Below are 72,089 nucleotides of genomic sequence, written 5' to 3' on the forward strand. Positions count from 1 at the left end.
CTACAGCTAAGTCAAGCTGTCACACCACTTTGATGTTGCAGCAAATAAATGTCAGTTAAAAATAAATGTTTAAAGTTAAAGATCAGCAACACATATCTGAAAACATCTGTGTACAGCCATACGTCCTATTCTGCTTATCGAAGTCATAGGGGGGCATGAGCCTATCCTAGTTGCTATAGGGCGGGAGGCGGCACACACACTGGACAGGTTGCCAGTCTGTCAAAGGGCTAAGACAGAAAGAGAGACAACCATAAACACTCACATTCACACCTGCGGGTCATTTAGAATAACCACTAAACCCGACCTGATCCACCCTTTGAACTGTAGAAGGAAGCTGGCGTACGCGAGAGTACCCACTGTGATCCATCAGTGCTAGCCACATGCCACTATGCCCCCATGTGTGTGCAGGTAAACAGCTGCTCCCTGGCCATGAAACTTCAGCTAAAACTGACAGGAAAAAAAGCAACTTCAATGGTCTGAAATGCTGAAATCTGAGGAGGCTCGTACTGTGTGTGTTTCTGTGGTGTATTTCCAGTACTGTTTGTATATGCACAATATTTTAACATATCTGAATAATATCAGCACTAAATAATAAACTGGATCTTTGTCAATTAAATATTTGTCAGTATTATACACTCTTATCCCAGAGTTACCCCCAAAACTGGCCAGTGTTCATCTGTAGTTAGTGAATTCAGACAGCAAAATTGCTCCCGACCTGATCCACCCTTAAGCTCTTTGTTGGACCGGGTAGGCTGTCATTCCACCGTTTACTGGATGGGCTGATGAGTCAGTGAGACTCACTTCTGACAGATGATATTAATACTGAGGTTAGTTGTTGAGAATATCCTGAACTTTTCTGTCAGAAAGAACTGCTGTTTTTATCTGTTAGCTGCTGTTAGCCAACAACAGAGAAATAATCTATGGATCTTTGTTACACTCTTGTGAATAAACTCTCATGCAATGTAAGTATGTAATCAAACCAAAAAAAAAGTTACTTCACTGTTAAGGCAGTGATTTTGAAGGACAAAAGTGATGGCCTACAAGAGCTGCTCAGGCATAGAAACCCACACCGTGAAGTTTCCGCTCAGTTTTATTGAAACGTAGCATGAACATTCTGTGTAGTTTTCTTAAAGATAAACAGGTTAGCTTGCATTAATGTGGTGAGCTCACAGTAAAGCTCTGTGTTGGACTGGTGCACAGTGGCTGTGGTACTCATGGTCAGATTTAGGTTACGTCAAGTGTAGAAGAGAATTTGCTTAATTCTAACTTAATTATTAACTTCTCAATATGTTCCCTTTGCTGAGCCACTACAGAGATCATAGCACCTGCACCTGCTGAATCCTACTGTAATCCCTGACTGTTCTCATTTGACTGTTTTGGTATGCAGGCAAAGTCACCCTCTACCATGTAGGCAACAGAAAGGAGGTATTTTTTAAATGATTTGTTTCCTTGTGTCCTACATACCAGATTTGAATTAGAATTTAGATTAGAAGATTTTTTTATTCTAGATATGTTAAAATATCATTTTACTGTTACATTACTATATAAGGTTCAGTTGTACACAAATGGTTAGTAGAATTGTCCTTTAAGGAGCTACTTTTTACTTTCTTTGAGTACATTTCAGAGTAGGCACTTTTTCACTTTTACTTAAGTAAAGAAGTTTCTTCAATAATTCAGTTTTTACTGGAGTGTTTTTAACACAGTTTATTTCTACTTAAGTAAGGAAAGTCTGTACTTTTGCCACCTCTGCATATTACCTACCATAAAATTTTGACAAATGGGATTAAAATTGTTTTTAAGATGAGTTTGGAGGTCAGGGATTTAGTGTCGCTAATTTCTGTGCAATTTAATGTAAAAGAGACAAAGTGCATGTACATACATGTTAATGAGATTTATTTTTCCCTAGAACTGTAGTGTTAATGCTGGTCTTCATGGCCTCAGCTTCCTTTGCTGACGGTCTTCCGTTTTTATGCAGATAAATAATTCTTTGTTTCACTTATTGGAGTAAACTAATGGAAATCTCATACTTGTACATGTTGAGCTTCAACAGGAATAACAGGAATTTTCTTGGATAGGCACCTACTTATTTATGGATACATGAAATGTTTTGGCTGCAGGGTTAGCAAGGGTGTAGACATTTAATTATCTAATCATAAAAATGTGCATACATAATTTTGACTGTATGCAAACAATAGAGCTACCATTTTGGACTCCACATTTTAAAGCATCAGCAGCAACTTTTTGTCTGCCATGTTGTTGTTGTTGTTGTTGTTGTTGTTGTTGTTATTATTATTATTATTAAGTGGTTTTTGGTGCTTATTTACTTTGTGCAAGAACTCAGAGAAGTATTTGGATTTGATGCTGGAGTGCCGAGTTATTAACTTCATAAAAAGCAGTGTGCCCTAAAAGTGATGTCACAACTGCAGCACCAGTATAAAGGGTCAAGTGAGCTTAACCATTAGTTCTTCAGACTTTTTCATGGTCTTCTAGCATTTTCCTTTGGACATTGTCTGCTTTTGCTCTCACTTTCAGTCCAGTCATCGTACCTGGCTGTTTTCAGAGAAATGTTTTACCACTTAACACTGAACTATGAATCATTCATGCATAAAAAAAACCACTTAACTAGAAGGATGAACCAGTGTAGTGTCTACACAGAGAACTTAGCAAAGAATCAATTTTAAATTAAAGCTTTACAATAACTGGTCTGAAAATCAGAGCCGGCAGGTCCTGTCATTATGCCAAGTTTGGAATCATCATGTTTTTCAGAATCTAAGGCTCGATTCTCCCTGACCGATGTTTTTCTGGAGCATCAGAGCATGTCTGAGCTCGCTGCTGTGAGTCACATTTACGAGAACATAATGCTCCATTTCCTGTGGTGGGGTCCACATGGATTTCACAATCAAATGGATTTCCATATTGTATATGTGAAGGGAGGGAGGCTACAGGGAGTAACCTGACACCAACACTGTGACTCTTCCCTGTTCGAGTCTTTGTTCTCAGATTCTTCAAATAAAACCCAAACTTCCCCGTGAACATGCTTTTGTTTCTATGAAAGAAGCCTCAGGAATCTGCTTTTCAACCACTCTGACGAGCTGATGTTTATCACCGCAACTACCCGGCTGAATTCTTGAAGGTTTTTTCTATCTAAATAAACAAACAGCTCTAAACGAGGATTATCAGGATTATTATTATCATGATCACGTGGTTGTTATTGCTCTCACTCTTCAGAGAAAGCACACAAGATGGACAAGAAGACGGTGAGTATGTCATCCTCTAACCTCTGTGACAATCTGTAGGTACAGAAAGTATCTGATATTTTTAGTAAAGAAGTCTCCATTTTCAGCAAAGGCTGTAATTGTGTATACAGGATATTTTTTTATGTGCAGATTCTTACTGGTCATAAAACAAACAAATACAGTGCGTGTCAGCAAGATAAAGTTACAGCATGCGAGGGTGGAGGTGTGGTCATAGGTGGCCCAAGAACTCATTTTTGTGGATGTGAAAGAATATGTGCATAATTTCTTTTTAAACATTTTGTGTGTGTAGAAATAGTTTTTTTCTTAATTCCTATTCTGAATCAAATTGATAATTCAAATTTGTTTCACATAAATGTTCAAAGTTTGCAATTTTTCAGAACCAAGGTCATTGTAACTGGCAGACTGGTGCAGACAAGTCTGCAAGCTATCTTCTTTACCTTCACTAATTTGTGTGGATTTCTTGTTCCTGTCTGTCAGTTTTTGAGCATTTTAAATGCAAATATCTGACAAATAATATCACTTCCTGTGTGGTTAATTCTCTTGACAGAACCCCAAAAACTCTGTTTCAGCTTTGTAGAGAAAAATATTATTGTATTATTAAGAAATATATAGCAGACATCCATGTGTGGACACATATGTTCAATGACTTGATGAAGTGGTTTGAAAAAAGACTTTACAAACCAGCAGCGCATCATCTTTGCCCTTAAATCACACATCAGTTAGCTGTACAACATCACATGACTGCACAGTGGCTTTTCTTTTTCATCTTGCTTTTTTAAAAAAACATAATCGGTACAGAAAATCACCTGTTATTCCCCGAAACTAAAGTGTTCCCTTGCTATTCCTCATCAGTCAAGTCTAAAAATAGAGCAGAGCTTTCAAATGTCTGCTTAGTAAGTTGTTTTTATATTTACTCTCAGCTCCTCCCAAAAAATGATACAGGCAGCACGATTTAACCACTGATTTTGGACTCTGCATTTTTAAGCCTCAGTGTTTTAGTGTCCTAGTCACCCGATCTGGCAGACATAATGGACGTGCCTATAATACTATACTTGTTCATGACACTGTTTGTGTCTGCTAGATACCAGAGGCCATTAACAAAATATCAGTATGAGTCTGTGTGCTCACTGACAGCCTAACTATGTCTTTTTTATCTCAAGAATTGCTCAGTGTTCCACTTTAACCATAAAATGTCCTGTGGTCACTTCCTTTAGGTGTTTTGCGTTGTGGACCTCAGAATGTGACTCTTGACTACGACAGTTTCCTGTTAAAGTGGGAAGATGACCCTTCTTGCTCTGTGATACGAGATGGGCTCGTGTACGAGCTGCAGCTTCTCATTGCAGACAAACCTGAACACAATGTAAGAGATTATTATGGGTAACTATAATCCTCACTTCTGTAGCCTCCAAACAAAAAGCTGTTCCTCTAATGTGTTTATGATAATGTTGTAGGGTGAAGTTGTTGTGGCACCTGCACAGATAGGATCTACTCATTCCTGGAAATGGACTTCCCATTTACCATCGCAGTGTGCTCGCCATTCAGTCCGGCTCAGGTCCCAATACAACAACCAATCAAGCCCATGGATGCAGAAGACGCTACCTGGTTAATATTAAGTTCAAATCATTTGATCTTTTTTGATTCTTAAACACTTTACAGTCTTGTTTATTCTTATCACTGTGCTTCTTCAGACCAGGGTGAAATACTGGTTCTCCCAAGAGACCAAATATTGGAGGTGGGCAGCACAGCCACATTCTGCTGCATGGTGCCAGACGGGGAAAGTATTAAAACAATGTTTCTACTCAACTATAAAGGCACTAATGTAACAACTACAAAGATCAGTGAACATGTGCACTCCCTGACTGTTCACCTGGACCAACAATCAGAAAATTGGAGGGATGTAATATGTGAAACAAACAAAGGAGACATCAGCGGAGCCAGTTTTCATGCTGGATGTAAGTATGACACAAAGTACTGAGAAAAAGGAATTACTGTACACACAACACAGGCCAGGGAGCTTTTGATAGCATTTTGTCTTAATGAAAAAAACCATCACTTAAAAACTGTATTTTGTACTTACTCTTTTTTTTTGTCTATTGTTAACATTTGTTTGATGATTTGAAACATTTAAATTTGGCACAATGAGGCCAAATACTTTTTCACTGCACTGTAGCATTTGAGGGCGGTTTGTGGTTTTGTCAAATGTACCTTGTAATTAAATGCTGGTTCTTCTTTTTTGTTTTCTTGACATTTCCCTTAAATTTAGACCCCCCTAGTGACAGTAGTCTTCAGTGTGAAACCCAGGATCTGGAATCCATCGATTGTTTTTGGAATATAACAAGGAAAATAGAGGATGTTGAAGAAGTGAGAAGAAAATACCTGCTCCAGGAAAGGTAAAAGGAAATACACAACACCTCTGTTGTAACAATGAGCTCCAGTATGGGACTAAAGAAAGGCTAGTCAGAATAAGTAAATAAAATGTAATCTGACTACTGATTTCAGAAAAATATTATACAGTCACTCCCTGCTTTACATATAAATGTCTTTGTTGTACTAGATTTCATTTCATTTTCTCTTTCTGAATAATTGATGAAGCAACCTCTGTTGGATTAGTGAGGTAGACGGGAATATGTGAATGGCCGCAGTTGGGACCACTGAAAATCTCTTATGTTTATATGTTTGTTATATACAGTCCAAAATGCACAAACATCGGTTAGTTTGTCTTTTTCTTTTTCTCTCACTATGAAAGCTAATGGGCTAAATGGATACCACACTCAGGCACAGTAGTATCGAGTACTGCATCATACTTTGTGTTTACTTTGTGGTAAACAGAGAAGCCAACAGAAGCCTTTGTGGTAAAGATTTAAGCTACTTATGCTTTTGCACTACAGCATTGGGAAAATGCTCACAAAATCTGCCGGTGGAGGCTGGTGAGAGAAAGGGCCTTTATTTGCTTCCATAAAACATTAGCAGTCCTGCTGGGTTCTTCGATTTTTTGTTGTTGTTAATATTTAAGCAGTGTATATTTTTACATTTTAGCCCATGCAACATTGGACCAATGCATCAATTGGGTAAATGCTCGCAAAAAGTGGAGCTGGATGCTGCTGAGAGGAACTGGACCTTAACAGTCACTAATCCTCTGGGAAAGCTCGAGCTCCATGACAGGGTGGACCTGACCAAAAGAGGTAAAACTTTGGAAAAAACGAGGGGAAAAAGGCTATTCTTAATCTTTAAGATCAGCTGATTGTTGTGATCTCTTGTTTTAGTGCACATGGTTGCTCCAGACAAAGTGGCAGCTTCAACTGTGAACCCCAGAAACATCAGTCTGAAATGGAGCTGGACTGTGAAGAAGTACAGTAATCTCAACATCACATGCCAAGTACATGTCAGTGATGGAAACTCTAATACCAAAGTGAGTAGATTAAAAAGGAGGCTAAGGTATTGGCTTTTCAAAGTAAAAGTCTTCACTGAAGTCAGCTAACATAATTTTTGTCCTTGTAGACTGAAAACATTGGAGTTGGCCTCACAGCTGCAGTCATCAAGGACTTGATACCACACTGGGACTATGACGTGAGGGTCCGATGTGGAACATCACAGCATTTCTGGAAATGGGGTGACTGGAGCAATAGTGTCAAAATCCGCACGAAGGGTGATGGTAAGTAGTTTTTATTTTTTGTTTTTTTTAAGAGAAAAGACTTTAAAAAGTTTGTGAATGTAACAGATGTCGTTTGTCTGGTTGCACCACAGTTCCAGATGCTCTTGACGTGTGGATGAAGGTGAAGGCAGACCAGGCTGTAATCTCCTGGAAGGTGAGTCCAAGTTGGCTTTTACAAGGCTTTTATGAGGCCTCTTGGTAAGGTCTAAATCTGGAAACTGACTTACTTTTGGAGACAGCCTCAAGTGGTCTTTAGAAGAACTAGAGCTTTTGGTACTTGCATGTTGGATTCATTTTTTTCCTCACAACTTGATGCAATAAAAAATATCTTTATTAAATCTATTTGACAAAATATCAGTGCAACATCTTATACAGTCAGAAAGTGATGTTTCAGAGGACACTGTTACCATTTCAGGTCTTGATGTTACGTCTCCACAGGTGCCACTGACCAATCAGAGCCATGGAGAAATCTTTGACTACAAAGTGTCCTGGGCAAAGACCAAAGACAAAAATCAGTCAAACCAAACCAACGTGTCCAGAAGCAATCACAGTCTTACACTCACGCTGGACCCCAGTGAGGAGTACATGGTCACTGTCACGGCTAGAAACATAAACGGCAGCTCATCACCATCGACCATCATCATCCCCCGCAGCAATCTAGGTATGAAGCTAACAGAGCACCACACATTACAGATAAGCTCACTTTGATTTCCATTTGGGGAAGAGGTTTGATTTTATCTAATCTGTGCAGAAGGCTGTAAGCAAAAGGTTTTCCAAACTAATGCAGAAAAGGAATAGCAGTTTTCATGATCACATGATTGAGATTATATCTATTATAAGTATACAAATTTGTAATTGTTGTGTTTATATTCTATATATCCAAGTCATGATGAGTATGTACATTTTTGCACATTTTATTGGTCTGCAAAGGGAAGCTAAATGCCTTAAAAGTGCATGAAACTGTTTTTAAAACCCATGAAAAATTCTCAAGGTTTAACTATATATACTGATTTAACCTCTTCCTTTTTTAAGTGGAGTATGTTGTAAAATCAAATTTTAAAGAGTCTTTTTCAGATACATCCGAGGTGAAGACCTCCTGGATCAGTGGCAGCAATGGTAGCTTCTTCCTGTCCTGGCCTGATAGTCCTAACGCCAGCTGTGGCTACATAGTGGACTGGTGTCCAGTCTTCGGTAATTGCACCTTCGAGTGGATGAAAGTGCCTCCCAACAGAACTCATACCACAGTTTTTTCAAGTACGTCCTCATCTTTGCCTACAAAACTGTTGCAGATCATATTTGCATCTGTTTCAGCACAGCTCCTTTTGTTGTTCCAGAGAACTTTGAAGATGGTCGGAGATACCTGCTGTCCATATACGCCTGCACTGAGGGAGCTGCGGTGCTACTACAGAGAAGAAAGGGCTACATCAGAGAGACCAGTAAGACTGATTCAGTGATTTCTCACAAAATGCGATGGTTCAATCAGCAGTGTATTTTATGCATGTCACATCTTTCCAGAAATAGGAGTCGAGCTGTTTAAACTCAAATACAAACAGGAAGACTCGGCTGTTGAGGTATCCTGGGAGCCCATACCTCTGGAAAAGCAGACTGCTTCCATCCATGGATATATTCTCTACTACCAGGACAAGAGCGGGAACGTTTTTAACGTGAGCACAGGTACAGTATGAAGGCATACTCACTCAGGCCAGCTATGATTTCAGTCTGGACATTAAGTATAGGATCAGCTTCCTGTTTACGTCCTGCCATACGATGAGCTTTCTCTCCACCTACGAGGATCCTCAGCATGAACATTCTTCCCAGCATCTGTTTAACTGTCAGCGGTGCCTCAAAATGTGTTTGAGTTTGGGAAATGAAAGCGTATTTGGATGGAACATAGACTTATATAATGCCCGCTTGTGGTGCAAGTTTAACAGAAACCAAGTCCCCCTTTTTAGTGGTGTCAGTCTGTCGATTTAAGCAAAGTATGACTGCAATTGGATAAATTAACTAAGAATTATAACAGTTTAACTTGGTTGCAGAAAAGATCAGATTGGGGGGGAAGTGTCTGACACAAAAACGTTTTAATAATTATGTTCTTAGCCAAATCCATTTGTTCTTTATTGCACACTTAACTGCAATATTTTGCTGAGTTTGTTTATAAATGTATTGCTGGCACTAGTAGGACAGCACACTTAAAGCCTTTACACACTGGACGCGCAAAGGTTGTGCAAATATTTTGTGTGTTAGAAATATTTTTCAGGTTTACCTATTGTTAATACAGTTGTTCACACCAACAATGTAATTTTGCTCAATGAAGTTATGGCTTTTCTTTTTTTGAACCATGAACCATTTTTCTGATTCTATGGATGCAAAGACACAGATCTGACCAATTAGACCACTGCATTTAGTGCGCTGTAGCTCAAAACAAATATCACACTGTGATCCTTAAGTATGTTCAAATGCGGCTGTGATACAACCTCCTGGTTTAAACCAGAATCTTTTCTTCTTTTTCTGGTTCAAAGTTTTAGGACCAGCTGTCATCACTTCATGTTTTGATTGAAGTGTGATTTTTTTTTTTTTTTAAGGACATATTTTTCAGAAAAACACAAAGCTTTCTGTGTGTATGTACACAATACGAATTCACATCTGAAATATTTAGAATTTTGTGCCGTTTTCTTGCAAAGCACTTGTTGGGTAATGACCTTTAATCACACTATTAAGTTTCTCTTCTGATAACAAAGTCCTGGTTTTGTTTCTCCACACACAAAGATTAGCTTGGGACTGAGATAAATAAAGTAAGTCTCCAGTGTTGCCCGATGATCGTAAACATGTATTTATGTTGTAATAATGGCGGTCACTCTGTGTTGATTTAGATGATCCTGAAGCCACCAGCCTCACTGCAAAGAACCTGAACATCAGTATGTACACCTTCACGGTGACAGCATCAACAGCATTTGGACTTTGTGGTAATTCATCCATCAATGTCACCTTGAATCCCCCGGGTAGGTTAATTATTTCCCCATATGGACTATTTTCTTTAGTAAGACTGTCAACATTTGTCATTTTCTTTGATTTACTCGATGCGGTTCATTGTTTTCACCAGCTGATCAACTGATAATGCTGATCTTGATATCCCTGGGAGCAGTTTTTCTTATTCTGTCTGTCAGCACAATTATCTGCTACAGACAATGGGCATGGTAAGCAATGCATATACATTTTCTGTGAAATATTGTCCACTTTTGCTTCCAATCATTGTCCGACATTTATTTTAATGCATTTTCTCCCAACAGCATCAAGCACAAAGTCTATCCTCCAATCCCAAAACCAGTGCTGACTGAAAAGTGGCTGGCATCACCGGTAAGTTTTTTTTTTTGTGTTCCTAAATCTAACCAATTCGTTTCTGGTGCCAAACTTAAGTTCAACTTAACTCTCAGATATATTTCAGATGTAGAGTTGGGCGCATTAACAGGGTATTCAAATGTTTGCACACTGACTCACTTTTTGCTGATTCACTTTTAGAGCCATTTGAAGTGTTTTGGACATTATAGCATTAGCTAGCTAATGCTAAATCTCTCCACTACACATTTGTACTACTCTGTTATTTATTGGTTTCCTTGTATAGTGCATCATCATAATCGATATGGATCCAGATGTCTTTCCTGTGAATGTGATGTCATTTTCTCTATTTTTCAGGATGAACATACAGTTCGTCATCTTCCCTTTGATCAGAGTTACTACAGTGAGGTCTTGGATGTTCCTGAACTACATGATAAATTCAGACCACCACAGCCTGTTGTTGGCCAGGACTACATGCCTTTTACCTTCTCTCAGACTCCCAAAGGTTACTACAATAAGCCTCTGAAGAAACTCCAGCCATGCCTTACTTTACCCACTACAGGCCTCACATCTCAGCCAGGCTTGCCATCTTTTCCAATTAATGATGTGTTTCCTAACCCTTCATATAACCTGATAGTACAGGACCAGGAGTCACAATCACATCCCGAGATCCAGGAGGGGATGCCTATAATTGATAGTGAATGCCAGCCACAGAGTCCTGAAGAGACCTTTACCACAACTGAGTTAGAGGAGGAACCAGACAGTCCCATTTCCTGTGCGTCCACATACATTTTGTTACCACAGAAAACTTCCAAATAGCGGCTGCATGTGTGAACACGTTTAAGCCTTGCACACGTACTTGAAGAGACCTTAACTACTGCATGGAACACAAGCTGCCCTCATCCACACAGTGACCCGCTAGATGTTCAAAGGAGCTCTACTGTTTTCATGTTTTGCTTCAATTAAAAGCATGCAATACATTTTAGTTCAGTTCTGTACATTGGTGGTGTTGTGGTGCTAGTTAGCACTGTCACCTTGTTGCAGGAAGGTTGTGCGTTCAAATCACCTGTCAACCATTTCTCACGAGAGGAAAATATGTGATTCCTTACTGGTTACAGCTGTGTCACTTTGGCCAGCGGTCAGTTGTGGATTTAAAGAGACGACAGCAGGCTCGAATAAAACGTAACACCAACACACTAACCAACACCTACAACTGCAGCTGGCTTCCTTTTATACTCGCTTCACGTGAGACCACCCAGATCTGGGGTAAGAAACAAATGAAGAAAATACACATCCACATTCAATTCAATTTTATTTATATAGCACCAAATCACAACAAAAGTCGAATCCAGTCTGGAAGCTGGTTCCACAGAAGAGGGGCCTGCAAACTGAAGGCTCTGCCTCCCATTCTACTTTTAAATACTCTAGGAACAACAAGTAGGCCTGCAGTGCGAGAGCGAAGTGCTCTAATAGGGTGATATGGTACTACAAGGTCATTAAGATAAGATGAGGCCTGATTATTTAAGACCTTGTATGTGAGAAGCAGGATTTGTAATTCAATTCTCGATTTAACAGGAAGCCAATGAAGGGAAGCCAATACAGGAGAAATATGCTCTCTCTTTCTAGTCCCTGTCAGTACTCTTGCTGCAGCATTTTGGATTAGCTGAAGGCTTTTCATCAAGTTTTTAGGACATCCTGATAATAATGAATTACAGTCGTCCAGCCTGGAAGTAATAAATGCATGAACTAGTTTTTCAGCGTCACTAAGAGACAGGATATTTCTAATTTTAGAGATGTTGCGTAAATGGAAGAAAGCAGTCTTACATATTTGTTTAATATATGCGTCGAAGGACATACACAAATATCAAACCAAAATATAATACAAAGAAGACATATTTACACATATACAAACTCCAATAACAGCTTGAACAACATTTGTGCTTTATTCAGTGATGTATATTGGAAACACCCTAACCTAAACTCCCCACATTGACACATTGGTTTACCCCAGAGGAAGCAACTAGGAAAAGTTGAGGACTGCTAACACACATCAACCCCCTAAATAGCAATCACTCATACACTGATAAAAATACAGGTAATGGAATCCCTGTTCTGCATTACAGGCTGGTTGGAGTGACTAATGGAGGTTACTAGGGTGAAATTGGTCACGATAAGCTATACAGTGCTGCATCGAAAATCTTGCAATTGCAGGTTGCCAGCAGTTTGCATGGAAGATACTGGCTTGCCTGCAGACACTCAATAACTACCCTCTGAGCTCGAGTTACACTGTGAGAAGTGTGATGCTAAAAACTGGCTTTACAGAAACCTGTCAGTGAATACGCATTTCTCCCTGTCATCCAGAGATTTCCATGAGGTCCCCACTTGGCCTCTAGAACAGTCTAAAATTTGCGTTTTGTTCATTTTGTTTGTTGGACAATTAAAAGCCAACGGTGTAAATAAAGAAAATGTATCTAGAAATTCCACTCAGACATTTGAGAAAAGCCTTTCTAAAGCCTGATTTATTTTCACGTGAATCCTGTGAATTCTGTACAAATGTCAGCTGTTTGCATTTTCAATTTAGTGCTGTTGTTTGAATCAGACTGCCATCATCACAGAAACTGAGCTGATCATGTTGGAGCGAAGAGAAAATGAACAATAGAGGATCTCAGAACTGACAAACTGATTTATGTGTATTTTATGTATTTATGAGTGCCCTACCTTATTGAAAAAATGTGAATAGTTCCATGTAGCTTTGAGAGGTCTTTGCTGTTGATTTGTTTATAAGAACCAAGAAATTACGATTGATTCAATGCTGTAAACCAATAAAACAAGAAGCTTCAAGTGTTTTAATGTCATTTGATTTTGCCTGGTTACCTTCAAAGAGTTTTGATTTAGAGAGAAACATTACGGCACCATGATGATCTGCTGTGGTGATGTTTGCATGAATAGTGAACACTAGATGGAGCCAGCACTGCAGTACTGATGATAATGAGCTGTCACACATTACATGTCTGGGGTGCAAAGTATACGAGTGCATTTACACAGCAGTTGTACTTTGGTGTATTTCTGCAGTTCCTCTACTCCTCCTGCATTTCCTGATTGACTTTTATTTCAGTAGATTTATCATCAGGAGCTGCAAGCACAAACTACTCTAACTACAACTGAGTAGTTGAGGCACCTTTTCACATTTCGATGACTCATTAGCTGATCTCAGAGGGCAAATCTTAAATAACAAGGCAAAAAAGAAAAACAACCTAAAGTCGAAATTTAATTGGCTATACTTGATGTGCATCATAAAAAGAAAAACTTGTTTCTACCCTTCCTGAAATTACACATATTAGTGTCTCCACAAAGCCCACATAGGTGGTAAAAGATGTACAACCTAAACAAGCAGAAAACCACCACTGAAGTGCCAACAGCTCCTACAGTGCTCACTCGAGAGTGGCCCCAAAAATGAGTCTGGACTTTAAGAGATCGTCCCAATTTTAAACAAATCCCTTTCAAAACTACTAGCTGTAGTCTATCATGATCACTATTGAGAACTTAATAGACCTTGGTCTTGCCCTGTAAAAAGGCATTGTATACCCTTCAGTACCACAAGAGGGAGCTGTCAGCAGAATGTTTGTTTTTCAGATTATTATACATGACCATTCAAGGTAAATTTAATAAAATGTGTCTGTTGGTACAAATTTTCTACTCACGTCAGTGAATGTGCAGTTTCTGACTGGAATTTTGGTGGTTTTCAGCACACAGACTTTTTGTTCTTTTTTCTTAAAACTTTCTTGTTGAATATTCACTGTTTAAGCCCCTAAGTATACCTCAATACCTCAAGTCTGTCACATTGGTTTTGAAATCAGGGCAACTTTAATTTTTTTTGCGTAACAACATTTAGATAATCTTGTGTTATGAATGAGCAGCTAATGATCCCTTTATGGGCACTTTAGATAAATAATCTTGTTTAAAACCTCCCCAGTGTAACTGAAGCGATCAGAATGTAAAGAAATTGTCATGGCTGTGTGCTGCGCAGGCAGGCAGGATTGAACCCAAAGGCAGGACTCGCGGAGGCAGAGGTGAACTGAAGATACCCGGATTACTACAGGAAAATAAGAAGAACAGAAAACTAACTAAACTGGGAAAACAAGTAAACTAACAGGCAAGCAAGCAAACCGAACACAAAGCAAGAATAAGGGTGAGCAGACATTAACTAAACAACAGAGAGCAAAGGAAAACACAGGGCTTATATACACTGGAGAGTAATCAGGGAATGGGAAACAGGAGGCAGACACAGCTGGGAGAAATTATTCTAACGAGACAGGGGAGAAGTAAAACTGAACACACTGACATCAGACTGGGACTATCAAAATAAAACAGAAAACATGAAACAAATCACAAAGACGCAGACTTGACACTGAGAGGCAGACTATAGAATATAACACATGGAACCCAGAGATGACCGAGACTTAAAGAAGAATTAACATCAAACTAAACTCATGACCAGAACCAAACTGAAACATCGATTTATAACACTCATCAAAACAGGAAAGCTAAAGAATCAGACATAAATCATAATACAGAGAAACTCCAAAACATAAGAAACAGAAAATGCTAGGTCAAAATGACCCAGAACCGTGACAGAAATGACCACAATCTGCATATGAACTGAAGTCAACTGAACTTGAGTTTTCATAAAGTCAAAAAAATGAGCTAAATCCTAAAGAGTAACTCCAAAAACCAACTTAAAAGGTCTTAAATGCTGAAATCTGAGGAGACTGTTGTGATCACTGAGAACTCTACAGGATATTCTTCAGGAAATAAGAAAAGCAAAACATTTCCCAACAGCTGACATATCTTCAAAGTGTGTGGGGTTCACCACCACAACCATAACTGTAATCTCACATCCTGACCGACAGCATTTTTCCCTGATTGGGAATTTCTAGAAAGCGTGTGTGAGTGTGTGAACAGGAAAGGCTGAACTTTCTCTTTGTGGTCTGTGTAAGCAACAAAGCCCTCAACCATGCTCTGGTTTAAATGACTGACACAGGAAGAATTTATTGAAATAATGTGAAATAAATCACATGACTCGGGTGTTTTTCCACAGAATCCCCCCTCGTTGCAAGTCATGCCAAGCTAAAAATATCATTTGCAAGGATCATTTGTGTGTGTCGTTCCCAATCACTCCCACTTTGTTATAATCTCACGAAGAGCAGACAGTGGAAAATTTAATAGTGAGGAAATTTTAACAACTGGACTTGTTGCACAGGTTGCATCCGATCATGGTACCACCCTGGAATTCACTGAACTCTTGAGAGTGACCCATTCTTTGACAAATGTTTGTAGAAGCAGTCTACATGCTTGATTTCATACACCTGTACGTATGGAAGTGATTGGAACACCTGAATTCCCTGAACTGGATAGAGATGGGAAACAGAGACCGTCTCTACTTTTAAGATTAGGCTTGACACTTCCCTTTTTTTTTATAAAGCTTATATGGCTTAGGGCTGGATCAGGTGACCCTGAACCCTCCATTAATTGCGCTGCAATAGATCTATGCTGCTGTGGGATTCTCATGATGCACTGAGTGTTTCCTCTTCAGTCACCTTTATTACTCACTGTGTTTGTACACCTCTCTGTATTAAATCATTAGTTATTATTAATCTCTGGCTCTCTTCCACAGCACATCCTTTTCCTGTCCTCCCCCTCACTGAGCCTTGTTCTGCTGGAGGTTTCTGTTTCTGTTAAAAGGGAGTATTTCTTTCCCGCTGCCACCGTAGCATTTGCTCAAAGGGGGTCACATGATAGTTGAGGCTGAGGCAGCTGTTGTTGTGATTTGGCACTATAAAAAATGAAACTGAGTGAGTGACTTTTTGCAATACAGTGCATAAACAAGTGTTCAAATAAATTAGATAGATAGATAGATAGATAGATAGATAGATAGATAGATAGATAGATAGATAGATAGATAGATAGATAGATAGATAGATAGATAGATAGATAGATAGATAGATAGATAGATAGATAGATAGATACTGGCTTTATCATCATTTTACAGTGAAGTGTTTTTGTTTGTTTGTTTTTCACTTGCAGTACTTCTTCAAATTCTTCATTGTGTATTTAGTGGTGATTGAACACACTTCCAAATTTTAAAGCTTGAATTTATGATACCTTCCTTGATGTGTTGATTCTCTCTCTGGATGATGTTTTTATAGTAATTGACTTCCAGGTATGTAAACAGCCTCAGAGCATGTCTGAGCTCGCTGCTGTGAGTCACAGTTACGAGAACACAACTGCTCCATTTCGTGTGGTGGGATCCACATGGATTTCACAATCATTACTACATTGTTAGAAAAAGCATCTTGAAAAAACGGTAATATTCCGGCAGCTGGGGTGCCAAAATACGACCGTAAAATAACAAAAAATAACTGTCCCATAAAAATACGGTTATTTCCAGTAATGAAAATACAATTAGTTGCGCTAATTTGACATGGGATCTCGCCTTTTTCAAGTGCCGCTAAACATTGAATTAGGAACATGTTAATGTCATTAAACAATGAAATCATCTATAAATAGGGGGAAAAAACATCTTTTAAAAAAACGGTAATATTCCAGCAGCTGGGGCGCCAAAATACGACCGTAAAATAACAAAAAATAACTGTCCCATAAAAATACGGTTATTTTCAGTAATGAAAATAGAGTTTGTTGCGCTAATTTGACATGGGATTCTGCCTTTTCCAAGTGCTTTTAGACATTAAATTAGGAACATTTTTACGTGATCAAACAATGAAATTACCTATAAACAACAATCATAATACGTAAATGTATAGAAATATACAGTTACCAGTTGGTTTAAATAATAACTGATTGCATGCCCTGGGACAGACTGACAGAGGCGAGGCTGCCATATCGCACCATCGGCCTCTTTGGCCATAGGCGGTAGGTGAAGAGTCTTGACCACGGACACAACGACGGAGAGCGTCCGAGCCGGTGCGCAAACCGGCAACCTTCTGATCACAAGGCGAACTGCCAACTCTTGAGCCACGAACGCCCTAACTAGCAATGATAATAATACTTATGTGATGTAACACAAGCTTATAGGGCTCATGTTATATACTTTTCCATAGCATTAAATTTGAATTCAACAGTTCAATCTTTCAAATAACAGACATACATTTGTGAAATCATGATACATTTGTGAATGTATTTTTACAATCTAAATATGCATATGTACAACAAAATATATTTACAAAACAAGTAAACTGTGTTTTATTACATTTACAGTGATGTTATGTTATTTTACATTTACATAAGTAGACTGTGTCAGATCACAGTCTACTTATGTAAATGTAATGATATTCTAGAAAAACACACAACTGTAAAATACACAGTAAAATAATTTGACATTACTATTTTTTAGAACAGTGTAACTCAAATGCACTTCCAAACTGTGTTTATGGAGGAAGGCAGGCTACAGGAAGTAACCTGACACAGACAGTGACATTTGCCTGCTGTCTGTGTCAGTCATCAAACAGAAATCTGCTTTTCAACCACCTTCGAGCGGATGTTAATTGCCATAGCTATCACAACAACTCGACTTGATTCATGACAGTTTTTTCTGTCAAGAAATAAACAGTTCTACACAAGAGGATCATCACGATTATTATGATAATGATTGCATGGTTGTTATTGCTCTCACTCTTCGGAAAATATACACAAGATGGACAAGAAAACGGTGAGTATGTCGTCATCTTACCTTTGATAATCTACAGGTATGAAAGGTATCTGATATGTTTAATAAAGCCAAGAAATATTGATTTCAGATGCTGTGTTTCAGCTGCCTGTGCATACAAGATCATTTTTATGTGGAGTCTTTTTTTACTGGTCAAGCTTAATTTACATCAGCATGCAACAGTGGAGGTGCAACTCATTTTCAGGGACTTTGGAGTGTGTCTACATCATCTCGTTGATTGAGTGATTTGAGATTATTTGATTATAAGTGGGTGTTATAAATGTTGTCTTTAACTATTTTTATATGTGTGTGTAAATTATATTATTTTCCTCATCATCATTTTCCTCAGGAATTCCAAAGAAAATTGGTTGGCTTTGAGTAATAGTGTTATCGATATCATGCACAGTTTGCATTGAACTAGCATCACTGAGCTGAAGAACAAAGCCGAGGTATCATTTAGTAATTACTTTCACTAGTTTGTGTGAACTTGTTGACCTTGTTTGTGCTGTGGCTGGATTTTAGAGAATTATTCATGAAAATGTTTTATAAATAATATGACTTGCTCTGTGTCCAGTTACACATCATCCTAACACTGTGCTGCTATCATGAGTATCAGTTAGCTGTATTGATTGTACAACATCACATGATTGCATCATGGCTTTTCTTTTTATCTTGCTTTTTATCCTCACACTTAATGCAGGCAATCACATGCTAATTCCCCATCTTCTCTTGCATAACATCTTAAGTGCAGAAGTAGAGCAGAGCTGTCATTGCCCAGTTTTACACTTCCTGTGCCCTCTGAGTTCCTCCCACAAAGAATTTAAAAACAAAAAGATGCACAGGAATGGATGTTTAACACAGAACCAGAAAGCTCTACATTGCTATGTCAGATTGCTTAGCATATTAAGATTTAAGAGATGTTTATATTTACTTAAGATCAATCTACTTCAGTGAGCACATAACAAGCTGACACAGATACAAGTTTGATGGAGCCACCATGTAATCTATAAGAGCAAGTTTTGTACTCCGGCATTTTGGCCATCACCATGTTCATGCTGAAACCAGAAGTGATCACATTTGGACAAGAAGGTTATCAGTGTGTATGGATGATCCACAAAGACTCATATTCAGTTCAATCCAATCCAATTCCCTCATGAATAAGCACTTGGTGACACTGGAAAGAAAAAACTCTTTTGGTCAGGACGAAACCTCTGACAGAACAAGGCAAATGACCCCAACCTTTGGGGGTTAGGGCAGAAAGACAGGACAAACATATTCTATGGAAGAGAGCTACACAATAATAAGTACTGCATTTAATGTACCGTGGTGTATAAACACATAGTGTCTAAAGAAGAAACACTTAGTGCATCATGGGAAGTCCCGCAGCTTGCAGCATAACTGGGTGATAAATTCAGGGTCACCTGATCCAGCCCTAACTATAGGCTTTAGTAAAAAATAAAGTTTTAAGCCTAATCTTAAAAGTAGAGATTATATTTGTCTCCTGAATCCAAACTGGAAGCTGGTTCCATAGAAGAGGGGCCTGAAAACTGAAGGCCCTTCCTCCCATCCTATATTCTAGGAACCACAAGTAAGCCTGAAGTGCTTTAATGGGGTGATGTCTGTGAAGGTTCTCAGTCATCCAGGTCATCGTAGTCAAAGGGGTGATATGGTACTATAAGCTCATTAAGATAAGATGGGGTTTGATTATTCAAGACCTTGTTTGTGAGGAGCAGGATTTTGAACTCAATTCTGGATTTAACAGGAAGCCAATGAAGGGAAGTCAGTATAGGAGAAATATGCTCTCTCATTCTAGTCCCCGTCAGTCTGTCAGACATCCTGATAATAATGAATTACAGTAGTCCAGCCTGGAAGTAATTAATGCATAAACTAGTTTTTCAGCGTCACTCTGAGACAGGATATTTCTATTTTTAGGGATATCGCCTAAATTGAATAAAGCAGTCCTACAAATTAGTTATATTTGTGTTATAATATGCACATTGCAAAAACATGGTTAAAAACAACTCCAAGGTTCCTCACAGTGTTACTGGAGGCCAAAGTAATGCCATCCTGATCAAGCATCTGGTTAGCTACCATATTTTCAGGGCCAAGTACAATAACCTCAGCTTTATCTGAATTTAGAAGCAAAAAGTTAGAGGCCATCCAGGTCTTTATGTATTTAAAACATTCATGCAGTTTAACTAATTTGCGTATGTTATCTGGCTTCATGGACAGATAAAGTTGCAGTGAAAATGTATGCTATGCCTTCTGATGATAAGGGAAGCATGTATAATGTAAACAGAATTTGTCCTAGCACTGAACCCTGTGGAACTCCATAATTATTAGTGTGTGAAGAGGACTCTCCATTTACGCGAACAGACTGCAGTCTGTTAAACAGATATGATTCAAACTAGTGATGTGAGATACCACTGATTTCCTTTTTGATCCGATACCAAGTAAAAGTCAGGGTGGTATCGACGATACTGATCCGATACCGATACTCTGTACAAAAACGTAATGTTTCATTGTATTTCATAATACAATATATAATTGTATTATGTAATTGTAATAATATAACTTCATAATTATTGCAGGACATCAGACTACTTTTTTTATTGCTTAATAATGTAGAATTATCATGTAGAAATAAAAAACCTGAAGTTGTGCCCTATTTGAACATGTTGAGAGACAGACGTCTCTCAGGGAGTCCTGAGAGACGTCTGTCTCGCCCTAGCAGCACCTGTCCCTCTCCTCCTCTTCAGTTCGCCTCAACATAAGCTCGTCATATTCTGTGATGTGATTTACTCTCAGGTGTTTGACGAGGTTAGTGGTGTTGCCACAACACGTCACTGTCTTGCCACATGTATCGCAAACCGCGCCTCGGCCGTTTGTGGAGGTAAAATACGTGCACACATGACTCCATTTATGCTCAGCCATTGTTGTGAGTGCGCACGCCAGGGGCTGGACACATTTATACAGCTGTGTTTTGCACATGACTATGAAAGGCGTAAGAGGAAATAGTTCCTTCCAATTTAGACAATCCGAATGATATAGTTTCTTTCCACTTTGTTCCTGTTAATGAAAAACTACAAATTTACCCCAAAGTACTAAAATATCGATATTTTAATATGAAAATTGATTCTAGAGCATACAGGGAGTGCAGAATTTTTAGGCAAGTTGTATTTTTGAGGAATCATTTTATTATTGAACAACAACCATGTTCTCAATGAACCCAAAAAACTCATTAATATCAAAGCTGAATGTTTTTGGAAGTAGTTTTTAGTTTGTTTTTAGTTTTAGCTATTTTAGGGGGATATCTGTGTGTGCAGGTGACTATTACTGTGCATAATTATTAGGCAACTTAACAAAAAACAAATATATACCCCTTTCAATTATTGATTTTTACCAGTGAAACCAATATAACATCTCCACATTCACAATTATACATTTCTGACATTCAAAAACAAAACAAAAACAAATCAGCGACCAATATAGCCACCTTTCTTTGCAAGGACACTCAGAAGCCTGCCATCCATGGATTCTGTCAGTGTTTTGATCTGTTCACCATCAACATTGCCTGCAGCAGCAACCACAGCCTCCCAGACACTGTTCAGAGAGGTGTACTGTTTTCCCTCCTTGTAAATCTCACATTTGATGATGGACCACAGGTTCTCAATGGGGTTCAGATCAGGTGAACAAGGAGGCCATGTCATTAGTTTTTCTTCTCTTATACCCTTTCTTGCCAGCCACGCTGTGGAGTACTTGGACGCGTGTGATGGAGCATTGTCCTGCATGAAAATCATGTTTTTCTTGAAGGATGCAGACTTCTTCCTGTACCACTGCTTGAAGAAGGTGTCTTCCAGAAACTGGCAGTAGGACTGGGAGTTGAGCTTGACTCCATCCTCAACCCGAAAAGGCCCCACAAGCTCATCTTTGATGATACCAGCCCAAACCAGTACTCCACCTCCACCTTGCTGGCGTCTGAGTCGGACTGGAGCTCTCTGCCCTTTACCAATCCAGCCACGGGCCCATCCATCTGGCCCATCAAGACTCACTCTCATTTCATCAGTCCATAAAACCTTAGAAAAACCAGTCTTGAGATATTTCTTGGCCCAGTCTTGACGTTTCAGCTTGTGTGTCTTGTTCAGTGGTGGTCGTCTTTCAGCCTTTCTTACCTTGGCCATGTCTCTGAGTATTGCACACCTTGTGCTTTTGGGCACTCCAGTGATGTTGCAGCTCTGAAATATGGCCAAACTGGTGGCAAGTGGCATCTTGGCAGCTGCACGCTTGACTTTTCTCAGTTCATGGGCAGTTATTTTGTGCCTTGGTTTTTCCACACGCTTCTTGCGACCCTGTTGACTATTTTGAATGAAACGCTTGATTGTTCGATGATCACGCTTCAGAAGCTTTGCAATTTTGAGACTGCTGCATCCCTCTGCAAGATATCTCACTATTTTTGACTTTTCTGAGCCTGTCAAGTCCTTCTTTTGACCCATTTTGCCAAAGGAAAGGACGTTGCCTAATAATTATGCACACCTGATATAGGGTGTTGATGTCATTAGACCACACCCCTTCTCATTACAGAGATGCACATCACCTAATATGCTTAATTGGTAGTAGGCTTTCGATCCTATACAGCTTGGAGTAAGACAACATGCATGAAGAGGATGATGTGGACAAAATACTCATTTGCCTAATAATTCTGCACTCCCTGTAAATTACTGGTATCGGAAGAATCGATATTTCAATATCGATCCGCACACCACTAATTCAAACCACTGCAGTGCAGTACCTGTAATACCTACAGCGTGCTCTAATCCCTGTGATAAAATGTTACGGTCAGCAGTAGCCTAGCAGCTTCTGCACTGTGATGAATTCTAAATCCTACCTGAAACTCTTCATATAAATTGTTCCTTTGCAGATAAATTATTAGCTGTTTAACAACCTTTTTCAAGAATTTCTGAAAAAGAAAATTGCCTATAATAATTAGCTGGGTCAAGTGACTGCTTTTTAAGTAGTAGTTTAATTACCCTGCCATAAAGGTCTGTGGTATCATCCTTTAATAGATATAAAATGTCTTTGAGCAGTCTTGTCAAGAAGATTGTAAATCAGAAGATTGATCTGAGAGAAAAAGTGTAAAAAAAAAAAAAGTAGCTGCAGATTCAAATATTAGATCCAGTTCTAGGTTCGCAGAAGAGCAAATATTGTTTCACGGAATATAAGGACCGTATACAGTGCAGTAATTTTTTAAGGGTGTTAAACTTTATTGTAGCACCCAGGAGAAAAGCCACACTGGTTTTTAACTCGCAGTGGTGGCTCAGTGTTTGTTTTATTTTATGAGTTTAAGGAGTGTTTTGATTTGGAAATGACTAGTAGTATCAGATCCAAGAAGTGGATTGCCACTGATAAAGGTAACAGCACTAAAGGTGACATTACTAGAAACCAGAGGCTTTAACAGAGCATCGGTACTGAGAAAAGTGTAACGCTATTGGCACCACTATCCTGTGTCTTTACTGACTGCTGTTCAAATAGCCCAACAATTATGTTTTTAAGCTTAAGACTCGTTCAGTGTTCCACTTTAAACATGGAATTTCTCCTTTAGGTGTGTTGTGTTGTGGACCTCAGAATGTAACTCTTGCCCACAACGATCAGACACTCCTGTTAAAGTGGGAAGATGACCCTTCTTGCTCTGTGATACGAGATGGGCTCGTGTACGAGCTGCAGCTTCTCATAGCAGACAAACCTGAACACAATGTAAGAGATTATTATGGGTAACTATAATCCTCACTTCTGTAGCCTCCAAACAAAGAACTGTTGCTCTAATGTGTTTATGATAATGTTGTAGGGTGAAGTTGTTGTGGCACCTGCACAGATAGGATCTACTCATTCCTGGAAATGGACTTCCCATTTACCATCGCAGTGTGCTCGCCATTCAGTCCGGCTCAGGTCCCAATACAACAACCAATCAAGCCCATGGATGCAGAAGACACTACCTGGTTATTGTTGAATTCAAATCATTTAGATTTTCATAATTCTTACACATTTTACAGTTGTGCTTATTATGCCTCATTGTTGTTGTTTGGCAGGGATGCAAAGCCCAGCAGAAATATCAGTTTTCCCAAAGGATAAAATACTTGAAGTAGGCAGCAGAGCCACATTCTGCTGCATTGTGCCAGAAGGAAAAGGTTTCAGGAGAATGTATGTAAATGGGTATAAAGGCATGGAAAAAAAGATCAGTGAACATGTGCATGCCCTGACTGTCCACCTGGAACAACAATCAGAAAACTGGAGTGATGTAATATGTGAAACAACCAAAGGAGACATCAGTGGAGCCAGTTTTCACGCTGGCTGTAAGTATGAAGCAGCAGGTTGAGATGATGGTTTTGTTTTGTTTTTTTTAAATTTATCTTCTAAATACAGATTGCTGGTTCTTATGGTCTTATAAATTTAGACCCCCCTGGTGACAGTGATCTTCAGTGTGAAACCCGGGATCTGGAATCTGTCGATTGTTTTTGGAATATAGGAAGGAAAATGGAGGAACTTGCCATAGTCAGAAGAAAATACCAGCTTCATGGAAGGTATAATACAACCACAGGGTTCACTATGGAAGCAATTTACTTGTTTACTTATAAACAAGTAAATAAAATGTAATCTGACAACTTCAAAGGATTCACTGATTCACTCGGCACTTTATTAGGAACCCCTGTTCAAATGTAGCAGAGGTCGGAAGATCATGGCTCACTGCCAAATTTAAACCTTGAAAGCACTGAAATATAAACTGGGGAAAAAAACCTACCCGTAGTTCATACTGGGAAAGTTCACTGTGTGGGAGAATGGTCTTTCTAAAACTGACCAGACTTCACTGTGTGTGTGTGTGTGTGTGTGTGTGTGTGTGTGTGTGTGTGTGTGTGTGTGTGTGTGTGTGTGTGTGTGTTTTAAAGCATTTCTTCCTTATTCTCACTGTGATAGTCACAAAGAGAATCAAACATCTATCAGGATTCTTTAAAATAAAAATTAATAATTTAATAACTGCACGCTGCTATAACCTTGCTCCTGAAACATTTTTGCAGCTTGTTAGTAACATACATACAGAAGAGTAGAAACAGTAAAAATGATAAATCTCGAGGTGCCAACCTCTTTTGTGTTAATCTTATCTGTAGATCTGAATGGTACCTACCTGCCTTTAGTGGTTTTTCATTTTTCATGTTTGACTTTGTTTAATTTCTATGATTTGTTTCAAATTATCTGACAAGCCTGTTACGCAGTTAAGCAACAAACGTCATTACATGACTGTAATATTTAACTTCATCTATTAAAATGTTTTATGTTGTTGTAGCAGAGTCCCCAAATTACAGTACGCAGTTGGTGTTTAGATTGAAGATGAATCAATAATAAAACAGATAATTTGACTTATTTTGGAAATGGCTTGATATCAGGCTTAGTCAACATGATGGTCAGATGCACCCAAAAGGCTTTTATTTTCTTCTCTGGATCAAATCATTTTTAATGTGAGTTGTAATTTAAAAATTATAATAAACTGAAACAGCAATAATGAATTTATGCATCAACAAATAAAGACAAGCCAAAGATTCAGTTCCACGGGTCATTTTTGAAAACTTTAGGCCAATTTTTTTTAAATAGTATAAAGGCCACTGGTTTGATTTCAGGAAGAGATACAAATTTCCTCTTCAGTTGCAGTATGAAAGGCATCCAGTATAAAAGTCTTCCAAATCAAAACACAGGGGTACCTGCTCTGGTAACCCCTTGTGAAAAGGGAATAGCTGACAGTAGCTTTAACTTGATGTGTTAACTTGATGTGTTAAAAATGGCCAAAGTGCAATTTTTGGCACTTTAACTTGATAGCAATGGTCTACAACAGCACTGCTTTCAGCTAAGTAGACTTGTGAAAAACTGTTTTCCCCCATTCCTGATTTTATATTGTTTTGTATGTTTGTGCCTCTGTGTTGTTGTTAATATTTAAGCAGTGTATATTTTTACATTTTAGCCCATGCAACATTGGACCAATGCATCAATTGGGTAAATGCTCGCAAAAAGTGGAGCTGGATGCTGCTGAGAGGAACTGGACCTTAACAGTCACTAATCCTCTGGGAAAGCTCGAGCTCCATGACAGGGTGGACCTGACCAAAAGAGGTAAAACTTTGGAAAAAACGAGGGGAAAAAGGCTATTCTTAATCTTTAAGATCAGCTGATTGTTGTGATCTCTTGTTTTAGTGCACATGGTTGCTCCAGACAAAGTGGCAGCTTCAACTGTGAACCCCAGAAACATCAGTCTGAAATGGAGCTGGACTGTGAAGAAGTACAGTAATCTCAACATCACATGCCAAGTAGATGTCAGTGATGGAAACTCTAATACCAAAGTGAGTAGATTAAAAAAGAAAGTTTACATATTGGCTTTTCAAAGTAAAAGTCTTCACTGAAGTCAGCTAACATAATTCTTGTCCTTGTAGGTTTACCAGACTGAAAACATTGGAGTTGGCCTCACAGCTGCAGTCATCAAGGACTTGATACCACACTGGGACTATGACGTGAGGGTCCGATGTGGAACATCACAGCATTTCTGGAAATGGGGTGACTGGAGCAATAGTGTCAAAATCCGCACGAAGGGTGATGGTAAGTTGTTTTTGTTTTTTGTTTTTTAAGAGAAAAGACTTTAAAAATGTGTGAATGTAACAGATGTCGTTTGTCTGGTTGCACCACAGTTCCAGATGCTCTTGACGTGTGGATGAAGGTGAAGGCAGACCAGGCTGTAATCTCCTGGAAGGTGAGTCCAAGTTGGCTTTTACAAAGTGTTTTTTTTAAAGTCACTAAGTCTGGAAACTGACTCAGTTTCAAGTGGTCACCAGTGGAATTAAAAAATACACTTTTACTTACAGCTAGTCTGTAAAGCAATACTAAATATTAATAAACTTATGTGGGAAAAAAATATATTTTAATAAACGTATTTAAAAATATCAGTGCAACAACTTATACAGTCAGAAAGTGATGTTTCAGAGGACACAGTTACCATTTCAGGTCTTGATGTTACGTCTCCACAGGTGCCACTGACCAATCAGAGCCATGGAGAAATCTTTGACTACAAAGTGTCCTGGGCAAAGACCAAAGACAAAAATCAGTCAAACCAAACCAACGTGTCCAGAAGCAATCACAGTCTTACACTCACGCTGGACCCCAGTGAGGAGTACATGGTCACTGTCACGGCTAGAAACATAAACGGCAGCTCATCACCATCGACCATTATCATCCCCCGCTGCAATCTAGGTATGAAGCTAACAGAGCACCACACATTACAGATAAGCTCACTTTGATTTCCATTTGAGGAAGAGGTTTGATTTTATCTAATCTGTGCAGAAGGCTGTAAGCAAAAGGTTTTCCAAACTAATGCAGAAAAGGAATAGCAGTTTTCATGATCACATGATTGAGATTATATCTATTATAAGTATACAAATTTGTAATTGTTGTGTTTATATTCTATATGTCCAAGTCATGGTGAGTATGTACATTTTTGCACATTTTATTGGTCTGCAAAGGGAAGCTAAATGCCTTAAAAGTACATTTGCCTGTAAGCAAATGGTTTTCAAAACAAATGCAGAATTTGACAAATTAATTTCCCTGCTCAAATAATGTAATATATTATAAGTTTACAAATAGTGATTCATGAAGAGTATAGAAATTCTGGCCTCATCTTAAAAGGGAAGCCAAATCCCCTAAAAATTGCACTGCATTCTTTCTAATGCCCATAAGGGGGCACCTCCTTGCTTTAGAGTCTAAGAGTCCTTGGAGTGGGACACTCTGCTTCAGTCAGGTCATAAAAACAATGGATGATCTCAAAGTTGCTATGTTCATTTTTCATGTAGAGTCATGGGTAAAACTGTTTTTTAACGAGGCTCATTTTTCAGATACATCCGAGGTGAAGACCTCCTGGATCAGTGGCAGCAATGGTAGCTTCTTCCTGTCCTGGCCTGATAGTCCTAACGCCAGCTGTGGCTACATAGTGGACTGGTGTCCAGTCTTCGGTAATTGCACCTTCGAGTGGATGAAAGTGCCTCCCAACAGAACTCATACCACAGTTTTTTCAAGTACGTCCTCATCTTTGCCTACAAAACTGTTGCAGATCATATTTGCATCTGTTTCAGCACAGCTCCTTTTGTTGTTCCAGAGAACTTTGAAGATGGTCGGAGATACCTGCTGTCCATATACGCCTGCACTGAGGGAGCTGCGGTGCTACTACAGAGAAGAAAGGGCTACATCAGAGAGACCAGTAAGACTGATTCAGTGATTTCTCACAAAATGCGATGGTTCAATCAGCAGTGTATTTTATGCATGTCACATCTTTCCAGAAATAGGAGTCGAGCTGTTTAAACTCAAATACAAACAGGAAGACTCGGCTGTTGAGGTATCCTGGGAGCCCATACCTCTGGAAAAGCAGACTGCTTCCATCCATGGATATATTCTCTACTACCAGGACAAGAGCGGGAACGTTTTTAACGTGAGCACAGGTACAGTATGAAGGCATACTCACTCAGGCCAGCTAAGATTTCAGTCTGGACATTAAGCACAGGATCAGCACTTTTTCATAGGTGCTCTGTTAGCTGAAGTTTAATTCATTGTTAGTATTTACCTCCTGGCATATGATGACCTTCCTCTTCCAGTATTTGCATCAGGAAATGGCTAATAACACAAGTTTTAACAAATGGACACAATGCCCCCTTGTGGTAGTCTAAAAACAAAACAAGCCTCCTTTTGAGGTCTCAGCCTGTAGATTTAGGCTAAACATGATTGTGAATGCAATAATTCATTAAAAATAATTTTTGAATTGATTGCAGACACACACTAATCACCCCAAAAATGTCCAAATTCTTAGACACCATTTTTTTTGCACCCTTTACAGTAACCTGAACATGTTGCCGACGAGTTGTTTACAAATTGATTGTCACTCGGACGATGACACACTTAATCACACTATTAAGTTTCTCTACTGATAACAAAGTCCTGGTTTTGTTTCTCCACACACAAAGATTAGCTTGTAACTGAGATAAATAAAGTAAGTCTCCAGTGTTGCCCGATGATCGTAAACATGTATTTATGTTGTAATAATGGCGGTCACTCTGTGTTGATTTAGATGATCCTGAAGCCACCAGCCTCACTGCAAAGAACCTGAACATCAGTATGTACACCTTCACGGTGACAGCATCAACAGCATTTGGACTTTGTGGTAATTCATCCATCAGTGTCACCTTGAATCCCCCGAGTAGGTTAATTATTTCCCCATATGGACTATTTTATTTAGTAAGACTGTCAACATTTGTCATTTTCTTTGAATTACTTGATGTGATTCATTGTTTTCACCAGCTGATCAACTGATAATGCTGATCTTGATATCCCTGGGAGCAGTTTTTCTTATTCTGTCTGTCAGCACAATTATCTGCTATAGACACTGGGCATGGTAAGCAATGCACATTTATTTTCATTGTAATCTCTCTCTTTTTCTCATTCTCATTTTCCCCCCATTTATTTATATTCATTTTTTAACCCAACAGCATCAAGCACAAAGTCTGTCCTCCAATCCCGAAGCCAGTGCTGACTGAGTGGCTAACAGTAAGTTGTCACATTAAAGCAGACCTTCCCAAAGTGTGGGGCCCGCCCCTAGGAGGGGCGCAGAGCCATTGCGTTGGGGGGGGGGAGACAAAACGCTTGGACACTGCTAGCATGCGTGGCTAGCGTCCACAGAAACGCAAAGCAGGAGATGAAGCACAGCTGAATATGTTTCCAAACCAACTTCATTCTAAGCCAAAGACTAGAAAATATGGTGAAGCATGTCTGCTCTTTGGTTTCACCTGCACGAGGTAGGTCTCCCCTGCAGTATTGGTTTCCCCTTCGTCAGGAGCACCACTGGGCTCTTCAAATCACGGACAAACAGCATCCCACAGTTGTTTATGTTTTTAAACCCACTGTGCACAGAGAGGCATTTTTTGAAAAATGTATTGATTGCAATGTTGAATATTACACATTAAAAAAACAACTACACGTAAAATAATCACACCCCGACGCCTCAGCCTTTCTAAATAGAAGGACAGTAACTGCGTGTTTATATGTAAGCGTGTAAAACCTGCAGATAGTCAGATTAACAGTAACAGCAGGGGAGACCGGGTATAGTTATAACGTGGGTCAGTTGTAACACTTCCAGTTTCTCCAATCAGGGCTAAGTTTCAAATGATGTGACTCATCCTGTGCATGCCCAACTCAGTTCTGCTATCACATGTGAAAAATCAGCACATTTCGTCAAACACAGACAATTTAACATGAAAAAAAGTAATTTGTATGCCAAAAAGTAAGTTTTTCTACTTTATTTCAATTTGTAATAGCATTATCTGCTTTGCAGTTAAACTCATCAAACTTAAATTATGTTATTTGTATGTCTATGGGGATATATTCTGTGTAGGTCTTTAGTGCTAATGTTTTAGCCGTTGGCTGTAATGTTAGCTAGTTCATGGCTATAGGAGTCTGGGTCAGTTGTAACAGCAACAGTCTGGGTTAGTTGTAACAATAATGCAGATGTTACAACTTACCACACTATTACTTTAACTTATATTAAACAAGTTGGGGCAACGACATCAGCAGAGAGAGGTTCACTGGTCGCTTTTGTATATGCGGTTAATGCCATTGGCAACACAATTCCTCCACTGTTTATGTTCCAACACATACATTATGCAGACCACTGTGTCAGAGATGGACCAGTAGGAAGTACTGGTAGTGGAAATAAATCAGGATGGGTGCAAGAAACAGATTTCCTCATCTTTCTGAAGCACTCTGCAAACCACACCAAGGTAAGCCATGATAAAAAGTAATGGAATTGCGATGCTGGTGAACATCTACATTTTTTTTTTAGCTTCATTGTTATGTTCAAAATTGGTGCAAGAGTTGTAGGTTATAATGCCCACTGAGCCAATGAGGCCAAACTCAAGGAAGACCAACCAAAATTAATGAAATATTCAGTTGCAGAAGATTCCATAATTTGTCTTTTTTGGGGGGTTGGAATATGTTCAAAAGCTAGATTTCTGCATTCTGTCACACACACACACAGAGCTACATAAATGGCTCTAAGTGCATTCATGTGTTGAATAAACAAAGATTACATGTTAATGTTTTGTTAGTACCCTTATTTCATTGTGTTACATTTCACCCCAGGATATGTTACAACTAACCCAGACTATGGGGTTAATTGTAACATTTCACTCTTCGTGTTTGAGACCATATCATGCAATGAGTAATTGTGCTGCAGAGAAAATAGCTGCACTATTTAATAGCAGAGACATGTAAATACTTTGCATTACATTTTGAATCCACTACCTTAAAAGAGCTTCAATTTACAGACAGAAATGTCAGAAATGTTACAACTATCCCCGGTCTCCCCTATTTTGTCTCTATCTGTGTGATGAACTCTGTATTCCTCGTCCACATGTAAACGGAAAAATTGAGTTTTAAAAAATCTCAGTTTTCGGTGATTCGAAACGCTGTTTACGTGTGGACGAAACAGCTGCGTTTTCAAAAATACCCGTGTAGGTGCAGACGTAACGTAAAAGAGTTAGTAGTTTATTTCATTACTACCTGTGATTTATTGCAGATTACTTGCATTTGCTTAATTGTTTACTAAATGTTTGAAGTGTGAAATAAACCGCAATGGAGCAAAATATGGGTGTTTGTGGTTGGAGGATGTGTGCGTGTGCACGTGCACGTGCGAGAAGGGGGGCGAACATTTTTCTTGTAAAACAAAAAAAAGTTTGGGAACCACTGCATTAAAGGATAACTTTGACGGGGCACTTAACAATACCTAACCAATTAGTTTCCGGTACCAAACACAACTTTAACTCAAGTTAAAATGTTTGCATCAGTAAAATGTCTTTTTTTCTCCTTTTAATACCACAAAATTCATTTCTTTTCGTGTAAACAAGCAAATTAAAATGCTTTGTACTGACTCACATCTGGAGCCATTCAAGGAGTGTTTGGCTGACTAATATGCTACATCTATACATCCTTCTATTGTACTAATCAATTATTTATTGGTTTCACTATCATAATCCAGATGTCTTTCCTGTGAATGTGAGGTCATTTTCTTTATTTTTCAGGATGAACATACCGTTCGTCATCTTCACTTTGATCAGAGACACTACAGGGAGGTCTGGGATGTTCCGGAGCTGCATGATTATTTTAGTGCACCACAGCCTGTTGTTGGCCAGGACTACATGCCTTCTTTTTCCTTCTCTCAGACTCCCAAAGGTTACTACAATAAGCTTCTGAAGAAACTCCAGCCACCCCTTACTTTACCCACTACAGGCCTCACATCTCAGCCAGGCGTTCTGTCTTTTCCAGGAAATTATGTATTTCCTAACCCTTCATATAACCTGAGAGTGCAGGGTGAGGACCAGCAGTCACAATCACATCTTCAGATCCAGCAGGGCATATGTATAATTGATAGCTTTCATGAATACCAGCCTCAGAGCCCTGAAGAGACCTTTACCGCAACTCATCCTGAGGACGTACCAGACAGTCCTCTTTCATATTCGTTCACGTACATTTTGTTGCCACAGAAGACATCCAAGCAGCTGCTGCATGTGTGAACACATTTAAAACTTATGTGAGTACTTCAGGCATCGTTAACTGCTGTATAGTTCATCCATCATCCACCAGTTCATCATTGAGTCAACTAGGGTTAGGGTTGGGTTTTGCTTTAGTCACACACTAAACAGGCATAATTTTAAGTGTAAAAGATGTTTCCTTTCAATAAAGTCTCAGACTCACTGCCCAGCCCTAACCTGGTGGATGCTGGGTATGATTACTATATATCATGCATGTATGAATCTCTATAGAAGTGATAATTATAGTCATAAACAAGCTTTCTAATAGTGAGTTTGGCTTCATGCTTTCCGGTAATTGTGAGCCACCTTTACCACATATTTTAAGAACGCAAAAGAAAGAAAGAAACGAATGTTCTCAGAAACAGCAGAACAGTAAAACTCCTACAAGTTCTCCCTAAGGTTAATTAGTGGACTTCATGGTAAGCATGTGTACCTCTTTGAAGGCCAAATCAGCACATATATGTTGCCAAGCGGTAAAAGGTCCATATTAACAACAATTCTTCAATTTGTTTATGTGCAAAATCAGAAGTAAAACGTCGCTTCAGAGAACATTTCTACCAGTTGGAGGTTTTTTTTGTTTGGTTTTGTTGTCAAGTTTACTGAACCTTGTGTCATTTTAATACTGTATAACAATAAAAACATATTAATAAAAGGAAATGCAAACTTTATTTAAACTTATTCTAATGCATGTAGTAAACTCAAGCAAATGATTTTTTTTTAAATGGTAACTTTCCCTCACACCTAAAAGAGAAGTGATCACATTCAGGGGTAACATGAGATTCAGTAGGTGTATCGACTCAAAGACTCAAAAAAGAACCAAAATAATCTACATCACAAGCTCCAATAGATTTTATGTACAGAGTTACAGAGTGGGATTAGCTGAGCTGTGCTGCTGCTCGTTGTGTTTCTATCAGACTGACTTCAACAAGATAAACAGCTGATTGTGAAAGATTTTACTCTCCTTACACCTTGCCTTAAACTGCATGTTTAGATATTCTTCTGTTCTCCTCCCCCACATGTAGGGTTGTGGGGAAGGTTATAGCTAAAGAGTTTAACTGCAGGCACATTCCATCTGAAGGTTCTGGTTTTCTTATCTAGTAAGGGATGTTCACTCCCTGCCGTTTAGGAGCTCGCCTGTATATGGTGGACCGTTAAAGGGGTTAAACCGTATACAGGGGTGGCGGGAGATGACCCTTTTTATGACCAGGGATGTTGTTAAAACGGTTGTAACCAGGAAGTCACACACAGAGACGCACGTGTCGCACACGCAGTGTTTTAACCTTTTATGGCCATATGGGTGGTGCTTGTGTGTTCACTGAATAAAGGCTGCAGGGAATACTGGTTCTTTGGGGTTGGCTGGGAACAGGTGGAGGAACTTTCAGCTCCAAGGGCCTGATTCCAACCAGGCTTCCCTTGCGTGCAAGTTAAAAACCGGTTGAACTCTGTTTGTCTTGCTTTGTTCACGGGTGATAAGTCTCTGAACCAGCGGGGCCTGCAAGCTCAGACCTAACACTTACACTTACCATGAATATCACCATCTTTCGCCATCTCTGACTGAGGCTACGTCCACACTAATGTGTTTTTGTTTGAAAATGCATCGTTTGTTCTCCATTTTGGCCTCCCGTCCACACTGACACGGTATTTTCCCCAAAGGAAAACACAGTATTTTCATAACGCTCTCGAAAACGCATACATTTGAAGACGGTGCTTCCGCATCGCAGTGTGGACAGCGAAGTCATGTCATGTGATGCAGTCATGTGACCAAACACATAAACACTCCCATCACTAGTGATGACTGAGAGCTTTGCTCTCCACTAAGCATCTTTCTTTCATGTAGCTGCTGAGAGGTCTCTTCTGTTGATTTGTTTTCATAAAAACCCTGAAATAACCTTTGATTCAATGCTGTAAACCAATGAAACTTGAAAAGTTGTAAAGAAACAGCTCAAACTGACAGTGAAGCGCCATGAAAAACATGTGACCTCCTGCACTGATGTTGTCTTAATGAGTAATGAACACTAGAGGGAGCCAGTGCAGCATTAGTGATGAGGGTGCGCTCTCACTTGGGGGGCTAAGTGTCCCTCTTCATGTGAGAAAGCGCTACATTTTTGTTCCATTTTATTCCTTGTTCCACAGTTTGAAGTATTTTTGCACATTTTGACTAGTTCTGCAGGACACCTACATTTCCGACTGTTTATGAAGGGAAGGAATTATATTACATTCAGACGAAAAGCATACACCAATCTATGGGTACAAGACAATGTGGGAGTATATCGAGACTATTGCATGAGACCAAGAGAACAAACTTAAGCTTCTTTTTTTTATACCTTACTTACCAAGAGATTTCAGAATATATGTATCATATACACTCTAAATGTATTTTATTTTTATTGTAGTTTGTTTCAACCAGAACTGTCGCACATTAGGAGTGCAATGCAGAAACGGCCCTAACCAATCTGGCACCCTAGGCAAGATTTTAGGTGGCGCCCCCTACATCAGCAGTGTAGTGTAATGTTGTAACAAATAATATTTCTATTAAATAAGCTTTACTTTGCATTTTAATTAACGTGGAATTATTTTTTGTATTTAGAAATAATAGTACTAACTTTTTTTTTTCTTCTTTTCAACATTTGTGGCACTGGCGTGGCGCCCCCTGATGGACGGCGCCCTTAGCATTTGCCTATACGGCCTATGCCACGAGCCGGCCCTGGTGCAATGTATACATTTACACAGCAATTGCACTTAGCTGTATTTCTGAGGTACTTCTACTCTTTCTGCATGTACAGATTCTTTTGTTTAAATGAGCTACATGCTTTAGTAACAGCCAGAGGCATGAATCGCTTTAAGTTCAGCAGTTTAGTCAGGCACTCTTTCACATTTCAGATGACTTGTTAGTTGAAAAAAAAAAAAAACTCACTGAAATCTCAAATTGCTTGGCTGTACTTACTGTGCATAACAAAAGGATTTGATGGATAAAAACAGAAAAACAGTTCAACCTTCTTTTTGTGCTCCTACATGTCCTCAGCCCTCCTGGAATGACAGAAAAAAAAACCTAACAAAAACAAGTCAGCGAGGATACATGTGATTTCTGACCAAGATGAGAAATCAAACACTGGAGAAACACATGCAGTTCCTGTATCGTCCACATGAGGTTGACTCTAGAACAGAATCAGTCCCCACAGTCTGTTCTTAGGGTGAGCTTCACAAACAGGTTTCTTTGATTTACTGCAGCAACATTTTTTATATGGTAGAAAAACTCAGCAGTGTTTGATGTGTTCTTAAACTGCTTTATGTACTTTAACTGGGCGTGTGTTTTTCATAAATCTTTAAGCAGCAGTTTTAGTGGTTTGCCACATGAAGAGGAAACAGGTCTGTATGTGGCCCAGGATGTAAAATGATTTTCACACCCCTGGTTTAGATGAAAAGATTATGGTTTTTTCAAAAATAAAAAAACAACAAAAACTGAAACATTTTTAAATTGAGAGCAATTCATTTTATTTATGATTTGACAAAACAGCAGTATTTTATCTCCAGGAATTAGAACACGCGAAATAGCTAGCAGCTAAGTCCACATTTTAATTTTTCAAACAACTATGTTAAGTAAAAATTCCCCACATGTAGTTATGAAGGATCAAACTGTCTGTAGATAGCCAAACCTTTCTCTGTAAACGTGTTTATTTTGGCTATGAAATTGACCCTGTGCACGAGAAAACGCTAACTTCCTGGTTTGAGACCGGATGTGGGGTTGTACATTTCCGGTAGCTTTACTTTGCAGTCAATCGCTACTGCGAACATATCCTCCAAAATCATGTCCAAAACTCGAAAACGGAAAGATCGCGTTAAGTTACAAAGAGCAGAAGGTGGGAACACTCACCACTGTTGTGTCATAAAAAATCTAATGATCAATTTTGACGTCTAAAGAGTTTAGATCGATCAGTTGTTTACATCACTCAACACAAGCAGAACTGCATTACTGCAGCAGAAGACACATCGTCCACATTCAGAAGCACATCTCTGTATAGTGACTGGTCTTATGATTTAAACAGGCAAATGTTCAGCATTCAAACTACAGGTGAAGAATAGTCAAACCAGATGTTTCCCCCATTATGTCGATATCAGCTAGTCAAGTACACACCTACACAGCATGTTAACAAACCGTGAAAAAAGCCACACAAAAAATGAATGATTGCTGATAAGGGTTTCTATACATTAGTATGTACGAAGGGTATGTTGTGACTTACCTTAAAAATTACAGCGGTCCCTCGCTATAACGCGGTTCACCTTTCACCTCGCTGTTTCACGGATTTTTTAGTGCAAGTTTGCATACTTATTTTTTTTTACGTCACATTGTGTCCTGCGTCCTGATCGCTGCAGACGATCTCCTCCGTGACGTCTCTCCTGTACAGTACAGAATCGCTGCATCGATCGCTAGCAGTGTGACTCTGAAGTGCAGTACTGTATGTCCACGATGTCCACGAAACGTTTTGCACCGTCAAAAAATAAAATTGGCTACTTGATTTCACCCATCGCTGGTTATTTTTAAAACATAACACCCGCGATAAACGAGGGACAGCTGAGAAATATAACATTTGAATCCATTTTCTCTTTTGCTCTGAGGCGCGGGGAAAAAATATCGACAAGTCGATGAACATCATTTACAGATATATTGGGTAAATGCCCAAGACATCTATAGAAATGTAAATCGCCGCTTGATTCATTCATTTGCTTAACTTGTTTTGGACTGTAAACCAGGCGCCGGAAACAAAGCTCCCCACAGGAGTTTCCGCACCGGAAGTAGCATATGCTAACGTGCACACAGTCAATTAGAATTTTAAATGGGACTGACTCACTTTTAGAGCCTGCCTCTAGTGGACGTTGGAGGAACAGCAGTTTTTTCCACACTGCCTTCATTTGTCATTCCTGGTGGCTGCAGCTTACACTAACACACGTTACTGTTTGTATTGTGTGTTTGAGGCTCATTATCATCACTTGTGCTGTCACCTCCATCTCAGTCCAAGTCTCTCAGTCATGTGTAATCCACCAGTGAGCTCAGCTCTTTTCTCCACTGGATCATGTCCAGTTACTTTTGAACCCATAAACTTTTGGCCACCATGGTTAGTGCTGAAAGGTCCCCCACGCAGATCTTTCCACTCATTGTTCCATACAGTAATGAAGCCTGGAGCTTTTATGTACTTGTTATGCTTTTGTATTTGAAACATGTGCGGATTAAACGGACTCTCTGTTTTGGATGTTTCACAGTCAACGTCATTTCAAATATGAGGAGTTAACCCTTCCAGCCTCCTCTTTTCCCCCCTCGTCTCCTGCAGTCTCCTCTCCGATCTCCTGCACTGTATGATGTCATCACGCCTGTTTGCTCAGATGATGTCATGTTCGCTGATCGCTTTCAGATGTTTCAGAGTTTTTTTTTCTCCCCCTCGTTGCATTCCAGTGAACTCGACCTGAACAGCCAACTGTCCTCTGAGGGAAATCTGTTTCACTCTGCGGACAATTTTTCCTGTTTTTAGTGTAACAGCTCGACTTTGGTGAGGGTTTTGATCACTACGTGACCAGCAGATGCTCCAGGGAGTAACTGCAACATCTTTTAAATACCCCATAGGCAAGTCAAATGATCTGCATCCTTCTAGATTTACTGCACGTTCAGTCGTGCCTCAGTCTGCCATGTGTAGAGTTAGAGAGCCTGTCATATATAGAAACCACAGCTCATCTTGGAGGTAAAAGTTTAGATCCCTTCTCTGCTTGTTAAGTTGTGAAAATTTTCCTAAATCACTCTGAAGCTGGGAGGCCTTGCTAGATGTTTTTAAAAAAAGTAAAACGATAATGTTGGCATAAAAATAAACAAGGAGTGTCTTTAGCTTTAGTCTCTGTCACTGCAGTCAAATCTATCAAGCAGACAAGCAAGCAAGCAATTTATTTATATAGCGCTTTCAGATCAGCCACCAGCTGAACACAAAGTGCTGTACACTTGACATGCCAAACGTGATACATTGAGCATGTTAAAAAAATGAGAAAAATAGTAATAATAATATAAGATAGGTAAAATATATATATATATATATAAAAAAACAAAACAAAAAAACAAAACATTTAAAACAATAAAATCAGCACATTAGATTAAAACAATAAAATCAGGGTCAGACTGTGTCATAAGCCAAAGAGTAAAAATGGGTTTTAAGACGTGTTTTAAAAGTGGACAGTGAAGGGGCCTCTCTAATGTGCTAGGAAAGATTGTCGTTGACAATCTTTCAGTCGTTCAGCTTTCGTCTCGTCAGACCACAGAGTATTTTCCCAGAAGTTTTGGGGATCATCAAGATGCAAACGTGAGACGAGCCTCTGTGTTCTTTCTGGACAGCAGTGCAGTGGCTTTCTCTTTAAACTCTCCCATGGAGGCCATTTTTGCCCGGTCTTATTGGTGACTCATGAACTTATCTGAGACAGGTGAGGTCAGTAGTTCTTTCGATGCTGTTGTGCGTTCTCCTGTGGCCTCCTGGATGAGTCACTGGTGCTCTCTTGTATTATGTTGGTAGGGAAGGCTCATCACTGTTCCAGGTTTTCTCCATGTGTAGATGATGGCTCTCACCATGGTTCAATGGAGTCCCAAACCTGAGAAACTGCTTCGTAACACTTTCCAGACTGACCAGAGTGGCTTTGATGTTTCTAGACAGTAGAATGAAACTGTCATGTTACTTTTTGATATCTTTTAACCTGCTTCACTTTGTCAGACAGGTTCTGTTTAAGTGATTCCTTGGCTCAACAGGTCTCGCAGTAATAGGTGTGGCTAATGAACTTGAACTCAGCTTTCTAAAAAGTGATTTTACAAAGAGGGTAAAGACTTTCGCACAGGGCCAGGTTAAATGGTAAATGGCCTGTATTTGTATAGCGCTTTACTTAGTCCCTAAGGACTCCAAAGCGCTTTACACTACATTCAGTCATTCACACACACATTCACACACTGGTGATGGTAAGCTACATTGTAGCCACAGCTGCCCTATGGTGCACTGAAAGAGGTTGGTTAAAATAACAAGAAAACTAAGAAATCAGGCTGGGGGCAAATACTTTTTTCACAATTATTTTTTACAGATATCTAAATATGCTTGTGTTGTGGTCTCCAGCACGCTTCTCTGAGCTGAAGGAAGACTCAGTTCATCATCTTCTGAACAGGCATTGAACATTTTGTATGTGTGTGTTGGCTGCTCCACCTACGGTAAGAACAGTAATTACTTTGGTTGCCAAGTAAAACACACTGATCTGTCCTCACACACACACACACACACACACACACACACACACACACACACACACACACACGCACACACACACACACACACACACACACTGTGGTTATTTGTCAGCTTGTCTTTAGGCTGTTGGCTGAATACAGCGAGGCTCAATCATGTTTACTTATCAACAGAAACAGTTTCAAATCACAACATGATCAGATCTCATATCATTACTCATCTATCATCTATTATTTAATAGTATTTTTAATTAAATCTGTCTGTTGATTAATGCATCTGTTCCCACTGATGTCAGAGAGGTCTGATCCACTGTACTGTAACCTCGCTCGACTTCAAGGTAATTTGGTGCTTTTACATCAGACTGATGTTTCCGGCAGTGTGGAGAATTCTTTAAAATTATATTTAAACCTTCATGGAAGAAGATACAGCAGCATAAAAGTATTAAAAATAAATTAAAGAGGATATGAACACCTCAAAGCACTCTCACTCTTTAAAATGGTGTTTGCAGACTTGCTTACTTTCTTCAGTTAAATTAACTTTTAGTTGAATGACAGAAAGGTGAAAGATGTTATAGAGGCATAAGAAGAAAAGTTAAGTAAACACAGATAAACACATAGCTTAACTGATATACACAAAAGTTATAATTATGTACGTCCTCCAAAGTCTGCAGAACGGAAACTGAATCACCTGTGAAGAGGTAACATAAACTGGCTAAAACTGAGGCTACAACAGGCCCAACGAAGAGTCAGAAAATTACAGAAAAACCAAACACAATAAGTTTTTTTTTACTTATTAGATTCACTGAAAGTGGAACAACAAATTGTCAAACATGGAGACATACTGTAAAATGGCACTTGATTTTCTTAAAACGCAAAATGAGAATATTCTTGTATGTCTTTATAGGCTGTCTAAACATATATAGTTTTTGTTTTGTTTTGTTTTTTTACAAGCTTTATGCTCTGGTTTTATTGGTCTGGGCCACTTTTGTATTGCTCTGTATTTGGCATATTTTTTTCAACCTGACCACAATCATGTATGCACTTGTTTATAGCCACATACACAAAATAAATATTTTCCTCTTTTAACTGGTGAAAAACGCTTATTTGGAGGTTGGAATCATTTTGCTGCTCACACCACAGACCCAGTTTTGGTTCTAAAATTTGACAGATTTTCACAAATCATTTGAATTCTTCTTTACTAAGTTATTAATTTAAAATCAGTTACTTTGTAGACACTAAAAACAACTTTCTTATGTAACTGTAAAATGTAACTGTTCCCAGTTCCCTTAAGAATCTGTTTTCACGGCTGCCGTTACGACACATTCCCTGCAGGGATATATATAAATATAGGATGGACCGGGGTTGGCTGTCACACTTTTTACTGTTGCATGAACTACTGATCATTGAAACATCTTTCAGTAACTGTTAAAATAAAGCTTAAGGTTTTTCACTTTTCCACTTAACTGTAAGAAAAATAAATTAACCATCAACGACACTCTGACACTTTGTGACACGCTTTAAAATATACAACTTTCTGGATGAGTCAGTCCCGTTGACTTACACTGAAACCTGACAATTTAAATCCATAAACACAAACCAATAGTTTACTTTTCATGACTTTTTTTGTGAATATTTGCTTTTTAGTTGTGGGACTGGTCCGGTCGATCAGTGGGTGTGATATATCTAAGCCTGAGTTATGAGTAACAGATAAAAAAAGACTCTTTGCACAGTTGTTAGAAGGATGTGTAATTACAGTCCAGTCTTACAGTCCACAAAAAAGTAAAGTTTTGTTTTTCACAGAAACTAATTATACAGATTCTTCAGGACAGTGAGCACAAATTTGTTGTGTATTATTTGTGTAGTTTTATGTCATACGTGCAAATTGTGTGTAGGAAAAGCAAGAAGGCATCAATTTACTGAATCAGAATAACCAAGTCCTCAATGCCTAAAGTTAACCAAGCGACGTAATTTTTATTAATAAAAGCGACTTTTAGCTGCTTCCATGTTCAGTTTGTTTGATTTCCTCCCGGGATCAGGCGTACCTGTAAGCCACCACACTGTGGATCATTAATCATCAAACTGAATTCATGAATCAAATAAAGCACAAACATCTGTGACTTGTACAATTTGGGTCTCTTATGTACCAAAAAGGTCAAATAATTTACTCCACTACCAACCCCTCCAGCCTCCACAGCTGAGCCTCTTTTGTATTTCAAAAGTAGAAAATATCAAATTTTGTATAAGTGAACATGTACACCTATATATGTGAGATGACAGATTAAAAGTGACAAGTGTGAGATAATGTCGGGGATAAAAAAAAAAAAGCTAAATTACGTCCAGGAAAGGTCATGCGTGAGGTCAGAGTGGAGTCCAAACCCCTCTCAGAATCAGGTTGTAAGGGAGTGTAAGGGACTGATTCAGGGGGAGTCATCCTCAAGCGGACGTTAGAGGAAGAGTCGGTGTGGGGGGTTCTTTTTCGGGGGTCCATCAATTTACCAACCTGTGAGGCACGGCTTTCAACCTTTCACGGCTCATATATATCACATATATATGTTCCCCGTGTGAAGTATGTCAGTGTATAAATAAAGGCGCTCATTAGAGGCGCGTTGGAGAGATAAGGAGCAGAAAGCGTCAGAGTGAGTCACTTTGTGATGGAGAGAGACTTCAGCCGCTCTTCCTCGCTCTCTCTCTGAGTCAGTCTCTCTGCTCTCGGATGGTTCAGCAGCTCTCCCTGTCTCTCTGTGAGTATCAGCCTTTATCAGACATTATTCCCGCTCTCATCGCCTCCCAGCCTCGTCATGCTGGACTTTTTTAGATGAGACACCGAGCCGCGGTCGGTTAGGACGGTGATGAGGAGGGGGAGGATGATGATGGTAGTGTTAATGATGCCTCGCGCTGGTTTCACCCGGTCTGAAGTTGACGGAACTTCACCTGATGAAGTCCTGAGAGGAGAGGACTGATCAGAGTGTCGGTACTGAAAACTACCTGTTATTATAAATTATAGCTTACACAGCATTGAGGAGGATGAAGGTGTTTGACCTTCCTATTAACGAGCTTCGGTGTGATATGACGACTGTTTCACTGCTTACTGGGATTTATATTCATCACTGTCACATCTACTGTAACATGTAAGCAGGGTTTGAATGCTGCAGCTGGTTTAATGAACTGTTGCGCACTTCATATTTCTTTATTCTATGTTTAAAAAAAATCAGCTTTTTGACTAACACGCCGCACAGTGCTGGGATTAGAAGCGGGGAGGCAGCTGTGACAAGCGGTAGAAAATTAAAATAGTTAAGTAGTTATGAAGTTTGAGTAGTTACGTTACCATCGGATTTGGGAGAGTTTGTGGAAAATGTGAACATGTTGGATGATAAATAAGGAAGAACACTGCACTGGAGGTCGGTTAGGAAGTCGTGTGTCCAGCAGAGGGCAGTGATTTTCATTGGCCACAAATAACATTATTATTATTATTATTATTATTAATAATAATAATAATAATAATAATAATAATAATAATAATAATAATAATAAACTGCTGTGTTGGGTGTGATTGGGAGTTTCTGAGATGCAAAGAGAGGTCCGGGGTCCAGACACCCTTTTTTGAGCAAATTTACGGTATAGACCCATTTTATTTTATTATACTCTTATACTTTTTTTTTTTAATTTGCAAAGTTTTTTATTTTTTATCTTTTGAGCTCCTTTTTTTTTCTTTTCTTTTTTTTGCTGTTTTACAGCTCCTCTGTTTTGTTTTGTTTTTACCTCATGGAGCTATTTTGTTTTGTCATAGTGTTTTTGTTTTGTTTTGTTTTGTTCTGTTTTTTAACTACTCTACTTGCTGCAGGCTGTGTTTAATGTTTCGGCTGCTGTAACACAGGGATCTTCTGACCTTTGGGAATAATGACCTGTATCTTGTCTTAACAGCATGACTACACATGCATGGAAATGTCTGTAAAGTGAAAACATATTGGGTTTTGTACCTCTTTGTGCCACTGTGTTGGTTAATCACATGTAATAAGACACATTGTTAAAGCTGGACTTACTTATTCTCAGTGTGGTTCATTAAATTGTGACATTAAGCAGGTCTACTGTTTCTGCTGGTTTCTGCAGCTAAAGTGGCGTAACTAATGTTTTCGAGCTGACGTTCACTTCCAGCTCAAGTGTTGTGTTGTTTTTGGACTAAAGACAGTCAGAGTTGTGTTTGTGTTGTGTTGTTGAAAGCTTCCCTGCCAGTTTTGAGAAACATTCGAATGTTAGCTGGAGTTCTGTGGAGGAAGTTAACTTGCAGTAGTAAGAACTTTACCGTTTGACCAACACATTTCTGACCTCATCAGTCAGCTATAAAACAGATTACAGCCAACATTTTAAATAGGACATGTACAGAAAACAACTAATCACATCGAGGATTACTGGTGGATATGCACATGAATGTGTAAGGTTGGCTGTTTTCTATACCTTTTTAGAATAATGCTCTTCTTTATGCACCTTGGAAGTGGGTGACGTTGCTCTAGAAACATCTGCTTTGTCTGTAAAAGAAAGTGGGATGTCCAGATTTCTAAACGCTGCTCTCTAACTAACGATGACAGTGGGGAAGGCGCCTTGCTTTGTTTAGGAGCATTGAGGCGAGGGCTGGAAGAAGGAGTTAAATGTCTGTAGGTGGGAGGAAGCATGGAAATGCTGATGTATTCCAGTGCTTTCCCAGCTCGTACAGTGGAATAAGTGGTGGGTTCATACTGGAGCTGGAGATGCAAAACTCGAAAAACGATGCCCACTTGCTCAAAAGTGAAACAAAATAAGTTCACATGGCATACGAGCTGTGAACATATTTTCTCAGGGTGGGATTTATAATGTTATCAGTCAGATCCATCCCCACCCATTTATGCTGTGAATGGTTGCCAGACTCTCTTTGAAGCCCAGAGCTAGATGTGAAGGGCAGTGCAATCTTAACAGTTTGGGGCATAAATGTAGAAGATGGCCGTCGCACTCTCGTGCCACCTCTTCATGTTTAGACAGTTTCAGACTAATCTAGCATGACCTCTCAAGCCCTGTCCACACATATATGGGCATTTTGTATAACCTTTCTTGTGTATTTTTTCCTTTTGTCCAAATGTAAACAGGATTTAAAGGAACTGAAAATAGAGCTTTTGAAAAACAAAAGGCTTATGACTAGCTAACATTTCTATCTGGGTAGGGTTACAATGGCATGTGTTGCTTTGGCGAGCTCTTGACAATGTTTTAGTGTTTTTGTGTGGATTGAAAATGTTTAAAAAAGGGAAAAGTATTTGTGGGCGTAGCACTCAAATGTTACATGACATGTGACAGGACTAGGCTGTCATCGTTTCAAACTACGTGCTGTGCAATGAAAACCAAAATGAGTTTGTGAAAACTGTCACATCTTATAATCTGTAGTTTTCTGGCTCCTCTGTGGTTTTTTGTGTTCCTGAATATGGTTTTTCATCTGTCTGGTCTCATATGTCTTCCCCTCATCCACAACCAATCACAGCAGTTGGCTGTTCCTCCCTGAGCCTGGGTCTCCCAGAGGTTTCTTCCTGTTAAAAATTAGTTTATCTTTCCCACTGTCGCCAACTGCTTGCTTTTTACTTTTTAATAATTTTTTTTAATTTTTATTCTAATTTTCATTTTAATTCTGTGAGTTAACGTAGTCTTTACCTTATGATATAAAGCACCTTCAGGCTACTGTTGTGGTCATTTGGAAGTTCCTTTTTAATAAAGGACAAAAACTCCACCTATGCAGGTTGAAGGTAAAGGAAGCTAAAACTGATCTAAAAACTAACTAATTTCACTCTTGTTGATGGAAATAAAGATAAAAAGGAGATTTGGAAAAATATTTTTGCTGAGATGATTTTGGATAACTGAAATAAAATAAAACATATCTGTAGTTCTCGCTTTTGTGAATTTGGTAAAATGTGGATTCACAAGCTGCCCGATGATGCTTTGAAGCATTTTTTTTTTAAGATTTGACTCTCAACTGCCATCACAAAGCTGTTTTACTGTAATTACCCAACAGCTTGTGAAATAATCAAAGTCTCGAATCTACTGATTTGTTTCTGGTCATGAATTTTCTCGTCTTTCTGTTTGCTTTGTTTTTCCCTGAACACCAGTTCTCATCACGTGGACTGACTGACCTGAAAACACGTGACCGTTTGTGTCCATGAACACAAATAAACAGGTTGCTTTTTTGTCACCATTTCATGTTTTGTTGCCGTGAGATCGGGCTGTAATGTCTATTCTGACTTTGCTAAAACCTTGAGAGAAACCCTGCATAAAATAAATAATTTAAGACAAATTAAGAATTAAAAAGACTAAAACTGAGACTGATTAAATAAATTAAAATAAATAAAATAAATTTTAAAAAGTAAACTTTTACAGTAAAAACTAAACTGAAATGAGCAAACCCAAGTTCAAATCATACACATAATCTTCACATGTTTTCTACCAGTATTAATAATGAACGTAAAATTTGTTTTATATGATCATTATTCAGCAAGATTGAGAAATAGATTATAGGCTGGGTTAAATAAAACAGTTACCACTTATTTTAAAACTTTGTTTTAGGTGTTGCCTCCAGACTGAAAAGTCTGGAGACAATGATGCTACAGACACTAAATAATCATAACAATATGCATCCATGTGAGCCTACCAGATCGCTCTTACTGGTTCAACATCTCAGACCAGACATACTTTAAAAGCTGATACAGTGGGGCAAAAAAGTATTTAGTAGGCCGCCGATTGTGCAAGTTCCCCCACCTAAAATGATGACAGAGGTCAGTAATTTGCACCAGAGGTACACTTCAACTGTGAGAGACAGAATGTGAAAAAAAAATCCATGAATCCACATGGTAGGATTTGTAAAGAATTTATTCGTAAATCAGGGTGGAAAATAAGTATTTGGTCAATAACAAAAATACAACTCAATACTTTGTAACATAACCTTTGTTGGCAATAACAGAGGTCAAACGTTTATTATAGGTCTTTACCAGGTTTGCACACACAGTAGCTGGTATTTTGGCCCATTCCTCCATGCAGATCTTCTCGAGAGCAGTGATGTTTTGGGGCTGTCGCCGAGCAACACGGACTTTCAACTCCCACCACAGATTTTCTATGGGGTTGAGGTCTGGAGACTGGCTAGGCCACTCCAGGACTTTCAAATGCTTCTTACGGAGCCACTCCTTTGTTGCCCGGGCGGTGTGTTTTGGATCATTGTCATGTTGGAAGACCCAGCCTCGTTTCATCTTCAAAGTTCTCACTGATGGAAGGAGGTTTTGGCTCAAAATCTCACGATACATGGCCCCATTCATTCTGTCCTTAACACGGATCAGTCGTCCTGTCCCCTTGGCAGAAAAACAGCCCCATAGCATGATGTTTCCACCCCCATGCTTCACAGTAGGTATGGTGTTCTTGGGATGCAACTCAGTATTCTTCTTCCTCCAAACACGACGAGTTGAGTTTATACCAAAAAGTTCTACTTTGGTTTCATCTGACCACATGACATTCTCCCAATCCTCTGCTGTATCATCCATGTGCTCTCTGGCAAACTTCAGACGGGCCTGGACATGCACTGGCTTCAGCAGCGGAACATGTCTGGCACTGCGGGATTTGATTCCCTGCCGTTGTAGTGTGTTACTGATGGTGACCTTTGTTACTTTGGTCCCAGCTCTCTGCAGGTCATTCACCAGGTCCCCCCGTGTGGTTCTGGGATCTTTGCTCACCGTTCTCATGATCATTTTGACCCCACGGGATGAGATCTTGCGTGGAGCCCCAGATCGAGGGAGATTATCAGTGGTCTTGTATGTCTTCCATTTTCTGATGATTGCTCCCACAGTTGATTTTTTCACACCAAGCTGCTTGCCTATTGTAGATTCACTCTTCCCAGTCTGGTGCAGGTCTACAATACTTTTCCTGGTGTCCTTCGAAAGCTCTTTGGTCTTGGCCATGGCGGAGTTTGGAGTCTGACTGTTTGAGGCTGTGGACAGGTGTCTTTTATACAGATGATGAGTTCAAACAGGTGCCATTCATACAGGTAACGAGTGGGGGACAGAAAAGCTTCTTACAGAAGACGTTACAGGTCTGTGAGAGCCAGAGATTTTCCATGTTTGAGGTGACCAAATACTTATTTTTCACCCTAATTTACGAATAAATTCTTTACAAATCCTACCATGTGGATTCATGGATTTTTTTTTCACATTCTGTCTCTCACAGTTGAAGTGTACCTCTGGTGCAAATTACTGACCTCTGTCATCATTTTAAGTGGGGGAACTTGCACAATCGGTGGCTGACTAAATACTTTTTTGCCCCACTGTAGAATAGAATATAAAAATTCAAAGTCTTAGAAGTTCCAGTATGTTCAGAGCCATGATGTTTAAGCTGTTTTTGCATTAGCTTAAGCATCAAGTGATGCCTGTTGTCCCTTGTTTTAACTTTAAGAGTTGCATCAATGTCACATTAGCCTGTTTGTCTTTGTAAGCTTCAGACTCATCGTGCTGGGCTGCTGTTAGTCACCTGAGCTCAGATAATCACCTGTGTGCAGCCCGTGATTATCACACTAACTTCTATCTGACGTTTTCACTCCTCTCCTGTGGGGAAATCTTCCTCACGCATGACCTTGACTGCTGTTTCTTACTCTGAGGGTTTTTTCTCTTATTTCTCAATATGCTGCTCTGATTAAATTATAAGGAAGCAAAGAGTCGAGGTGACGGTGGACCTGAGCTGAATCAGTTCCTCAAGCGTCTCGCCTCGTGGTCAGTTTCGTCACCACATGACACACACTGCATCTGAACTGTTGAGGTTAAAGGATAGAGGGGATGTTTTTGTAATTTCTTTTTTTTTATTCATGAAAAGGATTCAGGAATTACAGTGACGCTTGTCACTGTGTTGGTTATTTGTCTCTCCGTGTAACTCAAACTCGACCACTGTGTTTCCTTTTCAGCAAAAAATATTTTCAGACCCATGTGTTGCCCTTTTGTGGAAACAGACTAGAGGTTTCTGTCTTTCTGGACTCGGAGAAGAGGTTAAGAACTGAAAGGGGTAAAGCTCCAACAACACTTGTTATATATAGAATACACACTGTTGTTTTACCCACACAGTAAAGCCAGATAAACAGAGAGAAGAAATGAAGCATTAAAATACAAAGACTTCAATCCATTCAGACAGGTGCAACACTTATCTCTAATATTTAATATAAAATATTCTAAAAACGCTCTCAAACTGCTGTCAACAAAATAAATAAATAAATCCATGGTCCTCTGCTTACACGTGCTTTGATATTATCTCTGGAGGGTTTATCCATGCCCACCAGCACTCTCATATTCCCCAGCTTTCTCTCCTATTTCAAAACCATCTCCAAGAAATCTATATATCTAACCCATCTGTCAACCCAACCTGGCAACCCTAAACACAGTTCATGAAATAGCCTCAAACTCTAATCTAATGAAATTAAATCTTATCTGTCCAGTTTCATCGTGTCCACATACATATTTGACAAATTTGACTTTTAAATTTGCTGCTCTTGCTGGTCAGTGCCAGAAATGCCAGCTGGTTAAGTGAATTATTTTGATAAAAGCCGACCTTCGCTGACAGACGGAGGGCCCTCCTTTTTCTGACAAGAGGATGTAAATGTGCGAAGTTTGGCATCCGCACCAACCAGATCGGGTTTGCAGGACATCAGTGGTGTCAGAGTAAGCTGACATAAGAACTGAAGCAAAATGAAAACCACATTAACCACAAGGCACGTGGAAGCATGCAAGGACGGAGAGCCACATGTGCTAGCCATACTGACATTAGCAACGCTCGGCAAATTAATTTAGCATTGCGTGTGAGCAGCGTAACACATTAGACAAAGTTTCCCACTCTTCAGTGACATTTAAAACAGTAATTATTGGGGGAGGTGAATAATGATTTCAAATGGTTCGTAAATTCCCACGCAGTATTTGTACGACCGATGTTTAACCGCATTCTGTTGGAATGTGCCCAGTTTTCATTGTTTTCCTAGTGTTAGTTTCCCTCCTGATACAAAACACAAATTAAATGTCAGGAACAGCCCTAATTTCAGTCGAATGAATCATTTCACTGCTCACACCAGAGACCACAAGTCGGGTCATTCCATGACTGATTTTTACACTCAGTTTAGGTGATCGTTAATGTATCATTAATTACTGATAAGAAGTCACTTGTTATCAAAGCTAATGAGTTAGGTTTAGAAAATGTTGTGGTTTGGGAAAAAATGGTTGTGCAATGTTTTCTTCAAATCTATGACATTTATATCCTAGAACACAAATGGTTATTTTCCAAGCTTTGGTATGACTGGGTGTATCATCCAAAGACGATTCAAGGAGTGAGTGCAGCTGATCTTGTTGCAGGCATTCAGACCGGTCAGATTCTGAGTAAATTAGCTCACTGTCGTGTAGTCGCTTCAGCTCCTCTTGCTGCAGAGATAGAAACTTTAAAAATACACGACCATACACATGCTGGTAAAGTTTGAACTGACCTGAATTGACTCTCTGAGTCAGTAACTCATAGGATATGAGACATGCTTTATTTTTCCCAAAAGTTGATAAAATACTGTAGCAGCAGCCAAAATGTCAAACAAAACCTATAACAGCAAGTAGAATAGCTTACACAAAGCATCTACAAAAAATACTGCATACTACAAAAGTATTCAATCAATTCAAAAGTGAAGTTTCACTAAAATCACTTCACACAATCAGACATTATAGTTTGGAAAAAATTGCCCAAGAAATCCCAGGATTTTCAAACTTGAACGCATGTACGGTCATTTTTTTCACCCACGTCTGCAAATCTGCTGAAAGAGAACGAGGCGACAGCTTGTCCATTTAATGAGACTTCAATAAATACCTGAAACAGACTCCTCTGTAATGTTTACAGCATGATGGATTCCTGCAGTGAGCAACGGTCATGTTAACGTTGAGCTTTCTTCTCAGGAGTACATCTGCTCCTTTCTATCAGACCATCAGTGCTCGTCATATAAAGGTTTCACTAGTGGAGCAGCCCAGTGAACAAGTTTAAACAAGCTGTAAATCTCACCTTTGGAGGGAAATCTCGACATAATCAGGGATGTGTAAGACACTCTGTAATAACTGTTTTTTGACAGGATCCTGTATCGTTTACTTAGCCAGCTCTAGTTTTTACACCGTAACAGCCTTACTGAAGACCCATGCAAGGATCATGGTGGATTTGCTTTAGGATCATCCTCCAAGTGTAGACGTTTGTTGCCTTTTAAAAGTGGAAATGTTTGTCATAGTTACATTAGTTGCTCATCCTGTCCACTCATATTCCCCCGTCTCCCAGGAGAGATGACCCACTGCACCAACTGCCTTTATTAAGACTCACAAATATTTGCTGTTCTCAGAAAGCGACAACTTGCAAGGAAACAGATTTTATTACAGCAGCATATTGAATTTAGGTCTAAGTGTAACAGCCTGTCGTTGGAGGTCAGAAACATATCAGCAGCTTGTAAGTATAAAGTGTAGAACACTGTGTGTTGTGAATTGTGGGGCTCCTTTCTTTTCATAAAGAATCCACCAGTGTAGCCTCTTGTAAAGGAGAACTTTTTCTTGGTTTTTAGAGAATTTTAGCAGCTCATATTATTGCTATAGGGTTAGCTGATCAGTTAGAGATGTTACTATGAAGAACTCACATTAGTGGGAAACACTGGTTGGGTTGCTGATATGACAGTTTTTCATTTCTTTCAGTTTCTCATCCCATGTTTAGATGGACTCCAACTCCACCCTCCTGGACTGCAGCTGGCAATGGCTTCTTTGTTCTGCTCTGCTGGGACTTCAAGCATCACCCTAACCAGAACCTGCAACAGGTGGAGAGCTGGTTCATGTGCTGAGCTCACAGAGACTGCAGAGTAGAACAAGGACGACTGGCTACAGTGCAGGAGGGTGTAATTGGAAATAATCAGCAGGACTAAAATAAGAAGAACATATTTCTCATTATTCATACAATTAGAAAACCCGTGTGCCTTTAATTTGCTTGTAAATTAAACCTCTTGGTTTTTTGATAGCACAGACAACTGAAAAGAAGCTTTAATCCAATTTTTTTGTAAACGAAATATTTACAAGCAATAATCTGTCAAGTTTAGAGGCCATACAACTGAGCATATTTTCAGAACAAGGTGTAGTTAAGTTTGGAGCTGGATATGCAAGTGCTATTAAAACATTTTTGTTTCTGATGAACATCACTGAGTCATAATGCAGTGAGGCATGTTGTCTGTAAAATCAGGAACAAACAAGGATACAAACAGTATGAAGACGTGAATGCAGACACATATTTGATGTCATGAAAATACATTTCTGAAATAGAAAAGATGGTGAGCATGATTGTCAAATTAGAGGTGGCTGTGTTCCTTCAGCCTTAGCTCAGGGTGAAATGAACCCACAAACAGAGCAGGAGAATGAGAGGTGAGGGGTAGTGATTGTCCTGTTGTTTTGGTCCTCCTCTTCCTCTCACAGACATGTTTCTTCCTCCTGCAGGAACTCTTTTTCTTCTCTTCGTCTTGCCTTCATCCTCCAGACGCAGACGTCAGTGAAACGTTTCAATCAGCTCTCATATTCAGGTTAATCTGATTATGAAGATTTCTTCTGAGACGCCTCTCTGTCAATGACGGCCAAGATGGAGACTCCTTTCTACCACGATGACTCCCCCGCTGTGCCCGGCTTCAGCCAGATCGCCGAATACGAGCGCTACTCGGGAAACAAGATGCTGATGAGTAAGAAAGCCATGTCAATGGCAGGAAGTCACCACTTCCCCAGTGGTGGTGGAGCAGGAGGGAGGGGTGGGAACCCCAACATCCTGGGGCTGGCTAGCAACAGCTCCTTGATGACATCAGCAGCGTCCTCTGCAGCATCCTCAGCAGACATGAACCTGCTAAAGCTGGCGTCCCCAGATCTGGAGCACCTGATCATTCAGTCCAACCAGGGGCTGGTCACCACCAGCCCGGTGCCAAACTCCACCAATCCCTTCATGTACCGCAACCAGGCCACCAACGAGCAAGAAGGATTTGCTGATGGCTTTGTCAAGGCGCTGGCAGACCTTCACAAGCAGAACCAGCTGGTTGGAGGTGGGCCCATGTCTCCGCCTTCATCCTCTAGTGTCTCCCTGCAGGCGTCCTACCAGAGGAATCTGATGTCAGGCGGAGATATGCCCATCTACACCAACCTGAGCAGCTACAACCCGGGCCAGATGCCATACTCTGGAGGGCAGATGGCATATGGTGGAGGCTCAGGCCACGGTGGAGGTGGAGCACCTCAGCCACACCCTCGAGGCCTGGATGCCCCGCAGACTGTCCCTGAGGTCCCTCATCCTGCAGGGGACCCCACCTCGCCACCGTCGCTCTCGCCAATCGACCTGGAGACACAGGAGCGAATCAAAGCAGAACGCAAGAAACTTCGCAACCGGATTGCCGCATCTAAATGTCGCAAGCGGAAGCTGGAGCGCATCTCACGGCTGGAGGAGAAGGTGAAAGTCCTGAAGAGCCAGAACTCGGACCTGGCCTCCACCGCCGCTATGCTACGGGAACAGGTCGCTCAGCTGAAACAGAAGGTCATGAGTCACGTCACAAATGGCTGCCAGATTTCGGTAAGCTCATCAGCTGCCAGCAAGGCCGGAGGAGGAGGCACCGGCAGCGAGGACTCCAGCTGCTGAGGAGGCGGGACATCGCGAGAATATGCCAAGAGGCCATTTACTTTTAAGATTTTGCTTGTGCTTTCAGTTGGAGCGAGCAGAGAGTAAGCGGCTCGTGTCATCAACACCTCCAGAAGGATAGGTGGATGTTAACGGCATTCAGAGTCCCGGAAACTCTCTGTCACCTAGCCAAAGGGGGCGGAGCTTTACAGAGGAGACTGGAAAGGAAGCAAATGGAAGAATGCAAACAAGGTTTGGATTACGGACGACAACTTCTTAAAGAACACCTGGCAACATTTGAGACTTAAAGTGTTCAGATTCCACACAATGCATTTGTTTAACAAGTGGAACAAACTGTCAGATTTCCACATTTATTATGAACCGCTCACAACATTTTTCACACATCACACCTTCCACCTCTGTTTTTTTTATTCACACTAAAAACATATTTAAGATGTTACAGATGAAGTAAATTATCTAAAAAATATTGTTTTTACAGTGCGAGCTGAGAAGATTTATCATAGCATCAAAATACCGAAATGAAATGAAAAACTCTTTCATGTAATCAGATTACTTTTATTTACAGAGTAGGAAATGTAACTGTGGTTTCTTGTCATAATTTACAAACATCTGTTTTCAAGGTCAGAAGAAACTTTCTTTAATCATTTTCATTTAACATGATCTGTGCTGCATTATTTAGTTTTTTTTTGCTTTGTAATCTGATTATCAGTTTAATCTCTTTAATTTCATAACAGTGTGTTAATGCAACTAAAGACCGGCTTCTTTACAAACAATATCTTTCAACTTCAACAGCTCTGTTTTTAAAGCAAAGGTATGTAGTCTGATTATGTTAATCACTCTTTAAGCTCCAGTCTGGCCTACAAAGTCACATTTGTTGATGGAGGTTTTTCAAAGTGTTTTGAGAAAGAAATTACATTAAAGTTATGTTTTTCCCAGAGAAGTACTTCATCAGTACCAAAATGTTCACAGGTAATCATTAGCCTTTGAAAATTCATGATGGCCACCAAATGTGGCAAAAAAACAAAAAGATACACATTTGACCAAATATAAGTCCACTTTAAAATTACACTCTTAAATTACACCTCAGTTTTGTTTGTATCATAGCTCAACTTTGTTTTCCAAAACTTTTTGTGAACAGGGGATAAATTGTTGAGGTACTTTTGTTTCAACTAGATTTCTTGGATTGACCCCTACCTGCCTACCATTTGCAGTATGCATATCAAGGTTATAGAAGGATAATCTCTCAACCTGCACAGCACGTGCAGCTTATGTGACGCCTGTAGGTCTGACACATATAACTCTCTCTTTCTTTGGATCATATTCAGCAGTCTCTTCAGTGTTAGCTACATTGTCCTAATGAAAGTTCAATTGCAGTTTAACCTGTGTTTTATGTTTGAAACTGTAAAAAATTTTGTAAATGTGAAACAAGGTAGCTCTTAAGAAGCTTTAAAGGCGTAAATTTGACTTCCCCAAAGGCAAGTATGTGGAATTCAAAAGATAAAAGGTGTATGTATTCATCTTTTACCATCTACTGGTTTGTGAGGTCCTGTTTTCAGTCCTCTAGAGGAAGATTTCACATCTAGATTTCACTGCCGCCTTCAATGTTTTGAAACTAGATGTGACGGACGATGGGGTGGGTCTGACTATGAAACCACACATAAACCGGTATGTGCACATGCACACCCTGGCTAAAGACTTACAGATTGTTATTCAATAATCCTCCTTTAAGACCAGTTTAGACAGTTTAGACAATTAACTTATGTTTGGATTTATTCAAAGTGATGATAAACCCACGACTGAGCTCATATATTCAGCAAGGGTTAGGGTTAGGGTCTAGAGAGGTCAAGTTCAAACATCCTTTTTCCTCAGACTTCTGCCAGACTGGATATGTTTTTGCATCCAGAGCAGATGCTTCCTGGTAGATGTTAAAAAGGATGAATTTCGAACGTCTTTCCACATTGGATTCATTCTTCAGACGTGAACGCTATGTCCACCTTTTATACTCTCGACACATAAAGATTGCTTTTTTCTACGCTGGAATTAATAGCAATTTTGGAAAATGGTGGCAGTTTTGAAAATTCAAGAGGCTAATGGTTCCAGATGCAAATGAATGGCTCCAGAGGGACAAACATAAACATGTAAGTTTTGGTGTTCATGAATACTTTTGAAAGATTGTCAGAGTAATCTGCTGGGATTTTTCTTGAGTTACAAACAAAGGAAGTGCACAGTAAGATCTGCACTTGTTTTAAGTTTAAATGTGTATAACTTTGCAAAGGGAATCCAAATCATTTAAATCTTTTTGTTTTCACATTTAACTTTGTGTGACCGCGTGCAAAACAATCCCGTGTTGGAAGAATTTAATTATTTTTTTTAAAAGTTAAGGTATTTGACTCTTTGTTTACTTTTCTGCAGATGATGAACTGTTATTATGGAAAAGGAATTGTTTCATATCTGTTTTATATTCATACTATTGTGAAACAAGAAAATTAGTGTTGACTAATATTCATTATTCTGATGTTGTTACTGATTTACTTTTTATCTTATAAAAAAAAATAATGGTTCATGTAAGTGAGTTTATTTGGTGCATTTGTTAGCAGGTTATATAGAAGCCCATTGATGCTGGAAAAATAGATGGAAATAAAAAATATTCATAGATTTGTGCCACAAAATTAGACTGAAAACATGTTCTGTTGACTCTTAAATTTTTGTCATAGAAAGAATTTAATCTCTTTTATCACCTGGCTGTAATGGGCCTCCAAGGTTTTTTGACAAAGAGAACGATACATCTGAGGATGCTGGAATAAAGCATTCGTGAATACATTTCAGATTCAATTCAAGGTCAAACGGACATTTCTAAATGTAATTAAAACATACAGGGAGGAAAATTCACTCAGATATATTCAGGTATGAAAAATAATGCTCTTCATATGTATATTTATCTAAAGATTGAGGTTTCTGCAGAAATGAGGTCCTTAAGGAGGGATAGGAAAACCTCTGCAGATGGTGCAGATCCCGAGGTCCATATTGGTCTCCCTTCTGGGCTTCCAGAGATACTTGGGTGAGCTTAGCTTTACCTAGAAATCCTACAAACACTGGAACTTGAAAAGTTTTGAGATGTCCTTAATGACCTTGTAGGTTTCTTAAGTACACTGTAAAAGTCTGTAGTGGTAGAAGTCTGAGGATAATAATTGTCCTTGGTCAGACAGCTCTGAGGTCCTGAAGTCAATGTCATTAATGGGATTTCTGAGGGCCTTGACAAAACTGATAATGCCTTTGGGAGAACTCTGAGGTGCTGGAGGGGTGAGATCATTATAAGGGTTGTACAGGTACTAGAATGAATTCTGGTGGACTTAGATATAGGTTGTAGTTCCCCAAGGTATTTGCCTCTACCAGGGCCTTCATAAGTTCCTAGAACAGGTATCCTGAGAGCCCTAATGGGATTTTGCAAGGTACTAGACTGTAGACTTTGAGGGAAGGCTCTTAATGACAGGCAGATTTCCTTAAAATTGTATAAATATTCTTGAGAATATTGCACAGGTACGTGAGAATCACTGATGATTTTGCCAAGTTTCCCTGAGTATATATTCAAATTCTGGTCTCTGATGGGGTCCGTGAGGTCCATAAAGAGGTTAATTCAGTCCTTGTGAAACTTCCTGAGGTCTTTAATAGCTTTCCAGAGGACCCTAGGGGGTTTGGGGGGGTCTTGAGGATGATTAGTGGGCATTAGTGGGCCCAAAGGTCCAAACTTTGCCTGACTGAATTTGTATGATTTTAAAAGCTGATTTATGACAGACATTTAAAAGATCACAACTGGTTCCAAGATACAAAGAATACAGCCCACAGTTTGTGTTACATGTGAGGGTACCTTGTTGATTGATAACTGTACACGTTGTTGTGGATTTTCTAAGTTTTGGATGTGGGTGCACCTCAGATTTATATTGTGAAAAGTTAACAGACTGGGCTTTTAATCTAGTCGTACAGTTGTTTACTCACCTAACAATCCTGTTGTTGTTTATGCAGTGTGCTGGTTGATATTTTATCACATTTGCAGCCATGAGGCTAATTGACCCTTTCTATTTCAGACTCTGTTTTGCACTGGCTTTACTGTCCAATCAGCATCTGTATCACGTTTGCAGATTGCAGCTGTCAGACAGAAAAACATGTAACTGCAAAGACAGACAGAAATATTTACTGCTCACAGATGTTTCTTTTAGAGTTCGTGTTTTGTGTTTGACAAATCAGAGACTCTCAAATATACTGTTGGCAAGTGTCAAGCAGATATTTATTTTTTTGAACTTGAGAGAGGCTTTTGATGTCTCTAATGATTCTATTTTTGTACAAATGTATAAAAGTTGTTGTTATTAATATACTGAAATGTGTGTATGTACAATCTGATTTGTTCAACCTCTTCGTGTCTATTTATTATAAATTGGTTTGTGTTAATTACGCTTCACTTTGTTCTGCTGTGTTCAGATGTTTGTGTCAATATACCAGTGATGAAACATTCAACCGCTGCTTCTCTCTCTCTCTCTCTTTTTTTAGACACTTGCAGCTGGGATTTTGGAGATTGCCTTATGACAGAGATAAAGCACATCACACTCATTTTACAATAGTGTCCTTGGGTGTTCTGTTCACATAATGAAAGTACCAAATCCATTGAAATGTAAAGGGAGTGTTGTCTCTGTTGTGGCCTTTAGGGACATTTTTTCAGTTTCATGTTGAGAAATTTGGGGAAATTTGCACATCAGATGGTTCCCTATTACGTTTCCCAGTTTTGATTTACTGTATATTGAGATATTCAAGAGAAGCAGAAGACTGAGACATGCTGAAATCCTCAAACCTGCAGAACTCCTTCGTAACAAGCAAAAATGTTATAAAAGAAAGTGTAACAAGATTCAATTTTATATAAATACAGTGAGGTAAATGTGTTGAGTTGACCAACATCTGTGAATCTTTCATAAACATTTTTGCAGTCCAAAATCTATCTACTACTAGTGGCTCCATCATAACTCATATAATCTATGGTTGCTTTTAGGAAACACAGGACTCAGTCAAAGTTTAGAAAAAATGTTTTGTGGTCTCAGCAAACAGGAAAAGTCCACAGTCACCAAAATCCACCCTTAGGACCCCTACAGCACTGTTAAGGATCTAAGAAAAGATCCTTGTCAAAGAGCAGCCAATCCGTTAGAGGTTGTGAACAAGGATGTCCATATACTTTTGAGCACACAGTGTATCCATCTATTTATCTTCGGAGGGTTTTTTGCCTGTTGAACTCATCAGTGAGTCATCAGGATGAAGTGATTTCTCTCCCCGTGAATCAGAGCAGCAGGACTGAAGCGGCTTGTTAAGACCGTTTGTTCATCCCCATCATCCCCATCATCATTTTCTTCTCGTCTTGCAACCAATAACAGCACTTAAGATTTATATCTCGACTTTTTCCTTATAATGCTTCAAATGTTATCTGGAGTCAGCATGCTCCTCTAAACAGGATGATTAGCTATGAGCTGTAACCGTGGGGGTGAAACAGCTCGGTCAGACGCTGACACACTCTTGATGCTCTTGTGTGTCAGTTTTAGTCGAGAATGAACTGACACTCATCTTTATACAAATGTTGATTCATAAATGCAGTTTTCATAATAAATTATTCAGATAACGTATTAGTGAAAAAAGATGGCACTCCTTAGGAATAAAGGTAGCATTTACAGTTTGACCAAACAGGTGAAAGAAAGGCTGGAGTCTGTTTTTTGACAGAGCCAAACTGAGTCAGTCATGTTAATGACAGTGTTTATGGAAATCCTTTAATAATACAGTCACACTGTTATTAGTAAAACACACAGGCCGGTCAGAAAAACTGGCTGCTTTCAGTTGACTCTCAAATGGAGACTCAAATCCCAACAATAACACCTTCAATAAGAACACACAGAGCTCCACAGAGGCTGCACAGCTGAGTGTTTTTCTCTACCAGTTATTCACACAACTGCTAATCAAAGGTTGTCACCCATTTTGGTATAAAGACTAAAAAAATGATGTAACAGATGCCCTTACAGCGTTAACCCTGCATTATTTTTTAATGCCCAGTGTGGGATAACTCATCTGGTGTAAAAAGAAGTAATTTGGTTAAAATGGCAAATTTCCCGCTTGATTTATGATCTTAGTAAACATTTTCCTGATGGGGTCATGGTCTCAATGAGTAGTTTCAAGTTCATAGTATGTTAATTTCATAAATTGTGCTCCCATCTAGAGCAAAGCAGACAATGCAGCGCACTGGCACTGTTGTGGAGTGAAAAGCTCATAAAGCGAGAAAATTATTATTGATTAGAACTGAACGGCGCTCTACAACAGTCCCAGTTTCTCACGTGGTGTTGCTGTCTTCACAACAGGACTTTTGTAGACATTGACCCCCTAGTGGTGGACAAGTTTATATTATTGTGGACTTGTGACAATCTTGGTGACAAAATACGATGAATAAAAAAGGCCCCAATCACTCAGGACTAAACACCTGTCTACAACAATCTGGTCGCTAGGTAAAAACGCTCTTTGATCAGTTGGAAGAAAAACCTTGTGATTGTTGTGGTTGATTTGTCTACAAACTTGCCAGCAACTCTCAAAGTGGCAGTAAAACCGTTAAAGTGCTTTGAAGTGCATTACAGTACTGCTGCCCGGTGGTGGCTGGCCTGTGTTTGTGGACACGCTGGTATCTTCTACGCAAACTACAGGCAACCACAGTTACCATAATGAGGTTTTTGGTGAAACACGCTCTTTGCAGCCAATTTCACCCAGCAACAGCCAGCAACCTACAGGAGCCACGCACCAAACTGATGGTTGTGTCTCGTTCTATATGTACAGATGACGTCACGTGAGAAACCTCAATATATGAGAAAAGAAATCCTCTACAGATGATAACCACCCGGTGGCAATGCCCTCAGAAAGTAAAACACCTTATTGGAAATTTAGAGGTACAACAGCTTTTCTAAAGTACTACAGGAGGTCCTCGTTTGTTTTAGAAATTTCAACCTAATTTAAAAAATGTAAGTCATTTCTAAAGCTTTGGGACTCTAGAGAATTACAGCAAAAGCCATTATCCACAAATGGAGAAAAACTGGAACAGTGATGAACCTTCCCAGGAGTGGTGGGAATACCAAAATTACTTCAACAGTGCATTGATGACTCATCCAGGAGATCACAAAAGAACCCACAACAGCATCTAAAGAACTACAGGCCTATTTTCCTCAGTTAAGGTCAGCATCAAAGTCCAGACTTAAATCCGATTGAGATGCTTTGGCATGACCTGAAACAGGCTGTTCATGCTTGAAACCCCTCGGTGTAGCTGAATTAAAACAATTCTGCAAAGAACAGCGTGCCAAAATTCTTCCACAGCGGTGAGAAAAACTCATTGCCAGTTATCACAAATGCCTGATTGCAGTTCATGCAGCCAAGGATGGCACAACCAGTTATTAGGTTTTGCGGGCAACTACTCTTTCACACAGGGTCAGGTAGGTCTGGATAACGTTGTTTCTCTTAATAAATTTAAAAACTGCATTATGCATTTACTCAGGTTATATTTGTCTAATATTAACATTTGTTTGATGATCTGAAGCATTTAAGTGACACAAATATGAAATCTAGAGAGAGGCAAATACTTTTCCACAGCACTGTAAAAGTTAGTCCACAGTCCGTCAGAAGGTGCGCTTTTAACTAGGTTCAGGTACTGATTAAAAAAATCCATGTAATACATGAAAAAGGTAACTAACACATAGTTAGTTTGCATTTTAGAGATCTAAAGAATAAACTCTTGAACCCCTTTAGATCTAATCCAGTATCTAAATGAGTGATATCTGACCTAAGCAGCCGACTGGCTAACGCTTCAGTGTTGGTACTTTGACTTCAGACAGACTGAAACAAGCGTTTTTTCTTCTACGTGTCTGTATGTGTGTGTGTGTGTGTGTGTGTTAAGCTGTTTGGTAGAAAATGTTGTGTTGCTGTTTTTCCATATTCTGCTCCAGATGGAGTGACCCACTTACTGGGAGAGAGGGAGAGGGAGAGAGAGAGAGCGGCTCTGTGCCATTTCTGGTGACTAATACCCCCTCCACCCACACCTCGACACACACACACACACACACACACACACACACACACACACACACACACACACACACACACACACAGAGCGAGCTGTATCGGTGTGTTCGCAGTCATGTTGTTTCTCTGTATTTCTGCTCTCTGATGATTCTGTTTGTTAAAAATAAAGACGTTTGTGATTAAACGAGTGTTGACAGTGAACGTCAGCGCCTATTATTGTAGTTTTACATGTTTTCTGCCTCACAAGCCCTCGGCCCAGCACTCTCTGCTGCTTCACGCCGTCTTTCTTTAAACATGAGAACCAAGAAAAGAAAGAGAACGCTCCCAGTCTGAGAAAAAAAAATACTTCACTGCATTTATTAAAGTGCAAAAACACAACAATGAAGCCATCATCAGTGTAGTTTAAGACAAGCAACAATCACAATATAGAAAGCCAGGTTAGATCCCAGTACCAATCAGAAAGCAGAGATCTAATTACACAATGATCTGCAGAAAAAACCACCCCAAAGGCCAACAGCCATAATCACAATATACATTTATTTAAAGATATAGTATCAACACAGCACTATTAAAACCACTACTTAGTGTTTTGGAAGGCTATAAGTTCTTCTGTAAGTTAAAGATGAGATCCAAAGCTGTCAATGTCAAAGCTGGGAAGGCGCCAAAAGAAAGTTCCAGCCGATCCAGGAGAGAAGGACAACCGCTGCCTAAGCAAAAACCCGTAGTGATCCCATATGTGTCAGGAGTATCAGAACAGTTGAGACGCATTTTTTCTAAATGTGTGTCTCTGTGATTTTCAAACCCCAAAACACGCCAAAAACTGGTCCACCCCAAGGATCGGGTCCCCGACACAAACAGAGTAACACAGTGTACGCTGTTAAGTGCCAGAAGGGTTGCCAGGATTTATATATCAAGGAAACCAAACAACCTCTGGCGAAGCGGATGGCACAACACAGAAGAGCCACCTCATCAGACCAGGACTTTGCAGTCTATTCACACCTACAGGCCAGTGGACACTCTTTCAATGATGAGGATGTACACATCCTGGACAGGGAGGAACGCTGGTTTGAGCGCGGAGTCATTTATGTGAAAAGGGAAAGACCATCTCTGAATCGAGGAGGGGGCCTAAGGGTACATCTTTCGCCATCTTGCAATGCTGTGATTGCAGCCATTCCCCAACTCTCTGTGAATGATACTCATGGCCATTGATCAGTGGTCTTTGATCAATGGCCATGAGAATTTGTATAATTATAATGAAGGAAATGACCTCCCAGCCCATTGTTCCTTCAGTGGTGCTAGTTTCAGTCACTGTGCAATGTCCTGTTTATAGGATTGGGGAAACCTGCAGTCAGCTGAGACTAAAGAAGTCACTTGGATGAGTGACGAAATGATTCTCCCACAAAATGCTACGTCCAGATGAACAGAATCAACTTTTGGAGATTTACTTACCTGGATGATTGAGCATGCATCAAGACGTTATTGGACATTATTGGTTTTCAAAAATTAATCTTAATGATGTGCTGCACATGAATAGTGGTAATAAAAAGGCCAGAGAGAGCGAAAAAGATGACTGAACAGTTTTGGGTGACTACATTTTAGAAAACAAGATCTTCCCACTTCCAGAGGAAACACAGTCATCATATACGCCTTTACTAAACAGGCAGATATGGACGCTAAACACATATCTGCATAAATATTCATAGTTTTAGTACCCGAAGCTATCTTTCTCCACCTGTAGTCTGAGTTTGAGCAGACTTTGGCTGCACGCAGGTAAATATTCAATGTGGAGAGCAACAAAAAAACAATCTGAAAACCTTGAAACCACTGTATGACAGTGAGAAGACGTATCTACAATGTATCAACGTATCTACAATGTAAAAGGAAAGGACCATCTGCCTTCACTCCAGGGCCATAGGCAAACAGCATTAGACAGTGAGTGTTTAGATTTCATATAGCAAAGTGTGCTGATAAAGATGTGCATCAAGTGGACTAATAGCTCATTTTGAAATTAAGGTACTACCAATATTACATAAATCTGACATACATCAATCTACACAAACAAGATGTCTTTGTGAGATTTTTCGTAGGGGTCAAGAACAACATAAAGTACTGCAGCAGTCTGTATGGTATTTGACAAAGAATAATAACAAGCATAGAAAAAATGTATAGGAACAAGTTATCAACCCCCACAGTCACAGAATGCAATCATAATATTCTGTGCTAAGGATAACTTGTACAGATGACAAATGTGGTATATATACATAATACCATGGCACCTTCCGTCTCGTCATGAGAACAAAATATCAACAAAACAGAGGTCAAAATCCAACATAAATGGCCTGTATTTATATAGCGCTTTACTTAGTCCCTAAGTAAATTTTCCAACCCAGTTTAGGGCAAAAAGTGTAATAGACATGCTGTTTCGCTGTGTCTGTTTCACACTAGACCTCTCCAAAACTTGAAATGTACACACATGAAGAAGTTGCAGTTTCAGAGAAGGAGGTTGGGGTGGCTAGACGGAATCACAAAACCACAAAAAAATTAGTCAGTATCTCTTTTAACTAGGTTTAATTATCATGAAAGTTAAAATAAAAGCCAATTTTAATCCAAATATTTGCACAAAAATGCCAGATACAGACAGTGACAGATACACTTCCTTTCGCTGATGGGAGGAAGACATCACAGTGGAGGCATTGCTGTTACAAGATGATGCTATTAAAAGGATTATTAAAGGCTCAAACGGCCGACTGAGGTTTTGTCTTTCAGAGGTATTTCTTTTTCAATGATTTATAATAGTTTTAAAGTCAGGAATCAGGGGTGTGTTCAGATGGCGATGAAGAGGTAGGATATGTAAATCTGATTCATTTCAGCATCCTGCTCTGACCGCTGGATCGGTTAGAAGCCCCGCTCACTCCATCTGCAGGAAAGTCAGCATCCATCCACTCAAGCATCTCCTTTAATTCAATCTTTCTGCCTCGTTAACTATTTATGAGACTCACCTGAGGCGCTGCTGGGCCCCGCCCATTGCTCGTGTCACATCGCGGTGACAGCAGCTATCATGCGAGGGCATCTTAGGAGGGAGAAACGATATAACATGGTGGATGTCAGCGAGGATCTGATGGAGAGAGGAGATCCGAGTCTGCTTCATCTCCTCCGTCAAAACTGATCACCAGTGTCATCACCTGAGCCCACCGCAGGGATGAAGAACATCCATCCTCATCATGACGTCTTCATCAGAAAGCGCAGTGATAAAATGAACACGTCTGTGACACCAGTTCTAACACCCACAGACGAGATTTGTAGGTTTACTTACCCACACACACACCAGTGTTACCCAGACTTTTATGAAATAATAAAACATTCACCACAGAAAAGTTAGGTTAGTCTTCAGAAAAGATGCTTTGGAAGTTTTCTAACTGAATGATTTAACCTAGAAGTAGGTTAACGGCTCTTAGGGCTTGTGGCTGCCCTAAGAGCCGTTTGATTTCTCCAGATACTAAGGAAAGGTGCACCAATGCTTCCTTTATTGCCTCCTTTAACAGATGATATGGGGAAACATTATAACCTAATTCCGGCTCATTGTGAAGTCCTTTCCTTGCGTGACAGGTTCAGAAAAGTTCTTTATAAATAAAGTTAATAACATGTTTTCATGACATGTCCTCATTTTGGTGGTTTCTGTATTTCCAGCTTTTTGGGATTGTCATTAAGTAATCAGAGATGCTGAAAGCTTCAATAAAGGAAGACTTGAAGTGCATACAGGTGAGAGACAATGTTATTCTTTCACGAGTGGAATTGGTGGGCTTAAGTCCAACCTTGATAATTAAGTGGTATTTTTCATTGGGTTATCTATATTTATACAGCATGCATAAGACAATAATATGGCCTGGCCTGTATTTGTATAGCGCTTTACTCAGTCCCTAAGGACCCCAAAGCGCTTTACACTACATTCAGTCATTCACACACACATTCACACACACATTCACACACTGGTGATGGCAAGCTACATTGTAGCCACAGCTGCCCTGGGGCGCACTGACAGAGTATATATATACTTGGATGGAATAAAGCTGTGAGTTACAGTTGTTGTTTGACATGCTGGACATCCTAACCATTTTCCTCTCATCTGGGGTTGATGGTTTGGGTCCTCCATGGCAAAGTAGCGACACATCTGAACTTGTACTTATGTACAGTTCTTTAATCTCGGATCTTGGACTTTGTAGTTATTTGTAAATAGTTCCAAGAGACCTTCCCAGTTTATGTAAATCTACAATTCCCCTCCTTAGATCTTCACTGAGTTCTTTGAACTTTCCCATTGTTCTGAGTATTGGTCAATCCAGTGGGCGCTGTCAAACAAATCCTTCTTATGGAGGCCAAGAGAAACTACTGGCTGTAGACAATCATGATTACGAACAAGAAGTTCACAGACCTTGGCCTTGTTAAGTTTAAAGACATTGGAGAATCTTCAGCACCACTTGGTAAAAGGTTTAAGGATATATATTTGAGAACATATGTGTACTTTTCATCCAGTGTGGATTAGAAAAACCTAAACTCAAACTTGTGCAACCAGTTTTTGTTTTGTAAAGTGATAGTAAAGATGTATGCTATACAATCATTCCACCCTGGAAGAAGAGCAGACCCACAAAATCATTAAAAGCCAGAAAACACCCTAACATTCATGCCCAAGATAAGTGTTTGTAAACTTCTAACCGCAGCTGTATGTTGAGCTTCTCTATGTGAGTCCACAGCTGGGCAGATGTGCAGATAAAAACCATCTGATTGGTTTGTTTCTCCTCTCTCCCTCCCTGTTGCTCTTTCCCTTCACTTTCTGTTGATGTTGTTGGCTGACTTAAAGGGTTGCTGCCTGTTACATAACCACACACACACACACACACACACACACACACACACACACACACACTGTGAAGTTTTCAGCTGTTTCTTTGTTTGGTGTTTGGGTTTGATGTTGCTATGGTGACACTGACTGGAAACAAAAACAGGCAGAAAATTAAAGGCAAAGCATGACAGGAGACGGTGAAACACATCTGTAAACATTCATAAACAGGACTTTCTTTCTTCACACAATGAATGTTTATGTTCCTGTGACTGATGCATGCTGGGAAAGCATTTCTCTTTTTTAGTACAGGTAATAATGAGTACATGGAAATCTTCATTCAACAAAATGAATGAATTAATGAAGTGAATATTAAGCAGATGATTGGATGATTTTGTGACTGAAAACAAACTGCTGGTGGCTGCTGCAGCTGATGTGTTATGTAACCCATGTTTGTTTGTTTGTTTGTTTACTTGAGAAAAGAACATTGTTTTTCCTTTGAAAGCAAACATCAGATCTGACGTGTGAAAACCTGCAAAGATCTGAAAGAATCATTTGTAGAAGCAGCGTTATCCTGAACCTGATGGAGAGATAAAGGAGGGATGATGGAGGTGTGCAGGGATGGATGGAAGAAAGTATTATTGGCTCTGTAGTTGCTTGAGGGTGACTCAGATGCTCCGCCCACAGACACGCTGAGTCACCACGAACCGCCAAGTACTCCGTGAGTCTGTGTGTGTGAATGTACCTGATTTAAATGTCAGTAAAGTGAGAAGCTGACTCTTTCTCACTGTTTTTCCTCCTCCTTCTTTTCCTTCTTCTGATTGGTAGATGTGACTCTGAGTGGAACACACACTTTAATGTTCTCAAACATAATGAGCAGCAAACTCTCTTACCTCCATGCTGGAGTGATGGTTTCCAGTATCTTTTAAGGCTGCGTTTCCACATATCCTGCTGGTTATTTGCTTTAAATCATTGGGATAAAGACATATTTACTGTTCTGTCTTGTCTCTAGCAGCAGGAAATTTGTGCTGAAATCTTTGGCCAATTGATCAGTTTGTTAATAGTAAAGAAAATTAATCAGTGGCAGACATAATTAGCATCTGATTTACCTAGCATTTTGGAGCAGAGCAACAAGTAAAAACATCCATCCAGAGTGACCTGAAGAATGAAGTGAAGTGAAGGATTATTAACCACATGAAAAACAAGCACTGTATCTTACCATGGGAATGCACTGCATGAATCTCTTTGGTGTTCAGCTTTAAATCACAACAGAAGCAGAACTGAAGCATTTAACCTGTGCAGGGTCTTTTATTTTGAAAATTACCAAACTCTTTGCCATTCCTGTGTTTGACTTCTTGCTGTTCCATCAAAAGTTCCAGGTGCTGTGAGCGGAACTGATATGTACTTACTTTGTTGCACTATTCAATGCAACATATCTATTTAAACATCATGTACTTAAGTGGTGCATGAGTATGGGCACTGTTGGCAACATGAGTCTCATTAACAGTGCTACAGGTACTGCACTTCCATGTAGAAAATGGTGCCTAACAGATACTATGTAATTACTAGGTACTTCATATATATATATATATATATATATATATATATATATATATATATATATATATATATATATATATTAGGGGTGCAACGATACAAAAAATTCACGGTTCGGTTCGATACTTTGGTGTCACGGTCCGATATTTTTTCGATACAAAAAAAAGTTCATGCCTTTTTAATTTGTCATTTATTAAAATTATAAATATATATTTTAACTCAAAAGTACAGTTTTTAAATTTAATGTTGCTAAAACAACAAAATAATAAAAAATAAATAAATCTATCTGATTGAGAAATCACTCATCTTTGGAAAAGAGTGTTTATTACAGAGAAATGGTTCTTTCCAAAATAAAAGCTATACTATATGCTTCTTCTGGGCTATATTCTCAGCAGCATATTAAACATATCAGGCCCCCATAAGGAGAATCATGTGCTAACGGCTGTCTAAATGACTCGGGTAAAGTTTGTAGCATGTGTGCTTGTTGTTTTTGTCTGCTTCCACTTGTCTTTGCACTAGGATCATGGCTAGTGCTGTCAGCGTTAATCTTGTTAAAATGACATTAACGCCATAACGCGGCAAATCTCCGTTAACAAGTTACCGCGGATTGCCCCGTGCGTGGGGCTGGACGGCGTCAACACGTTAACGAGCTAACTGTGCTAACGCACTCGTTCCTACCAATTGAGCATTGCGTGGCACATCCGACATACTGTTTTACTTTTGTCCATAACACGCTTACCTTCAGGGTCATACTTCACATGAAGACCAAGATAGTTCCAAACGCCAGATCTGAATGAGGGTGGGGGAGGTTCAATTTCGGGTAGCGTTGAGGCAGTTGCCATGTTGCAACGAGCTTAGCTTCTGTCTTGCTAGCTTGCGCTGCGCTCAGTGGATCTGCACTCGACAGTGCAGCCTAGGCGGAGTAGCGAACGCAGATCCACTGAGCGCTCAACACAGACAGCATTGCCAAAAGAAAAGTTGATAAAATAAATTAAAAATTTTGTATCGTTTGATACATATGCGTACCGAACCGAAAGCACTGTATCGAACGGTTCAATATCGAGTATTGTTGCACCCCTAATATATATATATATATATATATAAATTGTAAAAAATTGTAATTACCAGCTGACATAGTGTCAGAATTTCTTTGTGCATTATGTAAATATTTGTCATGATCTTTCTAAGTAATACTATTTATTCATCATTATTATTAATATTATTATTACTGTCTTTCCAACAAATAAATATAAATATAACCCTTTAAAATGAATCAATAAAAAAGAGAACGTTGCTTGACAGTTCTGAGTGGCAGATACAACATTGTAAATAAAAGAGGTCCAAGAATAGATCCCTGTGGAGCACCACTGGTATTTGAAAGTGGACTTGAACTGAAACATATCTGTATTGTACATTTACATAGTACATATGTTTAATTTGTGATTACTAGGTAATTACTATGTACTTAGTAGGTGCTTTTCTAAGCTTTTATTATGACAGAACAGTAGAAACTAGCTTTATAGTTTCAATAGCCTTATAGTCAGTGTTGGTCAAGTTACTTGAAAAAAGTAATCAGTAACTAATTACTGATTACGTCCCCAAAAAAGTAATCCAAGGATCCATCATACAAAATGTAATCAAATGGAAAAGTCTCTTTTTAAAACTTGTTTTATTAGTTTTAATCTTTTAACTTTATGCATCAAGCAAAAATTTAATTATATGCAACATTCTCTGACTGGAAGAAATTAGTTTAACATTTAAACCTATTTTCTGCACATTCCAGCACATAAAATAAAATATTTTTTGTTTTTACACTCAGTCTTTCAAATAGATGCAAGTAAAACACAGCAGAAAATAAATAAAGTCAAAGACTAGCGCTCCTGTTGCTCTATTTTCACCTGTAAAGCAGGACTACGGTAGGCGGAGGTTTACCCTGGTGCAGGTGTGTTGCAGCGGTGTGGAAGAATCCGTGAGTCGTAGCTACTCGGTGCTTGCTTGGAAGTTTAGGGGGTTTTTTCGCTGTAAAAAGAAGTTTTCTCCCCACGCACGATGGACGCTAATGTTTTTGTCACTTTTTATGGAATCAAACTCAAAGTAAGGTCAGTACTTCCACGTTTTAAACGCTGCACGCTCATACTCTCTCCCGCACTCGATATATGATCCATTGTTGATCTGAACACAGCTGTTGTCACAAACGTCGCACTTGCTTACGTCACTGTCGTGAGACATTCTCGCAAAAAATCACGGTTTTAGTAACGCAGTAACGCAGCGTTCCTACGGGAAAGTAACGGTAATCTAATTACCGTTTTTGGATGGATCCCCTGCTTAACCCAGCGAGCTATACCGGTGCCCCAAAGTATCAGTCTCATCTAACACCTAATGAATGAAAAACAATACAACACAAGTAAATCCAAACCATCGGTGAATCATTTTTAAACTCTCTTCCATCCGACCGTGTCACCTTATTAAGACTCCTCTTGGTCGTAGACATGCAGTCTGATATTTGAATTTCACGTATTTTTTTTTTGTTTGTTTATTTGTTTCAACTGAATTCAAAAGTTGCCACATATTGCTCTTGCTGTGTACTGCCCAAACATTTGGACAAATATTTGTCCTACAACAGATGTTATTGCTCACAGAGCTCTGATCTTAGGTCTGTTTAGGATAACAAAAAGCTGGAAAAGATCTAAGATAATTTTATGGGACATATACTGCAAAAGCATTAAGAAAACTTTCATTCTCTTGTCCATACTTTTACCCGCATGACTCTATGCTCCCATCCAGTCTTTATTTAGTAGTCATTTGCTTCTCTTTGTGACTAATGAGCTCAGACTGAGGTTACATAAAGCTTCTGTTTCAGTGAGGCTGTAGCAGAAGGGTCCGGACAGGTATGCTCCTTGCCTGTCACAGCTCGTCAGATGGAGCCGTAGCGAGATGCCATTATTCGTTTTGTAGAAAGTAAAGGGGCACATAAGGAAGTTTCTTAAACATACTGAGAGAAAAAAATATATAAATCTTAAAAAAAAAAAAAAGTACCTGCAATAAAAAAGTGACCTTAGAACATGTGTTTTTTGATTAGTAATTGTAATAACAGTGTTAAGCTTTCTGAAAGTACAAAGATTCATTTTCGAAAGTTCTTCTCTAACTTCAAAGATTCTACCTGCTATGCACCAGCCAGAGATCTGGACATAAACCTGCTCTCTGATTTATTAAAAAAAAAAAAAAAAAGCAGTATTAGATCTTGAAACCTCAAACTGTTGTTAAGTTCAAGCATACAAACAACGTGGTTACAATAATAATCATGGATTTGACTGGGAGTTGAAAGAGTCCTATCTTAAACTCCAGTGTTTTATGGACCCTTCATCAACCCTGAGGTACTAATAGCTCTGAATCTGTGGCCTTAAGCAGCTCTGTATATCACTCGAGTTCCTCTTCTGCTCCTTGTAATTAACATGACTGCTAGTGATTTCTAGCACAAGTTCACAAGTAAAGATAACTAGATCACAGTAATGTATTTGTATAGTTAGGAGTGCAGTTAAATCAACATCAAAGCTTATGTATGTGTATCAGGCAACTCCTTCAAAAATTATCAGCTACTGAGCACATCATGCTTGAAGTCCATTCAACAAACTTAATTTATATACAGTGTTGGAAGGTTACTTTTAAAATGTATTCCACTACAGATTACAGAATACATGCCCCAAAATGTATTTTGTAACGTATTCCGATACGTTACTCAATGAGAGCAACGTATTCTGAATACTTTGGATTACTTAATATATTATCATGCTTTTTACAACTACATGAATGTGATTTATTACTATTGCAGAAGGTTACTCGCCATACCAATACCAACTAGATTTTAATTCTTAATATAAAATGAGTAAAAGTAGGTTGACATTAGGGTAAGGCTGCACTTTTTGCAGCGATCTCGTATAGAAAACTATTCCGCGGCTCTGAAATCATAGTAAAGAAACCTCTGGCTAATACGCCGGGTTCCGTGTCGGGCTCGTATATGGGCTCAAAATGTGGTCTTAAATATTTTGTACTTGTAAATCAGTTTTGTATGTG

At 39.3% G+C, this 72,089-nt stretch overlaps 3 protein-coding genes across 6 annotated transcripts; all 3 read left to right on the plus strand.

Annotated features, from left to right (window-relative positions):
- Positions 1-2,966: 2,966 nt before the first annotated feature.
- On the plus strand, positions 2,967-13,072 carry LOC147325480 (leukemia inhibitory factor receptor-like). The gene is made up of 17 exons (XM_086300023.1): positions 2,967-3,257; positions 4,472-4,617; positions 4,709-4,859; positions 4,946-5,209; positions 5,521-5,647; positions 6,294-6,439; positions 6,521-6,666; positions 6,756-6,909; positions 7,002-7,063; positions 7,348-7,570; positions 7,984-8,163; positions 8,244-8,345; positions 8,425-8,583; positions 9,780-9,908; positions 10,010-10,103; positions 10,197-10,263; positions 10,600-13,072. Exons 1-17 carry the CDS (start codon positions 3,194-3,196, stop codon positions 11,059-11,061), a joined length of 2,676 nt encoding a protein of 891 aa, XP_086156149.1. The 5' UTR covers positions 2,967-3,193; the 3' UTR covers positions 11,062-13,072.
- Positions 13,073-17,904: 4,832 nt separating this feature from the next.
- LOC147325481 (leukemia inhibitory factor receptor-like) lies at positions 17,905-33,198 on the plus strand. Of its 2 annotated transcripts, XM_086302458.1 has the most exons (17): positions 17,905-17,968; positions 23,565-23,716; positions 23,808-23,964; positions 24,064-24,312; positions 24,414-24,540; positions 25,968-26,113; positions 26,195-26,340; positions 26,431-26,593; positions 26,683-26,744; positions 27,019-27,241; positions 27,880-28,059; positions 28,140-28,241; positions 28,321-28,479; positions 29,103-29,231; positions 29,333-29,426; positions 29,521-29,578; positions 32,107-33,198. In XM_086302458.1, exons 1-17 carry the CDS (start codon positions 17,905-17,907, stop codon positions 32,596-32,598), a joined length of 2,703 nt encoding a protein of 900 aa, XP_086158584.1. In that variant the 3' UTR covers positions 32,599-33,198. The 2 variants fall into 2 exon arrangements, with proteins under 2 accessions (XP_086158584.1, XP_086158583.1); XM_086302457.1 differs by lacking the exons at positions 17,905-17,968; positions 23,565-23,716; positions 23,808-23,964; positions 24,064-24,312; positions 24,414-24,540 and having other exon boundaries at positions 25,972-26,113; positions 26,440-26,593; positions 32,107-33,194.
- Positions 33,199-42,486: 9,288 nt separating this feature from the next.
- Positions 42,487-58,060, plus strand: june (JunE proto-oncogene, AP-1 transcription factor subunit). 3 transcript variants are annotated; one of them, XM_086300024.1, is made up of 2 exons: positions 42,487-42,609; positions 52,381-58,060. In XM_086300024.1, the coding sequence occupies exon 2, from the start codon at positions 52,508-52,510 to the stop codon at positions 53,549-53,551; it is 1,044 nt and encodes a 347-aa protein (XP_086156150.1). In that variant the 5' UTR covers positions 42,487-42,609; positions 52,381-52,507; the 3' UTR covers positions 53,552-58,060. The 3 variants fall into 3 exon arrangements, with proteins under 3 accessions (XP_086156150.1, XP_086156151.1, XP_086156152.1); XM_086300025.1 differs by lacking the exon at positions 42,487-42,609 and adding an exon at positions 42,633-42,839; XM_086300026.1 differs by lacking the exon at positions 42,487-42,609 and adding an exon at positions 42,893-42,996.
- The last annotated feature ends 14,029 nt before the right edge of the window (positions 58,061-72,089 follow it).

Source organism: Aulonocara sp. 'chitande type north' Nkhata Bay, linkage group LG7 (genome assembly GCF_057382095.1).
Source record: "Aulonocara sp. 'chitande type north' Nkhata Bay isolate Kocher_YH1m ecotype deep benthic linkage group LG7, A_spYH_male_GT1.1, whole genome shotgun sequence".
Taxonomy (NCBI): Eukaryota; Metazoa; Chordata; class Actinopteri; order Cichliformes; family Cichlidae; genus Aulonocara; species Aulonocara sp. 'chitande type north' Nkhata Bay.

Coding starts and splice junctions, on each gene's coding strand:
- LOC147325480 (XM_086300023.1), top strand. CDS start 3,194: ATGATCACGTGGTTGTTATTGCTCTCACTCTTCAGAGAAAGCACACAA. Junction 4,860..4,945: donor GATGCAGAAGACGCTACCTG/GTTAATATTAAG, acceptor GTGCTTCTTCAG/ACCAGGGTGAAATACTGGTT. Junction 8,164..8,243: donor TCATACCACAGTTTTTTCAA/GTACGTCCTCAT, acceptor TTGTTGTTCCAG/AGAACTTTGAAGATGGTCGG.
- LOC147325481 (XM_086302458.1), top strand. CDS start 17,905: ATGATTGCATGGTTGTTATTGCTCTCACTCTTCGGAAAATATACACAA. Junction 23,717..23,807: donor CAGACAAACCTGAACACAAT/GTAAGAGATTAT, acceptor ATAATGTTGTAG/GGTGAAGTTGTTGTGGCACC. Junction 28,242..28,320: donor GGGCTACATCAGAGAGACCA/GTAAGACTGATT, acceptor ACATCTTTCCAG/AAATAGGAGTCGAGCTGTTT.
- june (XM_086300024.1), top strand. CDS start 52,508: ATGACGGCCAAGATGGAGACTCCTTTCTACCACGATGACTCCCCCGCT.